At 37.4% G+C, this 72,089-nt stretch overlaps 1 protein-coding gene across 1 annotated transcript; it reads right to left on the reverse strand.

The window, feature by feature from the left end:
- Positions 1 to 14,084: 14,084 nt before the first annotated feature.
- On the reverse strand, positions 14,085 to 59,842 carry LOC120315319. Its single transcript, XM_039359486.1, has 5 exons — positions 59,741 to 59,842; positions 53,266 to 53,429; positions 49,796 to 49,955; positions 21,486 to 21,692; positions 14,085 to 14,364 (listed from the first exon to the last, which is right to left on the reverse strand). The coding sequence occupies exons 1-5, from the start codon at positions 59,804 to 59,806 to the stop codon at positions 14,251 to 14,253; spliced, it is 711 nt and encodes a 236-aa protein (XP_039215420.1). The 5' UTR covers positions 59,807 to 59,842; the 3' UTR covers positions 14,085 to 14,250.
- Positions 59,843 to 72,089: the final 12,247 nt, after the last annotated feature.

Below are 72,089 nucleotides of genomic sequence, written 5' to 3' on the forward strand. Positions count from 1 at the left end.
CCCTGCGCATCTACATGGCCATCCTGGAGCGCCTGGCTCACAACACCTGCCTCCGCCCCCACCCCTGCGCAGTCCAGCCATGTAGATTTTTGGACAAGTGAAAAATCGAGATTGAATATTGATACTCTAGCTGCAGCACTTGCCGTAAAATTCAATATGAAGGATATTTCTTGTTCAGATATTTCCAATATATTGTTAGAAGATGATACATTGACAAAAAATATTCATTCAATGGAAAAGTACTCATTTAAATAATTAATAGGCATGTAAGCATAATTACAATATAAAATGTTATTGTTACAAATGTTTTTTATTATGCATTTATCATATTATAGTGTATTCTGTATTATTGTTGCAATAAATACAATGTTTCTTTTATTTACGATATTTTTTTCTTAAATTTATTCGTGTCCTCCTTTTTGTTGTAAAAAAGTTGGTCACCTTAACAAAAGGCTTCTCCAGCAGGAATATTTTTATATGCATTAGCCTACAGCTCCTATTTTTCCGAATCAATGTGGCCGAAAGGGAGAAATAACAGTAGTATTAGTCCAAAAACTTCTAAAGATCTTCTCAAGAAAGAAAATTGCACTACTGTTCTCATAGAAATCCTAATAGGTAAACATGTAAATTAAATATAGAAGTTTTTGCTCTGACTGTGATCTATCTCTCTTTCTCTTTCTTCCCCCATATCAATATTTCCACAAAGGGACGGTGTCATGTAAGCATCAACCCTAATTAAAAAAAGATTTTTAAAAACCCTTAACCTTGTAACTAAATCCTTAATGGTTCACTTTAGCTTGATACAGCTCCAAGACTACTTGGTGAACTGTGTTATAGGTTTCTTCTTGTGAAACAAAATCTTGGAGTGTTCCTATGAAAATAGGATATCTCTAATCTTTCTTTCCATGCACAGATTTTGCAGCAATTTAATGCTGGCCCTACAGCAGTAACATCATATATGTTTTATTTTTGTCATCTAGGAAATGGCCCGTTATCTACAAATAGGGGCTGTAGGCAAATGGGCACCAGTGAATTGCCCCAGAGAGTATATATAGAATAGAGCTGGAAGGGTCCTTAAGCAGGAGAACCTATACCATCTCAGACAAGTGACTGCCTAGCCTCTTCTTAAAAATCTCCAGTGATGGAGCGCCCACAATTTCTGAAGGCAAGCTGTTCCACTGACTAATTGTCCTCACTGTTAGGAAGTTTCTTCTTAATTCTACGTTGCTTCTCTCTTTGATCATTTTCCAACCATTGTTTCTTGTCCTTTCCTCTGGTGCTTTGGTGAATAAAGTGACCCCCTCTTCTTTGTGGCAGCCCCTCAGATACTGGAATATTGCTATCATGTGTCCCCTATTTCTTCTTTTCTTTAGACCAGCCAAACCCAAGTCCTGCAGCCATTCTTTATATGTTTTAGTCTCCAGGCCTTTAATCCAGAAGATTAAACTTGTAAGGAAGGAGGTTGAAAGTAAAAATCAAGAGGAACTTCCTGACTGATTTCTTCATAAGTTGTCATCCAGTGGAACAGACTGTCACATGAAGCAGTAGGTTCTTTTTCACTGGAAATCTTCCAGCAGAAGTTGGAGAGTCATTTGCTAGGGCTGCTTTTCTGGATTTGCACTGAGCAGGAGGTTGGATTGAATAATCTCTCCAACTACTTGCTTTTACTTTTCTGTGAAATAAGGTTCAGCAATCCATCTGAATGGTTCCACCAAGGATGATTGCATGCTATGATGTGTGAAGGAAAAGACTAGCATTTTCTTTCTCCCCCCCCCCTTTTTTTTTTGCATAGTTCAATTGGTGTATTTTTTCACAATTTCTATTCTTACATTATTTTACCTATGTAGGCAAAAAATATTCCTTAATTTTCTGTTTGGTTTCAGAAATAGTAAAATAAAATATTGCCATCGTAAACCTGACCCCCCCCAATCTAAAACTATAATTCCTCAGTAGTAGTTTATACATATCTGTAATTAAAAATAGCTATTATTTAAAAGTGACTGTATTGATACTTTTTTGATTGCATTAAAAATCCAAGAAAATAAAATTTGGGAACATATTACATGTTGGAGGTTATTGGTCAATATTCTAATAATCACCATCATCATCATCATCCCCAAAACCAAGGGACTTTGACAGAAATAATATTGATAAAAATTGCAGCCAAGCTGATCTTAAGTTAATGCCTGTGTCTTACATGACAATGATTCTTGAGCTAAAAGCAACACTAGTCAACTAACACACCAGATCAGTGTACACATATATAATTTGAACTGGAAAAATAATGGCTTATTAAGGTGTGGAATTTAATATCATTGTCAATCTATAAAACTTTTACAACCTAGTCTTATTTGCACAGAGATTACATCCCTAAAGCTCAGTGCCAAAGACACATGTTAATAAGCTCACAACTTTTAATTAAGCAATATGTATAAGTAGATTCCCATTAAGCTGTGATTTGTGGGCAAGTTCATTACAGTGGGTTTCAGCCATTAGACACATATTCAATACAAATCAAGCAGCCTGCATATTATCCAGCTTAATGTGAGGCTACTTGTGATATTTTATCACCCCTTCATGATGGTGGTAGAGAGAACTAAATTTCCTGTAAGATCGGGGGCAGAGACTAAAACCTTTTAATGACCTCTTGTTGGTTCTTTAATGAAACTTATCCCGTGCGTTATTTACATTAGCTGACAATTATTCACATCATTCTTCGTATTTCCGTACATGTAGCAAATGTCAGCAACTCGGGGCAAAGACCATGGAAGACATGAGAATTAGGAGGAGGTGAGCAGGTTTCTTTCCATTCGCACAGCCCAGCACAGCCCTACTGACAGAAAAGAGACAGCAAGTTTTGCCAGCCACCTCGTCCTTCTGCAGATGGTGTCACCTTGTTCCACGTCTGGCAGTGATGCAGAGGAGATGTTCAGGAAGGAGTTGAAAAGGAAGAGGCCATCCTTTCCTATTATCTCCTTTCCTTCTGCTCATGGAAACTGCTTCCATCACTTGCTATCTTTCCTAGATAAAAAAGAGGAGACTAACACCATTTGGGTTGGTGAAGAGAATAAAGAGATACTTTCAATGGTGTGATCACAATAACACCATTGTGGGTTTATTCATAAATTTAAATACGATGTGTACAACAGTGGGAGAGTTTCTCTGTAGGAGTCATGGTTCTTCCAGCTCTGTCTCTGGAACTTATTTTAAAAGAAGAGGCTGGACAATCATATTTCATTTATGGTATAATTAGGGTTTTTTGCACATTGCAGGGGGTTGGATTACATGATTGTCGTGGTCCCTTCCTACTCTATAATACTCAGATTCTAGGGTTTAAAAAGGAAAACAAACAGAAGAGAAGGGAAGGGAAAGGGGAAAGAGAAGAGAAGAACCCTTTTTTTATGCAGCAATTGGGACTAAAAAAATCTGTTCAATACATGTCTGACGCAATCATCTGAGCTTGTGTATAGCCTGGAAAAGCAAATCAATTGACTGAAATAGGACATGGCTCAGTTTTTCATATTAAAGAACAGGGCCAATATGTCATCTCACAATCCACCTGAGAAACATTTGGGGCACTGCATCTAATCATTTCTTTTCCACAGGTAACTTTAAGTTATTGCTCTAAGTAGTTTCGGGACTTAAAACTGCCAAGTTGAAACAGTGTTTATGTCAAGTAGCTCTCAATGATAAGTAAGGATAAGGAGGAATTCAGAAAGCTATTTTCTTTTTTCAGATTGATGTGAGAATCAATCAATTTAGGCCTACTTCAGAACTGGTATTCCAGCTTATTTCTCAGACATCATAACTGTTGCTATCACTATTATCATTCTTGTTTACCCTGTTTCCCCGATCCTTATTTCTATTTGTTCATTGGTTTAAATAAATGTCTTCCCAAGATTCCTGCTACATGCACTGAAAATTGCACTGTTAATGTGTTCAAGGATGTGTTATCAAAATTGATGTTTTATGTTTTTCTCTTATAGAAGGTCCACTCAGCCTTGCTGGTGGTCACATTTTTTTCCACAAAATTGAAGTGAGAGGAAGGACATCTCATCAAGCTGGGGTATCTGCAAGGCATGGTTAAAAAAAAGTCAAGATGGCATCCATGATGATATCCAAGCATCCACCCCTTTTTATTTCTGCCATAGTTTAAAAAGGAGTAAAGGTTTGACATCATCAAGGCCACCATCTTGACTTTGTTAACCACACCTACAGATATTCCTGCATCAGGCTCGTCATCCCCAGGAAGATATTCACAGAATCATTGTCAGTACACATACCAGAAACCATACCTTCAAGACACTCAGATGCCTAATCACATCAGAGATGCATCCCCAAGACCAAAAACAAACAAGCAAACACATAAAAGTGGGGGGAGCTAATAAATAAATACCCAATACTCCAAATACACAAATTTCAAAGATGTTTTTTTTCCCCCCAAAAGATGATTTTTAAAAAAAATAGACCAAAAGCAGGACAGACTGAAATGGCTATGGGCACCATAGAAATGGGTTAGACTGGATTCAAAATAATCTATTCATCCCCAGGCAAGATTCCAAGTACTGTTTAGGGGAAATGACTGAAGCATATTTATTGTGGATCACCTCCCATTTGGGGATCCTTGGTGCTCTCTGAGCCTGGTTGTTTTCTTGCAGAGGTTACCTAATTTGGATAATGAAATGTCTGCAAGAAAACAACCAAGTTCAGAGAGTACCAAAGACCTCTCATTTCAACCCTGCACTACAAATATTCTCCTTTATTAGCTCCCATTTATTTATTTATTTGGTGATGGTGGTGATGGGAAGGATATTAGTTTATAGTACTGGAGACAACTCCTTATATTCTTGCTACAGCAATAAATTTTCTATAGCCATAGTTATTTTGATGTATGTTATTATAACTATATGAATAAAATAATAGTTATAATCAAAGAACTATAAGGATTAATCTGTAATTCAGATCTGTTTGTATTTAGAATGGAGTAACCCATTCTCTCCAATTTCTGCATCATTCTGAGAATGAAAGAAAGCAAGAATGCTTATATTTATCTTTGTGCCAACTGTCTATAGCATAAATTGATATGCATCTTTCTCTAAAATATACATTTTAAATCCAATTTTCTTTAGAACACAGATTTTGTGCATGATGTTCCCTTAACACTTGACTGTATGGTCTTTGAGTGGAAAACTGCATCACAAAATTTAAAATATGGAATCTGAAGGATGTTCCAATCCCCCAAACAGCTTGAAAAGTAAAAATTAAATGAATTTCCTTAAACATTTGGCCATCTCTAGCCTTAAACAATTAACATGTTACCTTAATTAAGCATGAATAACTGCAGAGTCGTAAATATAGAGCAGTAATTATATAGGCCAAATCATTCTTTTTTGAAAAATAAAAAAAGAAAGTTTATGAGAAAAATTGCCCATTTGGAAAGTTCAGAACAGATTTAATCAATATTTATCAAGGAAAGAGCAATGAAAACATATTAAATATGTTGTTATGAAGGATAATAAAGCTGTTCCCAATCCCATACCATTCTCAACTAATTTCATTCTATTTATTTATCCATCCTAATTCCATCTTCTGTTTTCTACATAAATTGCTGCCAGTCCTGATTCTAAAACTTTAGAATGTGGGTAAGGAAAGCAAATCAGACAGCATTTATCTTTCTTGTCCATATTAACATAGAAATAAGGAAATGGCCACTTTTCACTGAATTATTACTGTTCCATCAAGTTTAGTATCTTGCATCTACTATCCATAACTGTTCGACAGATACCTCATTAAAGTCGGTATTCCAGAATATGAACTCTTTTTGACAGGAAGGAAGGGAGGGAGGGAGGGAGGGAGGGAGGGAGGGAGGGAGGAAGGAAGGAAGGAAGGAAGGAAGGAAGGAAGGAAGGAAGGAAGGAAGGAAGGAAGGTTGGTTTATGGTGGATTAATTTCAATGTTATGAAATTTCTGTTCCATGGAAACCTGTTATAGCAACAAAAAGTACCATGGAAATGATTTTATCCGTTTTTGTGTATAGCTGGTTTCTCCCTATTTTTCTTTAATAATTTTGGCAGTGTGGAAAAACATCATGTTTTGTTCCCATTTTGGAACATACTTGTTTGCTTAAATGAATTGCAGCTCATTATTTAAATGAGTTGCAGTCCAGGACTGCATATGCCTTCCTCCCACCCACCCCCATCCCACATGACCTTCAAGAACCACTAGAGATACAACAGCACTATCACTTGAATGTTGGTGGAGATAAAAATGAAATTTTCTGTATAGAATTTTTGTCATTGTCTTTCTGGTAGTACGTGAATTTGTATTAATATCTGATACATCTGACCAAAACCCCAGATCTGCGTGTCTCCGTGTATGTTCACTGGAACTATTTAACAGAATATCCTACGAATGTGATGAATTTTGAAAGCTGGATGTTGAGCTGCATTTAAGGAGTTAACACTGTGTTGCTTTAGGAAAAAAAAAACCCTTAAGTCAAGTCAGACATTTTCTTGCAGAGACAGGACCAACGATGCAACTATTAAAATCAAATGTCAGAGAAGAGACTATTCTTATTAGCTTCCAGAAGCCTAAAATGAACAGTTCCATGTTATCAAACAAATGGTTTGCACTAACCAATTATTAACTTCTGATAAGCACGATGTCAGTTCTGAAATTGCACGACTGGGTCTGCAGATGAGGGAAAGCAAATCTACCGCCGTCTCAAAAAGATGATAAAGGAAAACCAGGCTATTACAATTGTAACATGCTAATGACACCGATTCTTTTCTATATGAGAGGTAAGAGTAGTAGCAAGTGGCAGCAAGTGATATAATCCTGGTTGTATCTATATGCCAACTCCAGTCTGCAGATTGCTTTTCAACACATTTTTTCTCTCCAGCTTTCAAAATCTCTGTGAAATATGAATGACAAAACTTTCATGTCAGGGAGGTGTCAAGAGTATCTATTAAAGATTAACATTCTTAAAAGATTTAATTGATCTCTCAAAATATACACTGAATTTGCAGCTCTCTCTTAAATAGCATTAGAATGTTATTAACCTATTCCTAATTTTTGCAGACAATGGATAGCATCTAGCATTCTTTCCAAGAACAGCTCTATGCACACAATGAGATTAAGATACTGCAAAGAAATATTTCCTTAACAAATAGCTTGGTTTGTCCACAATTCAATTAAATAATATTTTAAGGTATCTGCTTTGACGCTTAAGTCAGATTTTTGTTATTAGTTCATGACAGTGTAATTCAGAGGACTGACATATTGCAATAAATATGCAAAAAATGACCTAACCAATGAAAAGTTGAAATTGTGATACTGATGTGAAAGAATGATCCTTTTCAGCTGATATATTGGCCTTCAGGGGTGAACTCTTCATTTTTAAAATTGTCATGTATTTATTTATTTGGTGGGTTTGAATTAGTGTTAACGTCTGGTGACTGCCTGGAGAAATAACTGCAGTTTTCTTGGCAAGATTTTTCAAAAGTGGTTTGCCATTGCCTGCTTTCTATGGCTGAAAGAGTGACTGGCCCAAGGTCGCCCAGCTGGCTTTGTGCCTAAGATGGAACTAGAACTCATGGTCTCCTAGTTCTCTACTCCACCAGGCTGGCAATACACCAATACTGTATCACGAAAACTATGCATGTAATTTCTCATCCAAAATTCATTTACATATTTTAAAAGAGGGAAAATTTCCCCAAAGGAGATCTTTATGTAGAGAAATGTTAGTCATAAAATAACCATCTGCTGTGCTTATCCGCATTAATAGGGCCATTATTATAAACTAGTGTTTTTTAAACGGAATTTTAAATTCTTGAGCAAAATGCTAAGATGGTGAATGAGCTCCAGACATTTCTGAACAGTGCAAGTAATCCCATTTTGGATCTGGATAAAGGGGAGTTTCCTGATTTATCTATTGTAGGAACTGAACTGAAGAAGTTTGTTTCCAGTGGTTTAACTAAACATCCCTTGATATATATATATATATATATATATATATATATATATATATATATATATATATATATGAAAATATGGATCGAAATTGTCCGGAAATGTAGAACTCAATGACATCAGGCTGTTAATGAAAAAAATACCACTTTTTCCATCAAAGTAGCTAATGTAATTTTTGACTGGAATTCAGCATTGGCCATAGACATGTTTTGTTTATTTATAAATGAAATACAAAGCCTATCAATAAAAAAAAGACTCTGTCTTGTCCTTCTCAAACCCCTACACTGCTCTTCACAATGGTGCTGATCAAATATTAAATATGTGTACAGATTTAGATGTCCTTGTGAAAGCTTCATGGGCAAATACCCCTGTTCTGTGAAAGAATGTGTGGATTGATTCAATAGCTAAAACCTCCTTCAAATGAAAATGTATTTGCTTGTATTTGGGAACTGTATGAGTTTGACAAGCGTACATTTAGTTTAATTTGGTTTGAAGAAATCTTTGTTGGAATTACTCTCATGATAGATCTCTTGTATCAAGTGGGGGGGGGGTTGGCAGTCCACATGGCTGTCTTCAATATTATGATTCTATGAAAACACAAATTTAAGAAGCCTTAATGAAAACATGAAAGATTTAACAGCACTGGTGTTTAAGTGTATTGTAGCTCAGAATGAAATAAGTATAATGGAAGTTGGTAGGTTTACTGCCAATTAATTCTGCATACTGCTTTCTCCTGTGCTTTCCCTATAATCCCACTACATGTTTTCCATACTAGCACTCATTCAGCTCATTCCCTCAGTATTGCCAATTTATTTATTTAATAAAAACCAATGGCTTAGCACTGCTGAAAATACTTTTTCCAATAGAAAGCTCCCATGCTGTGACTGGTGAAGTGGTAAGTAATTTGCTTTTAATGCTAGCACATACCACTTAGTACTATATTTAATTGTATGATGAACATCTCTAATTTTTCATCAGTTTGCTTTAACTGGTTCTCACTGCAATCCATCCACTTGCAGTGGGAGCTTTTCTGCTGGGTAGGCTTTAATAGACCTGCTCTCCAGTCTACAACAAGCATTTTAATTTTTAATTCATACTTATGTCTTTATCTTATAATAGACTGGAACTACAGATGAGGGAGTATGTTGCAGATAATAAGAGCACAGTGGGTACCTAGGGAAACTATGCCACTAAAAAGGTTCCTTATTTACACTTTTCAGTAATGACTATATATATTCACTTATACAGGAGGAAATTGTAAAAGGAATTCCACCATAGGCAGGCAATTATTATGTGACTATAACTAAGTGATATGAATGGGATAGTTAATAGTGGCAGAAGAAAATGCAATTTGTACAAGTTAAGAGCCAAATTCTATTACATATGTATCTTATCAGTAAAAAAAAAAAAAAGAAACAATAGGATTCACACAGGATTTGGAAAGCAGTCATAAGAACTCAATATACATTTAAGTCTACACTTAGATTAAATATGATTTTTTTTGAAGCCGGAAAGAATTGTAAAGTTCCTAAAGACTGTTATGCATTTATTCACTAGTCATAGGAATTAGCAGGATAAGATGAGGACTAGATTAATCGTTGGATTATGTTAGCTACAAATAGTGGATTTAGTCATGTTGATTTCTTATTTAAAAGATTGGAATACTGTTCCCGTTTCCCTGATTTCAGTTATTATTATGTAGTGGTGCTTTTTTTCCTAAGAGCATTGAGAACCTGGAGCACTGTTTCTCATCTTCAGCAGGTTTAAGATATGTGGATTTCAACTCCCAGAAATCCCCAGCCTCTAACACAAGATATCCCCATCCAGTAAGCATTGTTAATATTATTAATATTACTAATCTTTGATCGGAATAATAGACTTTGGTTTGAGCAGGATTGATCTATTCTATGAAGCAGCATGAGTTTGCTACTTAATGTGGCCTATCTTGCTGCATCTATTGCTATGTGCTCCTATCTTTGAGACAGGCAGTGAACTGGACATTAGATAAGATTGTTCCCTCTCATTCTGCAAATTTGGGACAGTGTTCAAATCAGAAAGATGAAAGATTTTATATTGAATTCAATGGACAACAATGTAGGCAGACCATAGCAGTTAAAGCATTGTGTACCTCATGTGCAAACATTTGTCCTCTCTTGTGCAAAAAGATTTACAGTTTTCAAAAAAAATAACATTTGAAAACATTTTTCAAAAGAGGTTTGTGAACATGTCATCTCATTCTATTCTTATTTGTATTGAGAATAATGTTCTTATTTTTTCAATGAGCATTAAACAGCATTTTCTCATATTTAGGCTGCCATTGCCAACTATCATAGTAATAGTAGTATCATAGTGTAGTAAAGAGTTAGGATAATAGTAGTAAAACAGGAAGCATGGTGTTAATAGCCTCCCTAGCATGCAATGTACAGTTTGGCCATGCTGACTAGGAAATCTGTTTTAGCCCCAGCAATTTTGAGTACCAATGGGTGGGAGAAGGATAATTTATCAGGCTGTGCAATCTCTAAAATGATTCAGAAGAAGTGCTTCAGAAGATGCTGGCACACCTCTTTGAAGCTGCCACTTCCATTTTCAGGCTTTTATAAGCAGCCAATCTTTTTTTCACAGTCAGGCAGAAACCTAATAAAAGAGGGACTGCTTTAAAAGGGTATTGCATGGGAGATTTCCAGTTAGGCATCGTAGCATAATGGGTGTAGGAAGATGGGGCTCTGTCTTCCACATTCAATTTCACCCCTCTGGGGACCCTAAAAAATCAAAAGTCACCCAGAGAGGCGATGAAGAAGGAGGGGACCCTCTTCAATCATGGAGGAGTAGCAGCCTTTCTGCTGGATACAAGGAAGCCCTCCAAACCAGCGGGGGAAAGACTGGCTACATTCATGTGGCCAATCAGAAGTTGCTGACAACTGAAGATAAGCACTAACTAGTAATTTCTGAGCAACATGGATGGAACTGGGTGAGACTTTATCCTCTTTTTATGCTTTTAATACTACTTTCCTGGAAAAAAGAATGCCCAAAGCAAATATTCCTCCCCGATGAGAGAGGGAAGGGAAGTTTTTGCCCTGCTCCCTCAGGAAAAGAAAAGCAGCAAATTAATTGCTTTGGGGGGAAATAGAGAAAACTACAGGATCAATTTGGAATTAATACAGATATATAGCTTTGAAATTTGGGGACTAAAAGTACCTTTGAGACTTTTTTTTTTTAGAAAAGATGTTTGAAAGTCTGTAAAATAGGCTTAGATTTGGAAAACTGGAAGATGGTGTCAACGACATCTAGTGGTGAATCACAGCACTACAATTTATCATGCTTAAAGGAAACTTGGCTTGAAGCCAGGACTTAGATAAGACTCTTTGTTGTTCCTAGAAACATTCATTTTTGCAGACTGCAGTTGGGGAAAAAAATTCTTGGGCTGATTATCTGTGTTGGGGACCCTAATGGACTACAAAGACTACATAAAAAAACAAAATGTGTATTCCATACTTAGCCTCAAATGGTAAAAAAAATCATCTTTAACACTAGTCTCCCAAGCCCTCAGCTTGATATACCAACAAGAAAATGTTAATGAATCTCAGAAAGAAATTCTTTCTATATTGAAATCAATCCAAGAGACAATTGTTTTATTTCATGATGAGACTAAAAATAACACAAATGAGATAAAAGAACAATTTTCTAATCTAAACTTACAAATTCAGACAATGACTACAAAGAAGGAACTAGTAACCCAGAAAACAGAAGGAAAATCAGAAGAAACAGATCCAAAGATGGAGGACCTAAAGGAAGGAATTAACAGACAGATACAGACAAATGAAAAATTGGAAGATGCAGTGATAACACAGGAAATGGAAAAGATATCTTACTTGTCAAGATCTCAGAACACATTTGAGGATAAGGAAGAAGAGCTGATTGAAAGGATGACAAAGCTGTTAGGAGAAATGCTGAATATTGACAAACAAGAAATTAAAAGAAAAACTGAAGGAGAAGGATGGAGGCTGTTTAATGAATATAAATGGGTTGAGCATTCTTCCAAAAATACTTCAATCAAATTCTCTTCCTCATTCCAAACAAAGGAAGAATTACTTGATGATTCAAATGCACTGACTTGGAAAGTTATTTAGCGAAGGAAGAAAACTAGAGCAAGACTGAAGAAAATAGAGGTTTTGACCTATTAGATGGAATATTATACTATTAAACAGATGTTTGAATATAGTTAAGAAAATAGAAAACTGTTAGAAATAAAAGTATTATAATTAGAAGGATAGAATTTATAACTAAAACATTATACTTTGTTGTGAGATGGGAAATATGAAAATTCTAAAAGGGTTTGAATAAGGAAAGCTTTTGGTTACCCAAATATAATTTATTATGAGAAAATTATAAGTGATAGAGATATTTTGAACACTGATGGGAAATTAAAAATTTTAAAAAGCGGGAAAAACAGGATTTGATTGAACAAATGGATTTTAAGCGTGAATGCAATTGAGATATGTTCTGGCTAGAAAAGATATTATAAACTGACACTATCGATATTATATATAATACCAGAAAAATGTGATGAAGATGTCTATATTTAATTGTATATATATTAACAGTAATAAGAATTGTATTTGCTCAGTGTGGAAAAATGCATACTGTTGGAAGAAGAGAGGATCAAGGAATGGTGTAATATTGGAACTAGACTGAGAAAGTTAATATGTACCACTGAATTATCAATGGATCCAGACAACATGTTGTTTATTAAGTACTCATGATTGTAAAATTAGAAAATTAATAAAATATTTATAAAAAAAGTAAAAAAAGGGTGCTGCACTCATGCACTCTGAAATCTTCTTCCAAATAATTTTTGAAACATGCATAGCTGTAATACTTGTTTATAGAAGATATAAAGGAAAGCCAGGCTTTTAGGGAATTTATAGCATTACAAGTTTTTTTATGGAAGACCTGAGATTAAATACAGAAATGTTGAAAGAGACCTCCCTTGCATTCAACACATAATAGTGGATCATTCTGTGTCTTGAGAACATTGATCAGTGTAGCAGTTGATCATCTTTGATAGTAACATTAAAATTAGCTTGAGAGACATCATGCCTTGAAGAATTCAGTCTGGTGTTCTAAGATCATAAAAATCAATAATGTTGAACTCTTAATGAATTTTGAGAACTGTCATTTGAACAAAGATAGATAGGCTTTGTCTCTGTTCTTACTGAAGGAAAAACAATTGGCTGAAAATGAAAAGAATATTATGAAATTGCTTAGATCAGTAGTTCTGAAATTCAGCAACTTTAACATGCATAGATTTCAACTCCCAGTATTCCTCAGGCTGCAGATGATGATAGATAGATAGATAGATAGATAGATAGATAGATAGATAGATAGATAGATAGATAGATAGATAGATAGACAGACAGACAGACAGACAGACAGACAGACAGACAGACAGACAGACAGACAGACATTTGCACTCATTATCTCACCAACTAGCCTACCAGTCTACCAGATACTTTTTCATGCACATTTCTAGAATTACTGCAGAGTCCCTCTATCAGGGAGATGGCTGGTTCTTAAGCATGATAATATAAATAAAATAAATGTAAGAGTTCATTGAACTTGTAATTAGTTTTGCTTACATGGAATGCAGGGCAGGAAAATGCTTCATTTGGCCCATTGATCCAGGCAATAAAATGACTGCAGCCTTACATTCCAAAAATATCTGTTCTGCTCATATGTTAGTGATGCATGCCTGAGTTTTGCTCCAATGTTCAAAAAATGTACATTGGGGCCAGGGAGGATACAATGAAGGTCCTGTAAAGGACATACACACAAAAAATACCCACCACCCACCAACTCCACCGCACCCCCACACACATATCAGCTTTCCTAGAAATGCTATTTAAAGTCCACTGTAACAGAATGTTCTCCCTTTTTCCTATGGCAAGATTACCAGGACATAGAAAGAATCCAAATCTTACTGTCTTCTTTTAACAGAAGTGCTCCAGATTTCAACTTGGACATGAATCACTGCAATCAGCTGACTTATTCCCAGCCATTTCTGTTTTATAGGAAGCAAACAAATTGTTCAGCAAACAATTCTTCTGTTAGTATCCCCAAACAGTACTCAAAAATCAGGATGAAGAAATGAGGGTTTGGGGAAGAAGGTTGAAGAATGTTGGGTTTGGGGTTTTTTTGCTGAACTTTTAATTATAAGGCTTATTCAGCTTGACAGTTTTAGTCATTTCCAGCCACTCAACTAATACCTTCCCATCTTCTTTCTTATTTCCCTGAAGAAGAAGCTTCCAGCAGAGGATCCATTCCACTTCTGTGCTCCTCAAAGTCTGCAGTGACTTCATTACATGCAAAGCTGATTCCACTGACATCCCCAAATGCCTAGAAAATACAAGATTCAGAGTGACTGACTATGGGCTATTTCAGAAAAATATTATGTCAGATCAAAGAGAGCTGGAAATAATATATACACTCGCAAATGAAGACTTAAATACATGCAGAGAGTCTAATCACACCCACGTTTGCTTCCAAGGGAAAATTAAATATAGCAGAATAGAAATCGTTGCTTAAGGTCAGTCTTTTTCTTTTCATAGGAGAATTGGCAGGTAGGAAAGAATTTTTTTTTTCATGGGGAAAAATGTATGACTTGGTTTGGGAAGATCTTGAACATTTGAACAAAACTATTGCAGTTTCACAACTAAAATGTGAGCTGATCCACTGTCATGTTACATATGGATGGTGATCTATAAGACCTACTGGGAAGGGAATTTATGTGGATCTCAAGATAAATCTAACAGGAAAGTTCTGCCCATTGAAGTGACCAATCAGTTCATGTGGCTAGGCAAGGACAGCAAAAAATTGCTGGTGATATGGGCAAGCCATGGCAAATTGTCAAAAAAAAATCTATTTAAAAATATTAAAGAAATAAAGATTTTTTAAAATCATATTTTACCTTCTAAACCAAGAGTATCCAGAATTCCCCAATATCCATTGCTGGCTGGGGAATTCTGGGAGTTGAAATCCATAGATCTTAAGGTTGCCAAGATTGAACACCCAGGTTCTAAACCAAAAGTTTCCTAACCCAATACTCCTGAAGCTGCATCATCCAGGTCATTTTTCAGGCTCCTCAGCAGTCTTCTTCCCTAACTACTTAGATGTTCTGCCTCTTGAAGTTCCACATATCCAAAGGGTACCTGAACTGAGTAATATGCAAGAACTCGCAAACCACTGTTATTAATGTAGCTGGCTGGGATCATCTGACTACAATCCATTCATCCATGGGATGAAGAAACTCTGAAACATATTGATGAATCTGGAATGCAAGTTTATTAATTTGGTTTATTAATTATCGATTGGTTTATGATTTTGGCTTATGATTTATACTCAGACTGGTTTTTTTATCCTTTAGTCCCCAATCTTAAATATTGAAAAGATGAAAATAATACAAGTAAAGATAAGTATTTTTAAGCAGTGTTGATTTCAGTAGAAATAGTTTAATATATTAGTTTGTAAACCACAAAAAATGTGGTGAATATATGGCATATAAATCTTTGTAAACAAATGAACGAATAACTTACACATTCAATTTTATAGTGAAATTAGTAAGTCTAGCAGAGGTTTTAAACCATGCTGAGACTGATCTACATATTCCAATTTAATGGATACTACTACAGTGCTTAGATGTGCTATTATAAACATCAATTTTGTAAGGTTTGTAAAAACTGACATATTATAAATTGTAACATGTCATATAAATATATATCAAATGAGCTATGATATTGGACATAGCCTGTATATTAAATTAATTGAAGGCCAAGTCATTGTTTCTAAAATGACTCAATGGCAGTAACCTTTTATAATTAAACAACTTCTCCCAAAAGTTCACTTCACGGTATAATTATAAAAGTAAGCAAAAATTATAATTGATGCATTTTGTCAATCTGTGTAGCTGGAAGGTACTTTCTGAAAAGGTTAGGTTTTCATTTAAGTAAATTGAATTAATATTGCTTTGGAACTATCTTTGACGTTTTATGATTTTTTTAAAAAAAAATCTTAAAATAGCAATACTGTATGCTAAAAAATATTACAAGGATTTATGTGCTTAAAATATTACTTAAACACATGATTGAGAGTATATATTTGGAAGGAGAATGAAATTAGACACAAAATCTAATCTGGTGGCATCCATGATGAAAAGCCTTGAAAGTAGGCCCCAGAGAAATTCAAAAATGTTTGTCAACTATTATGTTTAATGTGACAAAAAGGGATAAATAATTAAATACATGGCTGGGGAGCAATAGTATTAAATGTATTTAATTCTCATTAAATGTAAATGATAATAACATGAAATTTTGTATTCTGCAATACACTATTTTGCCCTGGTCTCAGCTATTATTTTGAGGAGTTTAGGACTCAGCATTGCACGCAAGGTCCGGGTGCAAATGAGAGGTCAAAAACAAATGTGAATTCTTTTCTTAAGCCAAGTATTATGTTGAGTAGTCCTTCCTCTTCTCCTTCCTACTCTAGAACAGTCATATGCTTGTTTTTAAAATTCTGTATTCACTTTGTTGTTATGGGGTACTGAGTGTAGATTAATGAGAGGGGAAAAAATGAATTTCAACAACTGTAGCGTCAGGCTACAGCATGACAAAACCGACAAAAATGAAGGGGGTCAGAATACTTTCTGAATGCACTCTATATATGCCATTGCATATGTTTTAAGCTTGACTGAGGGTCTCCTGCTTGAGCTGGGGGGGGGGTTGGACTAGAAGACCCCCAAAGTCCCTTCCAGCTCTGTTAATTCTGTTATTCTGATTCTATGTTTGTGCGTTGTATTGAAAATATTAGGATAATGGTTCTCAAAGAAGGGAAGATTTTTCTGTCTGCTTTTCTACCTTACAGTCAGAATTCTTGAGATATATCTGACAGTTTTCAATGACACTTGCAACTTTAGCTTGAAACTGTTTGGAATTCCTCTTTGGGAATTTTTCAGCCATTTCAGTTGCCACTGAATTAGCTACTGGAAAGGTTATCTAATCATTTTTATTACTCACTGATTTAGAATCTAGAGGAAGTCTTCGTGCTTCTTTTAAAATTCACGAACTAGTGATGTTTCATCTAAGGGCCCGAAACCACTGATCTACTGCATCTGACCACAGTATTGACAAAAACCAAGCTTGCTTTATATGTGCTCAATTTCAGTGAAACAGTTTCTCACCAGGCATTTAGTTAATCAGAAACAGATCTTCAACTTTAAACATAGTGCTTCAAACCTAAACAGCATGAGGTTGTCGGGGATTTTTTTTTCCTCTCCAAAATAAAATATTAGATAATGATCTTATTTTTCAAGGATCATCAGTAGCTGCAAACCAGTACATTATTTGAGGGCTGTTTTACATGCTATTATTCCAGTGCAGAAAAAACAAATAGCTCTTCATTTGATAAAAGCAGTTTTTCTCAAACAGACACAAAATATTCATTGTTCCTGAGATTAAATATCTAAATATTGCTTCTGAAGAAACAGCTGTCAGCTTAAATCTAAAATCTAGTTTGTTTACCAATCGTATTATATATTTGTTAGAAAATGACACCAAATGGCAATAACTTTGAAGGAAGTGTTCTGCTGGGGAACAGACGTGCCCTTTGGTTATAGTATACATATCTTGATACAAAATGCCAGTATATCTTTCCTAGAATTATGTTAAATATGTAAAAAGCCTTACCCGATAAAGGTAAAAATGCTGGATGAGTCCAAGCTATAATTTAGCATTAGTGTCAAGTCCGCTTCAGAAAATAAGCTACCATTACCGTTTCATTCTTTTTAAGTGTCACTCAGCATACTGTATCTGATCTTGCATTCAAAATAAGCCCTTGATGAGTTTATTCACTTTTCAAGACAGAGAAAAGAGCTGGAACTTCATTCACAGCATATGGATGGATGTAAATGGTTTTGCAAAGCAATAAGTTAGTAACCTCTCTCTCCCCCTCCCGCCAGAAATAAAAATAAAAAGAATAGAATATTCATTAAGGAGACATTTCTGTTGATTCAAGCAGCACATACATGTTAAAGGCAAACAATCCCCTACGGAATACTTAAAACACTTTTTAAAACACTGCTGTTATTTACATCATACGTTCTAATCAACTACCTTTCTACTGCAATTAAATTTGAAATCCCCTACTGCATTTAATCCTGCCAAGAAATTGGTTTACGCAGTTCTTCCTGCACCAATGGATAACCTACCAAACTAGTTTTCTGTGCTGGTATAACTCACAGTCTCTCAACCACTTCTCTTCTCTACGACGTGTAGTTGTCCATAATGAAATGGCAGAAAAATAGCTTTCTTTTAAAAAAAAAAAATCTAAACTGAAGACATTACAGACCCTTCCTGTCTTTGCCCCAGCACAGCTATGCAATCATAGTGGCACCAGAAGCTTGGCTTTTGTAATTGCTTTTATGGGGCTAATAAATACTTTCTACTTGGGAAATAAAAATCATTCGCCAGCTTTCTTTGTTCATAGTTGTGTGTAAATTGTTTTTCTTTTGGAATGTTTTTAAGTTTGATGTAGCTGTTCTGATTTGTCAGAATGGTTCCCAATAGAACTTACTCAAGAACTAAATCATTCTAGAATGGCTTCATGAGAAATCCCCACTTAAGTTCAGGAAATTTCCAGCACAGTTGGAACAACCCATTTTGAAATCTAAATAGGTTATTTTAGATATGTTAAATAAACATTAAGAAAACCAAAATCATTTATTTATTTATTTATTTATTTTTAAAATTTATAAGCCGCCTCACTCCCGAAGGACTCTGGGTGGCTAACAATATAAAAACACATAAAACATAACAAACAAACAGTACAAAGACAGTCATCCAGGGGTCAGGTTTTATAAACCCCAGGCCTGCCGGAAAAGCCAGGTCTTAAGTAGCTTACAGAAGACCAACAGGGTGGGAGCGGTCCTAATTTCCGGGGGGAGCTGGTTCCAAAGCGTGGGCACCATCACAGAGAAGGCCCTCCTCCATGGCCTCGCCAAATGGCACTGCTTGGCCGACGGGGCCTGAAGGAGGCCCAGCCTGTGGGATCTAACCGGACGTAGGGAACTATGAGGTAGTAGGCGGTCTCGCAAATAGCCTGGCCCTGAGCCATATAGGGCTTTAAAGGTAATGACCAACACCTTGAATTGGACCTGGAGACCAATAGGCAACCAGTGCAGCTCACAGAGGATAGGTGTAACATGGGTGTATCGAGGAGCACCCACTATCACTTGCGCGGCTGCATTCTGGACCAACTGTAGTCTCCGAATACTTTTCAAGGGTAGCCCCATGTAGAGCACGTTGCAGTAGTCCAGACGTGAGGTGGCATCCGGCCCTCTCAATTCCTGGCAAATAGATGGGGAAGAAATGGAGGTAGTGACAGATTTTATTTTCCTGGGCTCCAAGATCACCGTAGATGGGGACTGCAGCTAAGAAATTAAAAGACGCTTGTTCCTGGGGACGAAAGCTATGGCATATCTAGACAGCATACTAAAAAGCAGAGACATTACCCTGTCAACAAAAGTGTATATAATCAAGGCTATGGTTTTCCCAGTTGCAATGTATGGCTGTGAAAATTGGACCATAAGAAAGGCTGAGCGCTAAAGAATTGAGGCCTTTGAACTATGGTGCTGGAGAAGACTCCTGTGAGTCCCTTGGACTGCAAGGCATTCAAACCAGTCAGTCCTAGAAGAGATCAACCCTGACTGCTCCTTAGAAGGCCAGATCCTGACGTTGAAAATCAAATACTTTGGCCACCTAATGAGAAGGAAGGACTCACTGGAGAAGAGCCTAATGCTGGGAAAGATTGAGGTCAATAGAAGAAGGGGGCGACAGAGAATGAGGTTGCTGGATGAAGTCACTGAAGCAGTAGGCGTGAGCTTAAATGGACTCCAGAAGATGGTAGAGGGCAGGAAGGCCTGGAGAAACATTGTCCATGGGGTCGCGATGGGTCGGACATGATTTTGCAACTAACAACAACAACAAATTCCTTCATTGTCAAAAAAAGACATACAAAACATATTAAAAAAATAATGGCTGACCTAGATGGCAAGTGCCCTCTTTGTCCCCACAGTGAAAACCCAGATGGATTCTAAGATTTGAACTATAACTAGTAGTGTCTTCCGAAAAGTTACAGTACTATGGAAGTGACAGCATAGTGGTCCCTGCAAAACATCCCATCTCACTGTTTCCATTTTGCCAATGCACCAGGGAAAATACAGTTAGCTACAATAGGGCCTTATCTGTCCTCCTGAGACACACAAGGGTAAAGGGACCCCAAACACCCACCCCACTAACCCCTCTTGGCTTCAAGGAAATAGTGTAAAACAAGGAGTCACCAGTTGGAGGAGAAAAAAATCCCATTATCCAATTTATGAGTGGAGACCACACAATCTCCTTGAGCCAAATTTATGTGAACAGCACAGGGGACAAACTACAAACTACAACATTCTGCCCACTGAAGGAGGGCACAGACAAACTTTATTTTATTCTATTTTACTTTACATTATATGTCATATAATAAATGCTGACCAATAATGATATTAAATGTCAATCATAATCAGGGTCAGATTTTCTGTTTATAGTGAGATAAGCAGAACACATAATAAAACTGAGATAGGCATTTGTCAGTTTTTGTATTTAGTCATTTCCTAGTTCTCATTTAAAAATATACGTGTTGATTTAAAATAACTCACAAGACAACATCTACAAATGCCTAAGCAAGCGATTAAGGAGGCTTACTGGAATCCAGGGGCCTGGATAGTTTGAAAGTTTTGGTTCAAGTATTTGTTTCACTCTTTCACATCTCTCTGAGTTTCCAGAAGTTTACCTGTCCTAAAGAAAGGGAAGGGGCAAACCTTAACATTAGGCAGCTAGATTGTTGCCTTGAAGACAAGATTTGATTTATTTATAAAGGCACGGAAAATGATTAATTGTTTATTTTGTTTCTACTTTTTTAAAAAAAATGTCTTGAATAGAAGAGATAATGGCTTGCTGAGGCTAGTACTGGTACATGGAACTTGCCTATTACAGACATAAGTTGGGACAGTCATAAAGTGAGTTGTCATGGAACCGACCCAATTTTGAACCAATTGTTCACTATGAGCCAGTTTTGTCAAAATCCAAAAGTAAATGTGATTTTCAGCAAAAACATCATAAAATGAGATCATGTGACCATGAGTCACTGCAAATGGCCATAAATGGAGGCTGGCTGCCAAGTTCCCTTCATACAGTCATGTGGCCACAGAGGGAAGGTGGCTGTCAGAAATTTGGAGATCTAATCTAACTTCAAATGGTTACTAAGCAACCAGTAAGAAGTCAAGGACATCCCTGCCTTCAGCTTGGTAGGTTGGAGGACCAACTGTTGTCTTTTTCCTCAGGCAGCAAAGGGTTTTTGAATCAGCCCATCTTGGCAAACATTTTTTCAATTAAAATTTCATTGTATTAAACAAGGATGCTTGTACTTACCTCCACAATAGCACCATTGGGCAGTCTAAGGAAGTGCCTGTACAGTTCTTGGAAACCCCCAAGATGAACTGTATATATCATTACATGAATGGTGACGCCTCTTGAGTTTCCTACAAATTTCAAAATTTCACCTTGGGGATGGACGACACTGCAGGAGATTTGCGTCTGCTCGGCTTGGTCTTCCCAGAAATATTCATAGACAACCACCTTTGAAGATAGAGATTCTTGGTTTAATTATTCATTCCTAAGGAACAGCTTAGCCATCACCCAACCATTACACAACTTAAGTAATCCTATCACCTATAGAAGACAGCATCTATAGTGAAGTTGCCATCCTTCCCGATTCCTACAGTTTGTAGTGTGGTAAATTAAGCCATTTCCCCTTTCTTTATTTACTCTGGTGAGAGGAAGGAAAGACACAAGAAGGCTCTAGATATGGTGAAGCCACAAACAGCCTTGGAGCCATCATAGCAACAGGACCTATGGAGATTTCTGCAGTCCCAGTAGGAGAAGAGGTAATTCCACTCAGTTAGTAGAGAAGAAGATTTGTTACATGCAGATAGTCCTAGACTTAGGACCACACATCAGCCCAAAGTTTATATTGCTAAGCAAGAAAGTTATTAAGTGAATTTTGCCCTATTTTACAACCTTTCTTTCCACAGTTGTCAAGTGAATCACTGCAGTTGTTAAGTTAGTAGCACAGCTGTTAAGTGAATCTGGCTGCCCCATTGCTTGTCAGAAGGTCACAAAATGGGATTACATGACTCCAGGACACTGCAACTGTCATAAATACATGCCAGTTGCCAAATGTCCAAATTTGGATCACCGTATTTTCCGGCGTATAAGACAACTTTCTAAAGCATACAAATCGGCTCCGAAGTCGGGGGTCGTCTTATACGCCAAGTTGTCTTATATGCCGGAAAATATGGTATGTAAAAAAAAAGAAGTATTAGGGCTGTATATGTTTCAAAAATGATTCAGAATGGGTTCAGATCTCAGTCAAGTCCAATACTATCTCTCTGCTATTCATTAAACCAACCCATATGTTTTCAGACTTCCACTCGAGCCGGGGGCAGTGGTGAGGGGGGAGTTTTCACTAGCAAATCAGTATGTCCGTTCATTACTGAATAATTCAGAATGCAAGTCTGTTAAGAGGCAGGATGGTTGATATCTAACATGCCTGAATAACCTGAAGTAAGTGCCAAGAAGACAGCTCTGGTGTCATCCGACATCTCTATCGTTAAGTTAATCAAAAAAAAAAAAAAAACCACTCATCAATTCATAGGCTAAATGTGGCCTCTTAAATCTGCTGAGACCGACTAGTCAAGAAATGGTGCATATCAGTCATGTCAGAGGCACTGAAGACAGTGAAGATCTCAGTTCACAAGAGCTGACAACAGAGCTCAAAATGCCAGAACAGCATCCAGAAGCCCTTTCATGAAATCCATCCTTCAGCAAAAAAAACACATTAGGGCAGTAATTCAGTGATAAGAGGCAGCCGGAACAAGTTCAAAATGCTGAATATTTCACAGCGCTGTTAATTAAAACAGGGGTGTCCTGCTTTTAATTGCATTTTAGCCATTTCAATCTGATAGGAAGACAGACACAAATGTCCTTGCTGTTGATTTAGCTTGTTATGATGACAAAGTGTTGTTTGGATCAAACACAATTTAATAGCAGTTAAATAAGGATTTTCATTTTGTATTTCCTGTTTCTTGGGAAGGAAAAGGTAAGAGAAAACTGAAAGCTATACACACACTTCAGAAAGCCTCACAATAATTTTGAAGGTTTTGTTTTCCTCTCCTGTAATGGATTTTTCTCAGGTATAATGCTTTTAGGTCCTAATTTACCTCATGATGAAACTCCAGTGCCCTTGTTTCACCAAAAGTGCATGAAAAAAAGAATTTGCATTTCATGTCCTTCTAGCATTCAAGTGCTGCTTGTTTGCTACAGTCAACAACTAGCCAGTATTCTTTCTATCCAAATTTTACTGAGAGAGAGAGAAAAAATCTTGAACATTTAAAAGTTGCATATATGATGCTTTACTAGGAACAGTGGGAGAAATAGTATTTAGTTGAAGTTTTCTTTTTCAGTAAGGATTGTTGAAGCTAATATTTTTGACTTCAGCTCACCATTCAATTTTAGGATTATTAGACTTTGCAATGATGTATCTTTTGCCTAACGGTGAGGTGGAATATAATGGCTGCCAATCTGATTTTACTAATAAAGACCAGCAGATTGGCCTAACTGCAATTTCTGACATGACTCCGATATCCAGACTCTTGATGGCAGGTACAGATAATCCTCAACTTAATAATCATTCATTTAGTGACCATTCAAAGTTATAAAATCATTGGGAAAAAAAGTGACTTTTGACCAATTCTCACACTTATGACTGTTGCAAGAGCCCCTCAGTCACATGGTAAAAATTTGGGGTTTGTTTAAAATTGTTGCAGCATCCCAGGGTCACATGATTGCCATTTGCAACTTTCCCAGCCAGTTTCTGACAAGTAGATTCAAAGCGGGGGAGCTGGATTCACTTAATGACTATATGGTTCACTTAACAACTGCAATGATTCACTTAAAACTATAACAAACAGTTCATAAAATCAGTACAACTCACTTATCAATCCCCTCTCTCAGCAACAGAAATTCTAATCCCAATTGTGGTTGTTAAATCAAGGACTACCTATCAAACTGGGGCCCTTGAATATTAACCAGTAGTCCAATGAGCAGACTGAGCTTCATTGTCTATCCAATCAGACCATTTACTGGTTTGGAATTTGGTTGGAAAGAAGTAAAAGACTGGAACCATGTAGAGAACTCTATGATGCAAAGGTGACTGGTACTTTTTACTATGCTTGTCTACGGCGGACTGAAAGCAACCTGTCAACACACTTCATACATGGGTGATTAATCTGAAACTCCAGGATTTATTCATTAACAGAATTATATGGGTGCTGATAGGCCATGTAAGATGGACTTTGTAATACTTGCAATATGAGATTTTTCAAAAAGGCAGATGCTTACATTGTTTCAGAGAAGGAAAGAAATCAAAGTGTGCCCACCTTGTTAGAATGTGTGGGATAGACAGATACCATTGGAGAAAGGCAGCCCCATAAATAACCTAGTACTAGGCCATACAGAGTTTACAGTATATATAAATTATACCCAGAAGTCAATAGAGAGCCAGTGCAGTTTACAAGGAGGTGGAATTAGATGGGCACACTGAATTAATCCTGCAATCACTGATGTCTCTGCACTCTGGACTAATTGTAGCTTCTAACTTGTCTTCAAGGGCAGCCCCTTGAAAAGCAAAACTAGTAGTCCAGACAAGAGCTGACTCTGTCATAAGTAAAGAGCAAATCCAGGAATTAATGCAACCAACACTGTACAAGTCAGTGTTTCTCAAAAGCATTTTGCCACTTCAGCAGCTGAGAATCCAGGAGGATCCCTTGATTATGTAATACATCTGAATGGAGGAGTGCTTTTAGAACTGAAGATGGAATGCCTCCAGTTGTGGGATCTGGGAACCCCAAGCCCACATCTATTGAATCTTGATTGGACTGAGCTGAACTCTTTAATTCTATCCAAACCTCTCAATCTTAAAGCCCTGGAATAGAATCTTACCTTCTTCAGGGGTAGAAATGTCAACTGAATATTATTAAGGTACTGATGATACTGCACCCTAAGCTGATGGATGACCTTCCCCAGCTGCTTCATGGAAAAGCAGAAACAAGGGGATGATCTAAAGCAGGGGGGTCAAACTGCCGGGCCTGCGGGCCAGATGCATCCTAGCGAAACCACATCCACTCCATTGCCAGAAATGGCAAAAAAGTTGTGATACGTTGCGACACGTCATGTGACATTAAGAGTTTGACACCCCTGATCTAAGGCAATCCACAGAGTAGGGATCTAAGGCTAGATCACTACCTACCACCAACACCAACTGGAGCCAGCCCTGGAGGAAGGAGGAGAACTACTGTAACATTGTTCATCTCAGCTCCTGAACCTGCTTAGAAAAATACTATTGTATTTATTTTTGAAGTGTTGAAATACTGGAATGCCAAGAAAATAGAAAAAAGTAAAAAAAGGATGATGATGCAAAAAGAATGACTTTATTTTTTTAAAAAATAAACAATGGATTGCACTCTTTCCTTCCCTTTCATTTATATCTTCAACCACAGGTCCATAACTTTACATCAAACAATAGTAATTTTTGCTGGTTTCTATTTCAGTCCCCCAAAATGTATTCCCAATATCTAATTCTGTCTTGCTTTGAGATATAGGGTATGTAAAAGAACCATTTCTTCCCTAAACTTAGCTAAATTTCTATTATGGATACATACTATGAATTTGACCAATGTAGCACATTCTTCAAATTTAATCTCACGGTGTAAGGGTAGTCACTGTAAGCAAAACAGTTCTTTTTCAATAGCTTGCTAGGTTTATTCTTACTGCAGTCAGCAAATGTTTCAAATTCTCCATCTTTCTCAAATTGCTCCTATTTGAGATTGCTTTTTATTTTTCCAGGTATTTGTAAGTATGTTGAACCATGGTAAATTCCTTCTTTCCTTGTACAGTTCCTGTTGTGTCTAAATTCTGACAGCCAGGACGACACGATTCTACTCTGAATGTGTAATATTGACCACTGCAACACATGTTTGCAGTTTTCTTCTAGATGCATGCATGCTTTTTATTTCAGAGTCACATTCCATAAGATTTATATGCCTACATAGATTAAGAGAATTCACCAAACTGGGAATTTGCCAGCAGGTATCAAGAACTCAAGCAGAGTTCAGTTTGGAATGAAGGATAGGAGTATCTTAGGAAAAACAGATGCATGAACAAGTACAGACGGGGATTAAGCTCTTTGACCAATACCAAGATCCTGGAACAGTAAAGTCAACTCTTACCAAAAGAAAGCTTTTTCTACAAACATCATGGTGAAAAAACAATATCAGTAGGGTTACCTATTGTTACTTTAACTCATCCCTTCTGATTTTTGATAAGCCTAGCCAATAAGATGCAATTACATTACAAGCATTTTCTCTTGAAGAAAGAGAACATATTTCTTGTCTTGTACAGTTCTTTCCTGTTAGATATCCTCTAAAGCTCTAGGTGTATCTGTCCAGATTGCTTGAGGAAGCTGTTCCACTGGTAGAATGTCTGTGCTAGCAAGAAGGTGTATGCACAAGAGAGGGAGGATTAAGGATAAGGATGACATCACAAGTCCCTTCCTCTAGATCAGGGATAGGCAATCTTGGCTCTTTTATGATTCGTGGACTTCAACTCCCAGAATTCTTGAGCCAGCATGGCTCAACTTGGAAACCTCTCCCTTTCTCTTCAGCATGGCTGGCTCAGGAATTCTGGGAATTGAAGTCCACGAGTCATAAAAGAGCCAAGGTTGCTTACCCCTGACCTAGATAGTTTCACATCATTTCTATTGATTGACTTCTGCTCATTCTAAAATGGCTTCCTCCACCCTGAAACACTGATTTTTAAAAAGACTCAGAGAGTGACTTTGGCTTGGGAAGTAGAAACAGGTACATATGACTAAGTTCTGATGTCCTTGAGAAGCAGCTTATTGTTCCTTTCGTTACCACTTGTTTTTTTATTTAATTGTAACATGTATGTAAATTTGTATGTAATTTTCTGACTAAACAGTTTGAACTACAGAAAATGTTCTTTCAGAGTGGCACATTCTGGTTGCACATGTGTTTTTTAACTTTTGCTTCTTTGCACTAGCTCTGGTCTAAGTCACATTTCAAAGGCAGAAAAAGAGGGAATCTCATATATTGTATAGGTTATGAATAAAATACCTTCCTGCATTAAGGAAAAGTACTCAGTGAAAGTTCTTGACTTCCCATCATTTGTGCTTATCAATACTATGATAAGAAGTCGTTATAAAGCTGTAAAATGTTTAATAGCATGATCATTTTTTGTGAATGACCGGAATCTTTTTTTCCCCCCCTATTTGTCTAAAGGCTATTGGATGGGAAGAACAATTTTAGAGAGACAAGTTCCCTGAAGATGAGCTCCAGCACAAGCCGGAAAGCTCAGATCTCTGATCTCTGATCCCAGTGACTGACCCAGATTTGATCCTGCAACATTATCCTGGGATATTCGCCTTCATTCGAGAACAATTTTAGTACAATATTTGTAGCTCAGGGTTGAAATGAGGGCTCCTTGATGCTCTTTGAGTTTAGTTGTTTTCTTGCAGATGTTTTGCTACCCAAACTAGATAACATCATCTAGCACTGGTGAGTTTACTTAGTTTGGGTAATGTAACATTTGTAAGAAAGCAACCAAGCTCAGAGAGCACTGAGGACCCCTAATTTTAGTGCAATTATTCAAACCAACATGCTTCTTAGAGCAATGTTTTTTTTAAAAAAAATGTGGAAGGTACTATAAATTGAAGAAAAAAATGTTTGCAAAACAAAAGAAAAGTCCCTGTTTATATTCTGTTTTCCACTGACATTATGCCCTGTCCCATTTTGGAGCAGCAGCCAACCAAATATCCTTTAGCCACTGAAGAAGAAACTTGGGAAAGTGAGAGTAGTCATTTCTGAAGAGTGGCAAAATCAGATTTGTGGTAAGCCTATTATAAAATGCTTGTTGCATATATATGATGGATCAGTTCTTTTCTTTAAATTCCCTAAATCTATAACAATAAGGAAAGATGCTAAGCGTTAGAGTCTGCATTAATTTACAGTAGGAAAAATAATTAGAATATCTTCCTCCCTCCCTTTTTCTGTTGGTTTTTTTTGTTTTTGTTTTTTTTTAGTCTGCTGAAAATTTAAGTAATACTTCTTTCTAGGCCATGGGAAGGCAACCTTGGCTCTTTTATGACTCGTGGACTTCAATTCCCAGAATCCCTAAGTCAGCATGGCTGGCTCAGGAATTCTGGGAGTTGAAGTCCCCAAGTCATAAAAGAGCCAAGGTTGCCTACCCCTGCTCTAGGCAGACACTTTTTCAAATTGACTAATGTCTTTGAATTTTCATGGGCGGGGAACACATTAGGTTATTTACATGTCATTTTGAAAGAAAGTCCTAATCATCAAGATGGACAGATGATTTTTACCAGGACTGCTTAAAAACCCTGAAAAATACCTGAGACACAAATAGGTACATTTTTCTTGTATGTTCCATTATACCCAAATCAATATGGGAACTACTTAGAAGTTTAGCAGACAGCCTCCCTACATTCTTTCCAACCCTAAGGACAGACAGTGCTTGACTAATGCAGAAACTGTTAAAGTGAAATTGTTAATTCTTAGTTGGTGGAATATTGGCGAGAAAAAAATATTACAGGCCACATTAGTTCAGCAGCATTAATTAGTCTAGTATGTTAGTTCAGCAGCAGCAGAAGAACCACAGGTTTTCCATGACCTTTGATTTTCATAATCTGGAAGAAAAAAATCCATTCCTAAGCCATGAAATAGGATTTACTCCCTATGATGAAAAAAAAAAATCAGGAAAATGTGCATTTTACTGTCAAATACTTTCAGACATAGATATAACTAAGCTTCTCTTAGAAAAGTAATATTTTGGGAACATTTCTCACCAAGATTCACATTCTCAGTTCATGCTGTGAAGGGGCAGTCTTTGCCATGCTGGCGAAGTATATAATTCATTTGAAGATCTGGAGAGCTGTGCAAAAAATAATAATGATAACCATAATTCAGAGGCCAAGTGAGTCCAAATCCATCTCTTTGTGACTCTGCTCCAAGTCGACATCATTATCAGCTCAGCAGCTTTACTCCATGAACTCAGCTACACTGTTCAATCAATGTCAGAATATTTTGGGTACTAGCTATTGGGGGAAAATAGCTTGGCAATGTGTCAGCTTGCTGTTTCCCAGGCTTGATTCATCATAGGTCTTTTCTTGGACATGCTATTCATAGTCCTGGCTTTCAACATCAAATGAAAAGAAAGGAAAAGGCTGAAAAAAACAGCAAATGACTTTCTATCATAAAGAACCATTTCATTGGGCTGGACCAATAAAACATTTGGACTAGGTGAAAGGGGACTTTACAGGGAATGCTTCTGGGGTTTCCCTTCCAACCTTTCCTTAGTGTAAGAATATGGGAAGGTGTGGATTTGGGGTGTTGGTGGAATCTGTACGGTCAGATAGGAAGGAGGAAAGTTCATGCAGGATACGATTTGGATATTACTGCTAATTGTGTGATGGAGATCAGTGCCAGGCTATTCCATAAGGACAGGTTAGGGATTCTGCTGGTATACCAGCTTTATTAGCTGCCTGGCAGTAGCCCTCAGTGTGGGATTGGGATGAAGTATCAAAGGCCAATGGGTTGGGGGAATCCAATCTCCATACCTTAGGAGAAGGCTCTGGTTCAGTTTGTGTGTTTGTGGTCTGTCCCTGATAACCTCAGCTGTGACATGCAGGGGTAGACTTATGCTATATCTGGTCTTTACTTTGGAGCAGATGAAACATGATCTGGAGATGAAGGACACTAACATCTGTCCACCTCAAATTGTACCTCATGAATTCCTGGACCAACAGGCATGGCAGGCTCTTTAAATTGGTCTGTTATAAGTATCTAATGAATTCTGAGGAATTTCATGGGCTCTTAGGGGATTTCCTGACAATTAGATGGGCAGCTCCATTTTGAACTGGTCAGTTTCTGGGATGTTACTAGTTGGTATTGTACAATATATGTGAAGCCCCATGCAGATAAGCAAGATTAAAATAGCCCAAACAACACATCTTTAATGCTAATTCTGAGGTAAACACAGAATCTTGAAACTGTAAAAGGAATTTCCCAGCCTCATTTGTAGTGAGTTAATTAAGACACCATCTTTTTTAAAGACTTTTTCCTGTATTTAAAATCACGGAGGAACTAAGATCAAGACAGAATTTTTGAATCGATCTCAGACAAATGAGAGTAAGGATTATTTATTAAGGTCTTTGTCCCCTAGGTGTGATGTAACTGTTAAAATTTGCATCTGGGCATCTGCTGGAGAACCATACTATAGTGAGTAAGAATAAAAAGTAGAAAGGATGGTTTCAGGTGTTAATTGCTTGAGATTCTTATATGTAACATTCATAAAGTGCACAAACTCAAGTGTCCTATGGACTAGAATGATGGGAAAACTAAGTCTTAATTAACTCCTGAGATAATTTATGTATGTTCATCACCCCAATTGGTAATAAGATCCTTGATCAATGGCATATGCTCAGAAAGACTGGTTAAAACATGACAGATAACAGGAAAAGATAAAGGAGCAATCAGAAACAACTGTGGACCATCACCACCACCACCCAGCATGCTATCGGACACACAAACATATTTCTAATCCTCAGCCGAATAATTCCACTTTCTCAAATATTGTGAATATGTTTGGGACGCTTATGTGATTCTTACAATTCTTCAGTTGTTGCTTTTGGGGAAAACTTCTGCTAAACCCATAAGCAAAGTTGGTTTTTGCCATTGAACTCAAACATAAGTAATCAATCTATGATTGGACTAGAAGAATTTAGTCTATTTTTATGATCTAGGTTTCTGTAGAATCTCACCCCTAGCGCAATCTTATATGGATTTGTACAGGAATGCATTTAACAGGTCTTAATTCTTGGCTAATATAGCAGAATTAGGTGTTCATAATGTCATATTGTAATATCTATATTAAAGTGGTTGGAAACACCTTCAGAGTAAACTAGGAAAGTACAAAAACTTGAAGCTAATGATCTCTGAATGAAATAAAGCTGTATGGCCTAAAAAGGTGACAATAACAGCATTTTTATTTAGAATTTAGTGGCAAGAATATCAGATAACTTCCATTCATTTTTGTTCTTTGAACAAAATATGGGGTGTTTTAGCATTCAAGTAAAACTGCTTGTTTATTCTAGCTGTTTCACATTTGTCAAGAGATTTACCAACCTCAGGCAACTTTTTCAAGGCTCATTAAAACCAGACCACAGACAAAACTTGTGGGCTAAAGTTAGGCCAATGTAAGCCTACAGTCTGCGATAGTTTTACAAAACTTGAATAAAGTTGCTAATCTGAATAATGCTTCTTGAGAAGATATTTTGTTTGGCTCTTCTTTGCATTCAATTGTCTTCTTTTACATGTATGTTTGCTGTAAAATTGTGAGATCTAGTGCAATTTCATGAGAAGATTAAGCTCACCGAAAGACAATAAATTTGTAGTCTAATGGCATCTAATGATACAAATTATCCTTTCCTCATCTTTCCTTGTCAACTTCTCAAATAACTATTGGAATTTATATTTCTAAAAATGATGGAATCAGCTATTGTCTTTTTTACCTCCAAATCCTATATATTACTTGAAAGGTGGATGAGACCTTCCAGAGACTAATCCAATTACATCTGAAAGTTTTCCTTTATTCCATCTAAAAATTCTGCCATGTGAACATCAATATTATGGTTGCTTCTTTCTCTGCTACTCTCTCCATCCCATCTACTCTCAGTTTTATGGATATCTAGTTAGTCTTCAGGAAAGTATTGCAGCCTGTGTAATTTGGCATTAATGAGTATATTTCAGAATGAAAATCAGGGTGAGTTAAAATTCATATGTAGTACTGAATATTTCAACTTTTTATTTCAATGTTTTATGGTTTAGGAAAATATTTTGAGAATCAAGGAAGTTGTTTGATTACACTTCTTCTTGACTTACTTTCTAAATTTTTTCCTCCTCTTTCTCATGCTGTCCCCATCTTCAGCCAAAAGAGATGATATGCCAAATAGAGGGAAAGGACAGGAAAGGTCCTTATAAGGTAAGCTGGGGGAACCTTGGCTTTTTCTAGCTTTCAATCATTTTATCATCTCTCAAATTGTTATGTGAGGTTTTCCCCTTTCTTGCTGTGGTTATTCTGTACCTGGACTTTTTATCTCCTGACACAATCATTGCAGTTTCTTAACCTGCTTCTCCAATATCCAACTGTCCCTAATTGTATCTGTGTATACAGACTGGATACAATTTCCTTATGTTTACAGCTGGCTTTCAAGTGACATGGAGTTATAAAAAGTAGAGACTAGAGTCAAGACACTGTTAATAATATGAATATAATTTTGGTTAAGTAATGAAATAAAATAAGGAAGTAAAATAAGGAAGTAGAAGATACAGGCAAAATACCAACTAAACCAGTGTTTCTCAACCTTGACAATTTTAAGGCATGTGGACTTCAACTCCCAGAATTCCACAGCCAGCAATGCTGGCTGTGGAATTCTGGGAGTTGAAGTCCACATGCCTTAAAATTGTCAAGGTTGAGAAACACTGAACTAAACCATTTAAATAGATCAAATAGCTAGCAGAAGATGCTTAATGGAAAGAGCAAAAATGATACTTTTCCCTTATTTGGAGAAAGATATTTAATGATGTATATAGGAGTACCAATTTGGTCTTGTGGTTAAGGTACCAGCTAGAAACCAGGAGACTATGATTTTTAGTTCTGCCTTAGGCATGAAAGCCAGCTGGATGACCAGTCACTCTCTCTCAGTCCACAGCATCAGTCTCAGGTGATAAGCAGTAGGTGAAGTCCTGTCACAACCAATGGATCAACACTTAACTGATCTAAAAACAAAAAGGACCCTGAACTTGCAGTAAAATTCTAGGAATAAAACAAATTAATCATGTAGATAATATGTGCATCTTAAGGCTAATGGTTGAATCAGAGCACCTGATGATTTTTTTCCTGACATAACTTTAAAATGAATCTGTAAAAATGAAATTGGAAGGTATTTCTGTGACAACAGATAAAGCAATGATTTTATATGTATGGCTATGAAAGATAGATGTTAAGAAAGAACAACAAAAATGAATACTTTAGAATTATGATTTTAGAGGTAGTTACAAAGGCAATAGTGGACAGCAAAAACTATCCTTTCAGACAGTCCTGGACAAGAAAAAAAAACACCAGCTGTTTTCTTGATGTAATGACCAACAAATAGAGGTTTATTTATGCAACAATGCAGAATACCAGATATTTAGACCATGGCTGATTAACCCCGAAAGTGGACAGACTAGATCAGTGAGAGCAGCAGTTACTATAAATGATCTTCCAGGCATGTATTTAATAGTTTCCCTGTCTCTCCTGTTAAAAGAATTTGCCATTTGCTAATAAATTTTGGTGTTGTTTGTGAGTAGCACACAAGGTTTTTGGGAGGGGGGCTCTACTCTAATACTTAAGTTTTGCTCTTAATAGATAGCAACATAATTAGTCAAGAACTGTTCTTCTTCCTAGGGGGTCTAGCCCAGAGAGACAATTGAGCAGGTAGAACTTCCATGAAGGTATTTCATATCACCCGATGTCTGCTTGGAGCAATTCTATTAAATGAAGAACTTCAAGCCACCTGAAGTGTTGAAATGTTAACAATGTCAGAAAACTAATTATCATATTTACACTTGCACACTTCAGACCTGCTTGCTAATTAATCTCTGTGAACAGGATGCCAGGAATCAAATAATAATGTCTGATCATATGAGCTGAAATCTGTAGAGTAACCCAACCTCTGAGCAAACACAAATGCTTGCAATAGAAGTGACACAAAAGTCCTGCTTTATACTGGGTTATTCTTAAAAAAAATCTTTTGAAAAAAGACATGTCGGTGAAGTGTTGCAAAATAAAAGTCAGGATGTTTTATTATTCTTAATTGCCCATCAATTGACTAAATCCGAGGAGAAAGTTATGTAATTACTGATTTAATTTCAACAATAATTAAAATAATTATTCTAAACCTTAAAAGTATCTGCCATGAACAAAAAGCATCAGGATCAGAAAGAATATCATAAACATATCAAGGAATCATCTTTAAAAATGTAATAATATACTTTTGAAAAGATATGCCAGACCAAGGATATTGAATCAGAGAACTATTCTGACAGGTTTCTTGCCATTTTTTCTTTGATGCTGATTCCACCATTGGAACAAATGTTTCATTTGCCCAACAGACAAGCCAGGATCAAAAGCTATTAGCTCATGTCAGTTGAACATTCTATTAATTACTATAAAATGCAACCACACACATAGGAAGCAGAGCACATGTCTTCTTTACAGCTGTCCAAATTGCTCAGATAAATAGTTTGCATATCTGCTTAAGCATCATGGAAATTAACACCTTGATTCTAGGTATGAGAATCCAAAGCCTGGCAAGATTAGACAATTGATTAGATATTTCTACATCAATGCTTTACATAATTAATCTTCTCATTAGAATTTTTCAAAGTTTTAGTTTTTATCAGATTACCCCAAAATTTTTGGAAGCCCAAATATTTCTGTCATCCTGGAAATTTTATTTTATTTATTTATTAGGTTTTTTTTTTGCCACCTATCTTGTTTCAAAGCAACTCTTACAGCATTAAAACCATAAGATAAATATTCCTATTCCTATTGTAATGGAGTTACAATAAAAATAATAGAATTATTATTTCAAGGTCCTTTCCAACCTTCTTATTATTATTATTATTATTATTATTATTATTATTATTATTATTATTATTAAAAGATGGTGAGCAAAGGAGCAAGATGCACATGGGGAGGGGAGTGGGTTTGCCTCTTAATTCATCAACCATCTCTAGTGTGATCCTCCCCCATCAGGGCACCAAGCCATCTAGGAAAGGCAGGTCTTCAGGCTCTGAAGAAATGTGTAATAAGCAATAAACATATCTTGGGCAAACTCATAATGATCACAAATATTTTGCCCAAACTTCGTATCTTGGTGTTTTACCACAAAACTTCATTTTGGCTTAAACTGTAATGTGGAACAATTGCATTGCCCAAGTATCAGATTTCACATGGAAAAAGTAAAAGTCCTTTGAGTACTTTCCAAGAGTTGTTCTGTCATCCTCTCTTTCTCTTTTTTTTTCTATTTTCCTTCCAGAATGTTGCACCATGTAATCATAAAGCACAGAGATCTTGCCTTATTTCACAGAACTATTTTAGGCTAGAACTTTATTTTCTTCCTTGATGATTCATACAAAGAAAATCATACCACCAACATTGGACAATGTCTGGCTATATTACCACTGAAAATCTTCAGGATGGTTTCCATTAATTCACTAATGGACAACATTCATTTTTCATTAGGATAATTTATTAAAGTAAACCTTTGTGTCTCCCACATCTGTTAAAATATATTTTTTTAAAGTGCCCGCCTAACATGTTCTATAGGCAAATGAACCTTGGTTTTCATCAGGCCTGTATTTAATTTTCTTCTCCTAATCTCTATTTTTTCCTACACAGATGTAAAAAAAAAAGTGTCCATTGGCTTCAGTGCCAAATATATTACCATACTGATCTAGTTAAATCCAGGTGCCTCATGGAGATGCCCTCCTACCTCTTAATGTTATTATTTTTTAAGTTTCTGGACCCAGAGGCAAACACCAACCAGCAATGGTGAAGGACTGCTCACAATGGTGGCTTTGTTGTTTGTCTTTTGTGTTCTATTTTCCTTTACTTACTCTTTGGAGCACTTTACCAAATTTATAAACAGTATGCTAATTCAGAAAAAAAGACCTTACTGTTACATCTCAGTTGAAAGCAATGATATACATACATATATGTATATATGTATGTACATATATATTTTTTATTAAACTTTTATAGTTTAGAATTCCCTGGTGCTCATGCTTATTTATTTTGAATATATATATATATGTGTGTGTGTGTGTGTGTGTGTGTGTATATATATATATATATATATATATATATATATATATATATATATACATACATACATACATACACGCATATTATTACTAATTTTGTTTAAAAAATACACACACACACACAACTTTGGATGCATATGGCACAACAAGGCCATCAGTTCAACTTCAATAACATCCTTATCGTAGCCAGTGATGCCACGAAGGGAGGTCGGCTGCTAAAAGAAGCCTGGTTCTCGAATAACAACTCAATCAATCGTCACATTGACTTGCACCCAGCACAACAAGCGCTACGAAAATGGAACTCAAACCATCATCCTTTATATCACAAACCTTACAATCAACATCCACAACATTCTAAACCAGGAGCTACACCTCCCCCCTACCAGAAATAATCTGATATAGACTACCCAGAAACCTCCCAACAACATCAAGGGGAAACCACACCCCCTTTAATTGGAGAAAACAACAATAATGACATTGGAGCGCTTAAGAAATTTGAGGATAGAACCACTAAATTTAGCACTACCCATAATAATAATAAAAGTGAATATCCCATACAGAGAGGGGAGAAAAAACATGTGATGACGACCTGTTCGCTTGATAAAAGGGAAAGTAACATGAGCGGGGAATCTGCCCAAATACCAACAGACTTTTGCTCACAGAAATGGGGGGGATTTAACTTGAATATTGACCTACGAGGGAAGATGAGCATGGAGGACACCATGATGGAGGAGGATGATTCAAATGGAGATGTGAACACAAGTGCTCGAGAGAACGATGGAAGAAATCTTTACTCCGATTCCCCCTCCCACCTATCAGCTGTTCAGCGGGGAATGCTGGCACGGTCTAGGAACCAAGCGCAGACGTCTATGGAACCCGTTTAAACCACCTTGTTAGAAACAGTCTCTCAGCCCTGAAGATGTTGGGGAGTTTTCCCAACGAAAGCTTGGCAACCTTTTAATATAGTAAAATACTTTAATTAAAGTATTTTAACTTTAAACTCTCCTGGTGAACGCGCTTTATTCATTCCATTTATATGTATGTATGTATGTATGTATGTATGTGTATATATATATATATATATATATATATATATATATATATATATATATAAAAACTCTATACTACTATTAATATTGCTACTGCTAATTATTTCCTTTTATACCTGAGTTCATAAAAGGATGCTGTTACTAATGTGGCCAAAATACCACCAAAATACCATCCAGACTATAAATTAAATGCATTTTTTATTTGCTAATTTCCTACATGTTTTCCATCCAGGAGTTCAAGCTATCATACATAGAACTTCCCGTGTCAATTTTCCCCTAAAGAACCCTACGAAGGACACTGGAATAAGAGACAATGATTGGTCTAAAACCACTAGTGAGCTTCCATTACTGAGAGTAGAAAAGAACCAGGATCTCCCCTCTCCTAGAAGAAGATAAAAAGTGAACCCAATAAAGATTGATAATTGATTCAGAATACTGGATGGAACCAAGTCCCATAGAAGTTGCATGCATGTTAGTGATGGTTTCAGTTACTGCCAAAAGCCTGGGCTCATGATGGAAAAAGAAACTATCCTGATCAGATAATAAAACCATTTGGTTATTTCACAAAGTTATACTATCTATGCAATAAATCTATTGACTATGCTGCTGTAAAGCATAATAAATAACAAAGCAGTTGAAAGAAATAGAAGCGGCTTTTTGCTGCACCCTGTTTTTGTATGCTTTTAATGTAGTTTAAATAATCCACAGTCCTCCATTCACTCCTGATTATGCTGCTTTTCACGTTTCTCTTTATAAACTGCTGAAGCCCTTTAATAAAGATTGGCTAGATATGGCATGGCTCTGTATCAAATATTTGTAAAAGCTCTGCAAATATGCTTCAACTTGTGGAGATGTCCAGATGGTATATTCCCACACAGAATTGGTAAAACCTACCTACTATAGCTTACATATAAAAGCAAATACTGAGAGCAGATCAGTGATGGGATTCGGCCAGTTCGCACCACTTCGGCAGAACCGGTAGCTAATTTTTTTGTTGCCTGGGCCCAGAACAGACTTCCAGAAGCAGCATCCACACAGAGAACCAGTTGTTCACATATCTGAATCCCATCACTGGAGCAGAGCTAGCTAAGCTATAATTTCTAGCTGGTTTTGAAAAGTTCAGCAGGTAATTAGAGTGAACTAGATTGGAAGCCAATATCCTAAAATAGTGTTTTCAATCTTAGCAACTTTAAACTGTGTAGACTTCAATTCCCAGAATTCCGCAGTTAGAATGCTGGCTGGGGAATTCTAGAAGTTAAGTTCATGTAGCTTAAAGTTGCTAAGGTTGAAAAATACTTTCCTAAAACAAGACATATTTGATTACCCAGAAACTGCATGGATTAAATTTAGGGTTCCCAAAGCTAAGGAGAGCAACTCCATTTCAATTTTCAAATTTCAAGGATACATGTAAGAAAGTGATATTAAAAAAAAAAAATCTGCATGAAAAATAGAACTCTTCAGTGAAGAATTAAATGGACTAAGAAATATGGCAGAAATAAGTGGACTAATGGGGAAAATAATACATTCATTTTATGTTTATGATTTTTGTGTTAAGTTGCATTTTCATTTTGTTTTTTAAAAATGCCTGTTGAGTCCTTGGCGAAAAACAGACACAAGAAGCAGTTGGAGTTCTCAGTTTTCTTTATTCTGCGTTCAGCTTACAAGTAGATGGCTTCATGGCTTCCCAAACGCTCGCAGCCTCTTATATAGGCAACTCCCGGGTAATTGTGTTACTTTTCCCGCGCCAGCACCCGTGCATGCGCATGGCGCTGGCGACAGCCTGTCTGGTCCCAGGCAGCTTTGCACCTGCCCGGGACTGCCTGCAAACGCCCGAGCCGTTTGCAAGGCTCGGGACATAACACCCCTTTCCCCCGGGCTAAAACTATTACCAACATATAATCATTTACTCTATACAATGTTCCGTTCCCCAGTGCTCCCACTGTTTGCTGGCTTTTGCCTTGCCAGCAATGTTATATAATCCTCTAGGTACTTAGGAGATTTCTTTGCTCTCTGTGACCTTCTCAGCTCTGGGTTACTAGCATGAGTTCCCTGACTGGAGGGAGATGTGAGCCTGTTCTCCTTATTTTGCCTTGGTGCCTTCCAAGGACTGTGCCCCAATGCCTGGCCTGCTTGCTTGCCCACCGGGCTCGTCAGGCCAGGGCTTCTGTCACTTTGTGACCTGGTTGACCTGCCTAGCTGTAGACCCTCGGGCCCCTTGAAGTGATAGCCACTGCTGGGCGTCTCTGTTGAACCTCCTAGGTCCGTCCAAGACCTGTCAGGAGGCTGTCCATTCCCTGAACCCCGTTCTGTGTCCGGGCTTGTGTGGGTTTCTGTACCTTCCCAAAACTCAGTTACTCCCTGATTTGGGCTAGAGGTATTGTAGTCGGGACTTGGTTCCTCGACCCCTCCCTGTATGTTTGACCCCCTGTAGGATTTGGGGTAAGGTCAGGCCAACTTTGGGGATTGTGTGCCAGCTCTCTTGCGGGGAATGATTTGTTGGGATGCCCCCGGGTATCCTCCGTGACTGGAGTGCTGTGTGATATGTGTGGAAAGTGAGTATGCCCCCGGGGTGACTCCCTGGCTGGAGTAGGCGTGGATGCCTGGTAGTTGGGTAGGCTCATAGAATTCTTGTTCGGAGCTCTCGCGGAACCCTGGGATGGGCCGTTTGTGGCTCCATCAGTGGAGATGGGCAGCAGCTCGTGCCCTTCCCTTTGCTCCAAAGGGTCCCCCTCCCCCCCTGGAAAAGACCCAGGAGTCTCATCTGAAAGGTCCCGCCTAGGGCGGAGTTGGTCGATGTGCCAACGCAGGACACGACCGTTGTCCAGGGCTACCTCGTAGGAGAGAGGACCTGTGACCCTGGAAATAGAAGCGGGGACCCATGTATGACCAGGCCCGTAATTGCGAGCCCAAACTGGGGCACCCACAAGTAGTTGTCTAGGTGCCCTAGGATGTGAGGTAGATGAAGGCAGTCTGTCCGGATGCAACCGGTCAAGTCTCGTAGTAAGTTGGCGCCCCCAACGAAGTTCAGCTGGACTTCTCCCTGTAGAAGTGGACGGTGTGGTGCGATAAGAAAGGAGAAAGTCAGCCAACCTGTGATGCCAGTCCCCGTAGGTGAGTCTTTTCAATGCGTCCTTTGTGATGCGCACCATACGTTCCGCCATACCATTGGTGGACGGGTGGAAGGGTGCAGACGTGGCATGACAAATCATGTTTGCCTGTAAGAAAGCTTGGAATTCAGAGGAAGTGAATTGAGGGCTGTTGTCGGACACAATGACATCTTGCAGCCCGTGTGCAGCAAAAATCCCCCTCAGTACCTGAATAGTCTTTGCAGTGGTGGTGGATGAGACAGGTACAACCTCAAGCCATTTCGAATGGCTGTCAACAAGGACCAAGAAGAACTGGCCCTGAAAGGGTCCAGCGTAGTCAATGTGCACCCTAGACCATGGGGACTGTGTTTCCTCCCATCTATTCACGGGAGCTTGGGGCATCTCTGGGCGAGATCGTTGGCACAGGTGGCATGCATGCACCTTAGCCTCAATATCCTTATCTAAAACAGGCCACCACAAGTGGCTGCGTGCAAGGGCCTTCATACGAACAATGCCAGGATGACCCTCGTGGAGGGATCCTAAGACCCTAGTCCTCATTGAGGTGGGAATGACAACTCTGTTTCCCCAAAGCAGACAATCCTGAGAAAGGGACAGCTCGTTCCTTTTGGACCAGAAACTCTGAAACTCAGGACTAGGGCAGTGCTCAGGCCAACCAGACAAAACCCAGGAACGGACACGTGAAAGTGTGTGATCTGTACCTGTTTCAGCGGCAACATCCCTGGCACAAAGAGGGAGCTCGGGCAAGGCTTGGATTGATATAATGTTGACAGCTGGCGCAGGGTCAGCTTCTACTACTGGCAGAGGCAATCTACTGAGTCCATCAGCATGGCCCATTTCTTTTCCAGGCTTGTGGAGTAAAGAAAAATCATATGCAGACAAAAAAATAGACCACCTAAGCATTCTAGGGGAAATGATTTGGGGAGTCTGCTTACGTGTGGTAAACAGTCCCAGCAAAGGCTTATGGTCAGTGAAGACCGTGAAGTGCCTGCCATATAGAAAGTCATGGAATTTTTTATTCCAGCAACAACAGCCAGAGCCTCCCTGTCTATCTGAGCGTAGTTGCGCTCAGCAGAAGACAATGTTCTGGAGTAATATGCAACAGGAACCTGAGTTCCATCAGACCTGAGGTGGCTCAGGACAGCTCCAACCCCGTAAGGGGACGCATCACAAGCGATGCACACAGGAAGGGACTCGTTGAACTGTGCAAGTACACTGTTAGAAGTGAGCAAAGCCTTGACTTTGTTAAAACAACCCTCATGCGTTTGTGACCACTGCCACACTGCTTGCTTGTCTAGTAGCCTGTGAATAGGCTCAGCTACACTAGCTTTTTGTGGAAGAAAAGAATTGTAGAAATTCAGGAGGCCCAGCAAGGCCTGAAGTTCGGCCTTGGACTTTGGCCTAGGTGCTTCTAAAATAGCAGTTAGTTTGGATTCAGCAGGGTGAATCCCAGCAGCATCAATTTTGAACCCCAGAAATTCAGTAGAAGGCACCCCAATCTTGCATTTGTCTTTTTTGAGCTTGAGGCCTGAGTTCCTGAATCTTAACAGAACAGCCCTTAGCCGTTCAGCTAGAATGTGTGTGGAGTCTCCTGCAATCAAAACATCATCAAAGTAGGGGCAAACCCCTGGTATACCTCGTAGTGTGTTTTCCATTACGCTTTGGAAGATCCCAGGAGCGACATTCACTCCAAACTGTAGCCTTTTTACTTTAAAGGCCCCTCTGTGGGTCACAATATAGCAGCATCATCATCAACAGGCAGCTGTTGATATGCTTGAGCTAGGTCAAGCTTTGCAAAAACACGCCCCCCCTTGAGGGAGGCCAGAATGTGACTGACCACAGGAACAGGATAGGCATGTTGCTGCAATGCCTTATTAAGAGTGCATTTGGACTCAGCACAAATGCGAATGTCCCCATTTGCCTTTAGAGGCGTGACAATGGGGGTCTCCCAAGGACTGGAATCAACAGGTTCTAGAATTCCCTGTTGGATCAGTTTGTCTAACTCAGTGTCATTTTTACTCTTTAAAGCAAAAGGGACCCTTCTTGCTTTAATTCTAATGGGAGTGACAGTGGGGTCTAGCTTTAAGGACACAGGGGGTCCTTTGAATGTGCCCATCTGGGGGCTGAAAACATCTGCAAATTCTTTGCAGACTTCCTGTAGGTCGAGTGTTTGTAAGCTGTTGAGTCCTGTGACGTGTCTCCCCAGGGCCTCAAACCAATCGAGTCCTATGAGACTCGTTCGTTCACCCCCTACTACTAATAAGTCTAGTGGACCTTCAAAACTCTTGTATTGCACGTTAAGGGTGGCCTCCCCCTTAACACACACTCTTGAATTTTGAAAGTCTGTTAACACAATGTCAGAAGGCCTTAACTTGGCCTGAGTTCCACTACCGGAACAAATCTTCCTAAATGTATGCAAGGAGATGATTGAAAGGGCAGAACCTGTGTCTAGTTCCATAGTTAATGGAACCCCTTGTAGCTTCACCTTGAGTGACAGCTTTTTCTTAATGGGCTTGTGTGTGCCTGTCCTAAGGATGCTTCTTCGCGAAGCGCAAAACCCGACCCTATTCTGGCTGGGGAATCTGGTACCTTTCAGGCGCAGTTCTTCCTGAGGTTGTACCTTTTGTCGGCCCAGACACACAGCTGCAATGTGTCCTTGTTTGCCGCATGCCCGGCAGGTAGCGGAGTGGAACTTGCAGTCGGTTCTCCTGTGGCGACCTCCACAGCCGATGCACTTGAGCGGAGCTGAAGAGCTTCCCTTCTGTTTTTCTTCCTTCGTGGGGTGGAGATGGTCGACTTCCTCGTCCGGATCCTCCTCGGAGTTTCTTTGGACGTCTTCCTGGTGCACGGATGCAACCTCTGGACTGTGTCTGATTGGCCGCATGTTCTTGACAGCGCCGCCTGCTGCTTCTTCTGCGGTGACTTCCCTTAAGGCATCTTGGTAGGACAATTCTTCTTTAGCGAAAAGTCTCTGTTGTAGATATCGATGCCTTAACCCGCACACGAATCGGTCCCTCAGTCGTTCTTCGAGGTCTTTGAACTCGCAGTGCTTGGCGGCCTTCCGTAATGCGGCGATGAATTCATTGGCTGACTCGCCGGGCCGTTGATCCCTCTGCTCGAAGGTGTGGCGCCATGCGATGACGGACATCTTGGGGTGGAAGTGCTCTTTCAGTAGCTTCTTCAGATCTGCGTAGCTGACAGACTCTACTGGAACAGGTGCTGCAAGGTTTTCTGCGATGTCGAAGGCGTCTTGACCGCAAACACAAAGCAGGGTGGTAGCCTTCAAGCTCTCTTCCCTCACTTGGTTTGCCTTGAAGTAGTTCTCCACCCTGGCTACGTAGGACTCCCACCGTTCTGGATGTGAGACGTCGAACTCCAAAAGCCTTCCAATTTTCGCCATCTTCAGGAGACAGGTCTATCAGCCAGCCTACCCCCGAATGCGCACTGGATTGGCGGGCAGCTGCCGAGTCGACGCCGTTCCGCCGCTCAGGACTCCTTGGGTAAGCTTACACTTCTTCCTTTCCAGGCGGTGTAAGGCATCCCACCTTCATCGCCAGTGTTGAGTCCTTGGCGAAAAGCAGACACGAGAAGCAGTTGGAGTTCTCAGTTTTCTTTATTCTGCATTCAGCTTACAAGTAGATGGCTTCATGGCTTCCCAAACGCTCGCAGCCTCTTATATAGGCAACTCCCGGGTAATTGTGTTACTTTTCCCGCGCCAGCACCCGCGCATGCGCATGGCGCTGGCGACAGCCTGTCTGGTCCCGGGCAGCTTTGCACCTGCCCGGGACTGCCTGCAAACGCCCGAGCCGTTTGCAAGGCTCGGGACATAACAATGCCTATTTCTAATTACAAACCACAGTGATGTATCAGGTTTTTAATGTTTATTTTTAATTTTAATGAATGAAGTGATTGTTATTGTTGTTTTTGTTCAAAGGGACAAGAGCTTGAGTGGGAGAGAGAGATTCAGCTATTGAACTGCTGAGAGTCAGACTGATGGTGAGATAGAAATGTAATGAAATGATGCCAAAGTATCTGTGAACCCCTCTCAGAATGGCTGGAGTGACAACAGACCCACCAAAATCAATGGGTTATTTCTAAGTATCGCTGAGTTTCTTCTAAAGCAATGTTCTTGGGAAGCTTGAATCTGTTTTTATTATTTACAGACTTTAATTAACAGTGGTGACCTTTTTTTCAAAAACATATTATTCACTTTCCTTAGCATTCTCCTAGAAAAAAAACATGTTCTGACATAATAATGTGTCTTATAACTGGGCAATGAGAGGTATTCAAGGCAAAATTACACTCCTTTTCCAGTGCAGGATCTGAATCTCTAACTGTTAAAAAGTAATAATACATAGTAGAAGATGAATAGCAGTTAACAAATGGTATTAAATAACATATCAATGACTTGTTTACTAAAACATTAATAAGTTTGCCTGAGAGTAATAAATGTAGGTTACTATGACAGAAACTATGTTTATTACAGATCCCCCCCCCAAAAAAATCTTGTGTGTTCAAATTAATTACAAATACATTTTCCATTTAAAAAAACTCTACTGCTGACTAGTTTTTCAACTTTTCATATAACGTCATTTAGAATGACATTATAGATAGAATGAGGAAAATTACTCTTACTCTCATTAAACTAATTTTTCCATGAATTGATTTCATTTTCCAAATATAACAATGGGATTTTGTGGGGATGATACTTAAAGCTGCATGCTATGAGACTCTTCAAAAAGAATAAGCTATCTCGGCATTTAATTGCAGTTCTAGTATTGTTAATTCATTTCTATTATTTAATTGCCAAAGTCAATGATTCACATATAAGCTTCATCACCAGGTATACGTTCCCTGTGACTGTATTTCCTACATAGGAGCCACGATGGCACAGTGGTTAAAATGCAGTATTGCAGAAAATATGCTGACTCTATAAACCACTTGTTTGTAAAGCACTATGAAGTGGTATAAAAAGCTAAGTGCTATTGCTATATGTTCTAACACTAAAACAGCTATGAACAAGCAGTGACTTTCTGCAATACACTTTTGAGAAAACACAATCTGAGGACTCAAAAAAAAAAAAAAAACCACCCCAAACCAAAAACCCTACCCTATAACTTTTGTTATGATTTTTGTTATGTAGGAACAGAACTACTTAAGAAGTGCTTTATATTAAAAGCATACAAATAACAGTTGCTTCCAAAGATCTGGGACAAAAGTTTCCCCTCCCATTTTTGAAAATGTAGAGACTTTAACCTGAAAACATCTGCATGAAAGGCAGATGCCTCCAACTAAAATGTAGCCATGTTTTCTGCATGACTGTCACCAGGGTATGGTCAAAAAAGTCAACATGGGAGCTACAATACACATAGAAAAGCTTGTGGCTAACATCTTGACTTTTCTGTAAGCACTCTGGGTTCTTTGATATTGAAAGATGCTATATTTTTTTCCCCCACCACAAGTAGAGTCAAATGATGAAAAGAATAAAAATTCCTGATCAACCTTTGCCACACATCCAAATGAATGAGTAAATTAATAAATTTGTACAGGCACTGAAATTGCATTCAAAATTCCCATCATAAAGCAACAATTATACCATAAATACTTTTGAGGATATGCAATCTGTGTAGTTCAAAATGATATTATCCTACTGCTACTAATGAAGTCCTAAGGCACAAATTTGTTAAACATATACTTTTCCATGGGGAAATAATTGGGTCAATAATATAAAATTCATTGTCCTATTATTTAATTGCAGAGGAAAACCATGAATATGTGTTCTACAGTGTGGCTTAATGGAAACATTATATCCTGACCTAATCATATCAACCTTATGCTGTCTAATTAAGAATGCAAAAACCACCAGATTTGAAAAGATTAGTTCCAGTTTTAGCTGTTTGTTGCCTATTATCACTATATGTGATAAATATAATGATGGAGGGAAAAAGCATTTGTGTCTTGGAAAATGACTTCAACACTGTGATTCTTGACTACAGAAAGTAATCCTTTTCCTATTAAATAGATAAAACTAAAAAAAAAACTTTTCTGGAATGTGGTTGTCTTTTCACCAATGACAAATTGTTCTTTTGAGTCGTATCATACTTAAAAAGAATAACCCTGCATTCTCATTCTATTGAAAATGTATCTGTGCCTGCTGTAAGTATTATTTTAATCAAAGGCAATTACCCATATCTGGAAGTATGTAGTTAAAAAGCAGTTTTTAAAGGACATTCATTAGATACCCTAAGCTTAAGACTAGGTGGGGTGAAAGGTTGATCTCTAGTTCGTCAGCAAGTTTTTCAGCAAGAATCTGGTTTTAAGTCCTTCAAAGGTACCTTCAAGGACCACAAATCTTGCAGAAATTATACTATACTGTTATAGGATAGACAGTAATAATACAAACTGGAAACTGTTTTCGCCCAGTTCTGCATCCAGTTCTTTCCATATTTAGGAATGACTAAATATGACAAAGAACCAGGAAGATAATGGCAGGGTTGGGATAGGTGGACTGAGTGTCTCTCTACACTTAAATCACACTGAAATCTGGTCTAAATTTATTCCCTGTCATTGTTAGCAAGAGTACACAACAGATCAATTGCAAAATGGTAATGATCTGAGATCTACAATGATATATAAATTTTGTCTGTTACAGAAATAGAACGATGACTCATGACCTTCTTCTACTGTCTACTATTGAAAGCATTCTCACATATTGTATTGTGGTTTGGTATGCTGGCCTGACAGCCATGGACAGGAAGGTATTGCAGAGGGTGGTGAGCATGGCACAAGACATTGTGGGTTGTTCCCTGACTCCACTGGATGACATCGCCAGGGCCGATTGCCTTGGCAGAGTGAGGAAAATTCTCAGGGATGACTCACACCCTGGTTGGTACCTTTTTACTCTCCTACCATCGGGTAGGAGATACAGAAACATATCCAGCCGTACCAACAGGCTGAAGAACAGCTGTTATCCATGGGCTGTCAGGCTTCTGAATGGGATATAACTTTATAACTTTATGCATGACAGACTCGTGAGGTCAGCATGATGTACAATTAGTTCACAGGGTGAAATAAGTTGGGGGTTTGTAGTCACCGTGAGTTTGTGGTGAGGGGGGGCACAGAGGGAGGCTCAGCCAATTTCACTGTATACATGTTATACTTTGATAATAAAGGTTTTATTATAATTATTATTATTACTAAATGTGTTTTATTAGGTAGTTAACATTATGTATCAAATTTTCCTACAAGAAAACATATCCTACTCTTATACTATGGAAATACTTTTGTATTCTACAAGTTGAGGACATGAAGGTCCATCAATGTGCGCCATCTGGTCTTCAACAGTCCTGAAGCCAACAATTTGCTAGACCTAGCTTGTGCCTCATACCACAATTAATTTATAACATTAGCTTGGATTGCCTTCAACATTTAAGAGGCATTGAAGCATTAGATAAGTGAGAAGGGAACTGCATATTTGCAACTTAGGAAGGTGGTTCTAACAATAGAAAGAACTGATGTTCCAGAATCCTCCAATTGTGCAAATTTTCGCAGGATCAGAGAGACATCCCACATTTTTGAAGGAGAAACATAATAAAACGGGGAACATAATAAAAATGCATAATAATTAACAGTACTTCCAGTGTTCCAATGTTTCTTCCACTATCCGCAGATAAATATTGGATGCAGATATGTTAGCAGCTCTTATCTCCTTCCACTCAATGTAACCACAATGCACAGGAATGGATGGGGTTGGGTTTTTTTTCATTATGAGATGCTGTTTGATATTTGTTTAATAGACAAACTCCTGTGAATGGTTCCATTTCTTAAGCAACTCTTACTTATCTCTTGCAACTCTTCGCAGCCATGTCTATGTAGTCTCTGATTGAACTTGAAGTGTCTTCCCCTAATTTCCTCATTGATATCTATATGCTGAGTGTGCTATTGACTGGGTATGATTTATGATGTATTTTATACCCCTTTTTTTGCTTTCTCCATTGCTGTAGTCCTCAACTTACAGCTGTTCATTTAGTGACTGCTTGAAGTTAGTACTGCACTGAAAAAAAGTGACATACAAGCGTTATGACCACTACAACATCCCCATGGTCAAGTGATCAAAATTCAGAGGCTTGGCCTCTGGCATATATTGATATTTGGAACAGTTGCAGATTCCAGTTGTGGGATCACTTTTTGTGACCCTCTGACAAGCAAAGTCAAAGGGGAAGCCAGATTTACTTAACAATTGTATAATTAACTGAACAACTGCACATATTCACTTAACAACTGTGGCAAAAAAGGTCTTAAAAAGGGGCAAACCTTAGTTAATAATAGAAATTTTGGGCTCAATTGTAATCATAAGTTGAGGACTACCTGTATTTACCAATTGCTCCAAAGAAATTGCTTGAACATTCATTCTTTACCTTTACGTTTACACGAATTTACATTTATGGATTTGTTCAACTCCACTGCATTCCTTATTACAGTGTTTCTCAACCTTGACCATTTTAAGGCATGTGGGCTTCAACTCCCAGAATTTCACAGCCAGCATTGCTGGCTGTGGAATTCTGGGAGTTGAAGTCCACATGCCTTAAAATGGTCAAGGTTGAGAAACACTGCCTTATTACAATATTTGTCCTTTGCAAAAGTCTTTCAAGCTACCTGTGTGAAATTTGATGCTTCTCTGAAATTTTTTCTTGGCAACAAAAAACAGAAGTGGTTTGCAAATGGTTTGCTTTCTTCCTAGACAGCTCTTTTTTACTTCCATCTCTGGTCTACACCCATGATAACTCTGGGGCTGTTCCACTCTAGCATTAAAGAGGTTCCACCTTGCTTCATTTTTTTGAGAACGATCAAGGTGAATTGTGCCCCTAATCCCACACAACCAACTCTAAAAGCACTCTAAAAAAAATCAACACCGATTTTAAAATAGCGCAATTTAAAAAATCTAATTATTGTAAAAAAATAAATACTTTTATGAACTTTGGAGGGCTTTACCAAGTTTGTCAACAAACATTCATTCTGCTGAGGGGAGAAAAGCTGCAGACATTTGTATTTTCTCCCGTGCTAGTCAATAAGATGAATACAGCTTTCACTTCAATAAATCTTTCTTTGGATTCAGGCACTGGATTGACTGAACAATCTGTAGTTCAGTCTGGAGAGAATTAGGCTGTATATGAAGTTCCAGAGTTGTCCCCTGAATTAAATCCTGTAGTTAATACATGGTCCAAATCATGTTGTTTATTGACTGCGATATCTAAAAAAAGCCATGGACATTTTGCTGGAAGAAAATGCATTTGAGAAACTCTTCCACTGCTTCGAAAACATTTGTAATTTGTACATTTAGCTTACTTATATCAATCAGCCGCTCACGGAATCACCAACTTTTTGTCTTCTAGTATGAATGACATTGTTCAAATTAAAGCAACTATCTTGCAGCCTAATTCCATTAGTGGGAAGGGGCGAGTGAAACCTTGCAGAATGAACAAGCTTATTTCAACCACTCTGCTCACCTTTCGTCTTTCACCACCAATTCCCCTCCATTGTTCTGCTTTTTTCACAAGGTAGCTTAACTCTTGGATAGAGATTTCCAGGTCACATGGGACAAAGAAAGAGGTCTCATCACCTTGAATCCTCTGGAGAAAATCTAATAACCAGCTTTCATTGTATAACCTAAACAAGAAGGAAAAACCTTTTTACCTGTCTGCATATTCTCTCTTTTGCTTTGATGGCATTGCTCCTCTGGTTTATCTGTTTAAAGGGAAAACTTATTTGTGGGACTGTTTGGGTTTCTAATAAAGAAAAATAAAATTGCACTTTAGCTTGTTGAAGAATATTGCTTGATATTTGATGTGCTGAATGTCTGCAATTTTATTTAGAAGTAAGTGCAATTGGTGTATCTCACAACTACATATATTTATTTAAAAATATAGTTATACCAAAAAAATGTGTTTGGGCTTTAAAGTACCATAGAGCTTTGTATTTTGAAATAACATTTCTTCAAAGCTGAAGTAAACAAATTTATTGTTCAAGAACCACACAGTCACCACATGTTGCAGTTTATAATCAGAAAACAAAAAAAATGTTTTTTTAAAGACTGGTGTTGATGTTAAAGCATATCTATATCTAGTATATCTATATCTAATAGAAAAAAACAGTAACTGTATGAAGGAATATAACGCTATCATACAATAATTGTGCTGATTAATAGGAGTAATATAGAAGTGCTCTTGTGGCTAGTTCATAACATGGAAATTACAATTTGCTTATGTTGTTCAACCATGATTCATAATTCCTGTGTGGATGCTTTGACTTGAAGATTCTTTCTAAAATATGGCAAATGTGAGCCGTTATTCATATTAACAATGATTTTCCACTTACTGTCCTACTGGATGAGAAGAGGCTTTTCCAATTATATCTGCTTGGTTAATGAAACATTTTTAATTATGAAAGTTTTAATTTGCCCTGATTATTTCCATCTTCCTGTCATTTTCTATGTGATGTTTTAAACGGTATGACAGATTTATTATCTTTAAATTCACACTGAGGAAATTTAAGAAAGCATGTAGAAAGTATTCTATAGATACATCCAGAAATATGTGCCTCTTGCCACATTTTCATTCTTGTTTTGTCCTTGTCTCAGAAGATAGATTTATTTCATAATATTTATAGTCCTGCCCTACCCCATTCAAATAGGCTCTAGGACAGTGGTTCTAAACCTTTCTAATGCCACGACCCCATAATACAGTTCTCCATGTTGTGGTGAACCCCAACCACTTATACATCACCAGGTGCCAGGGGCATGGCCAAAGAAAAGGGGGAAAAATGGCGGACAGCCTTGTTTGGCGACCCCCGTGAAATGGTCATTCGACCCCAAATGGGGTCCCGACCCACAGGTTGAGAACCACTGCTCTAGGATAAAAGAACAAACAGCAATCAACAGTCCAAATATTATCAATGAATAGTCGAAAACATTTTAGACCCTTTAAACTAATCTGACGTCTACTACAACAAGACTGCTCTGTTTTTCTAAATGCTAATGGAGAAAGGGACCATTCAGCTTATGTCCCACAAAATAGAGACTGCTGCTAAGCAGGTTGGCCCATATCTCCTACGATGAGAAGTCATCCATAATTGGTTTTCACTTTATGGCCAGACTAGATGGCCAGTTTTGATATTCGCATAGAGAATTCTTGGAGAACACCAACATAAAACTGGAGCAGGGGTCTTGTATGATCTAGACAAGAACATAAAATCAATAGTAGGTGGTTCCAGTTTATACAATAAATTGTGCCAATAGCTATATTTATGTACTTTTTCCACAATGTAGGTTAAATAGTTGCATGGAAAGATACTTATGTGCACATCAAACATAAATATCTGTATACAATGAGATGTATCTGTAGCCACTCAGAAATAAATTTATCAATAGACATTTCAGTTCACAATAACAAAAAAGGTTATTTTTCCAAATTCAGGTATAATTATAATTTACACTCTGAGTTTTCCATACCGTGATATACTTAGAAAGCTGTAATGTAACCGGTGTTGCTACGCATGCTTTGTTTTATTATTCTGTTATGAGATTTTTGAAAAATGCATTGCCCAATGAAGTACTCTTGTTCTTTATTGTAAAACATTATAGAAAGATTCAAAAGGGAAAAAAATGTTGATGATCCTCCACCTGTTCCTTAGACAATAAAGATGTTCATAATATTCTGATTGAAAATCTGTCTTACAAATATTTTAATTTAAATTAATTTTCCTGAGTAATAAATGACAGCAGCTAAAACTTATAAAACCACCTGAATCTATGAAGTTGGTGATGAAGAAGACATTAACATCTACAAAAAAATGAATTAATTAGACTGCCAATAGTTTGAATTTGCATACTGCTTCCAGGAACGTGGATGATTTGAAATCCTTTGCTAGGATGTTAGATTGTCCTCCAAGCTAAGAGCAGCTACGCAAAATTTCCCATTCTGCAAAGGCATCTTATTATTCTTACTTTCAATATGTGTCTATACCAATATTAAACTTTAATCTAATGTTCACTAGTTTAGAACTAAAGGGTAGTAAAACTTGGATCCTGCAACTGAATAGGAATAGGGTATATGAGCAACGCGTGACAGTCTCCAACTGTATCTCACATGATCACAGGAGAAATTTATCATTGTAGTTAAGGCACCAGGCTAGAAACCAAGAGACTGCGTGTTTTAGTTCCACCTTGGCCTTGAAAGCTAGTTCAAGGGTGACTTTGGACCGGTCCCTCTCTCTCAGCCCACAATATTAGATTCAAGCGACAAGAGAGTTGGTAAATTCCTTTTGCAATCTACGACCTGCGACGAAGGGAAAATGTCAGAAAAGAAAAGAAGGGATGGGGATCATAATCTTCAGCTTGTAAAATTAACCAACAGAGTACAAAAGAGATATGCTTCAGAGGTAGCCATAAATTGTTCCTCTTACATTGCAATTTTAGCATAAATAAAATCAAATTCTCTGGGAAGTAGACAAAGCTAGCATCACTCTATCAATACAGGTAGTCCTCGACTTACAGCAGTTCATTTAGTGACTGTTCGAAGTTACAACCACACTGAAAAAAATGTTGACCTTTTTGTATGACCTTTTTTCATACTTGCAACGGTTGCACCATTGTCATGATCACGTGATCAGAACTCAAAAGCTTGACAACTGATTTATATTTATGATGATTGCATTGTCCCGGGGTCATGTAATCCCCTTTTTGTAACCTTCTGATCAGCAAAGTCAACAAGGAAGCCAGATTCACTTAACAACCCTGTTCCTAACTTAACAACTGTAGTGATTTGCTTAACAACTGTGACAAGGAAGATCGTGAAATGGGGCAAAACTTACTTAATGAATGTCTCACTTAGCAACAGAAGTTTTGGGCTCAGTTGTGGTCATAGGTCGAGGACTACCTGTATGTTTCCTGTGTTCAGCTTATGGGAGATCCAGGACATACCTGAACCAATATAGATGCAGTGTTGCAGATGAAAATAAAAACAGGACTGCGTAAAGCAATGCGGTGATCAATGCTCCAGGAATTCCAGTCTGTTCCGTTCTTAGAAAAAGCCAATACAGCTTGGCACAGTCAGCAGTGGGATTATCAGCAGTGTAATAAAGTCGCTGAAATTAGATTAAAAGGATCAGGGTAAGAAAACAGTAATGATGAGAAATAGTACCAAATGTTTGCTACACCAGGGACTGTGGTAGCTCTACAAATAAGGGCTCATTAAGGACTGTTAATGACAAGGCTCCTCGATAGGCAATTTTTCCACCTTTTTTACATTCTTTTATTAGAGAATTTTTTATTATTATTTACTATTCTTTAATCTGGTACAGTCCTGACGTTGTACCATGAAAACACAATTGTGGTCAGTTATTTTAGCATCATGTGGATGAATCAGCTTTCTGTGATGTCTTGTCTTCACTTGAAATGTCTTTTTTTTTTCCAGCTCAAGCCTCTGCACTTTATTTTAAAATAAGTCCCAATCTCACTGACTTTAGTGGAATTTAGTTAATCTTAAGTACGCCCGACGTTGTAATGGAAGCTAATTGTAGGGACAATTTGGTTCGGTCGATAAAATGCCCTATTCTATACTTTATAACCCAGCTGCGTTTCCATCTTGGGAACACCCAGCATATTTCAGGTTCCGGACTCAGGGCATAATACAATTATTTTTCATACCTGGGCAGATTTATTCTTTTAATTAGAGCCAACTTTTCTCTTTATCCTTTCACCTTGAGGGGACAGGGAAGTGGGTGAATGACAAGAGATAGACCTGTCTTGATAGCCCTGTGAAACTACTGTAAAAAAATTTTTTGCCTCTGTTTATGTATATATGAATCTTTATATTCTGTCAATGTCTGAGTGATATTATAATGTAAGTGAATCAGAAATCTATCTGGAGCGAGGTAGCTCTTGTGGTTAAGGTGCTGGGCTGGAGGTTTGCAAGCTCGTGTTTGAGACCTGAGTGCTGCTGTGTGGTGGGATGAGCTCCTGTCATTATCTCCAGCTCCTTGACATGAAAGGAGCCTCCATGGGCATCCCTTGGGTAACAATGATGTCACCGGATAATTCTTTGAACCCAGAAGTGCCTTAAATGGTGCCTCTGACACGAACAGGATGGGGGAAAAAAATCTTATCTTTGCTACAATGTATTTGTGCAGGTGATTGTGGTTTATTTAGTTGAAGGACCAGAGGTGGAAGCCTGAGCAGCACAGCTGAGCGGTAATGAAATAAGTAAGCCCCCCAGCCTAAGAAAACTACTTTTGGAGTTGACTTCCAACAACACAAGTTATAGCTAAAGAGCAGGGGTCTTCAAACTTGGCTCTTTTATGACTTGTGGACTTCAACTCCCAGAATTCCTCAACCAGCATGCCTGGCTGAGGAATTCTGGGAGTTGAAGTCCACAAGTCATAAAAGGGCCAAGTTTGAAGACCCCTGCTAAAGAGAATCTGGGGTTGAGCTCTGAATCTTTAAACAGGCAGCAGAACCCAGAGCTAAAGGCTTCAAGTAAAGATACAACCAGAAGAAATGGAAGACATCACTTATTTACAGTAATGAGGAATTTGCAAGGGTGAAGTTTAAAGAAATGTGGTATAAAAGGGGGAAAGCTATTAAAGGATTAGGTCACTGAAGAAAACTCCCTTACAAATTCGAAACCATAACAAGCATATTTAACCCCAGAACTATGTGTGCAGATCAATTCCATGCCCAAACCATAGCAATCAAACGTGTTTCTATTCAGAGTAGTGAATTAATATTGATGGGTTAAAAGTTTTAGACTTAAAACAGTATTCTCTTGCTCTAATTTAAACTTTATTAAATTATGCAAAGAAAATCTCAAATGCAAACATCAGTCTCAGATTTTTAAAACAGGAAACAAAGTGGAATCGCTTCATAGTTTTCTTACAAACTTGCTATGTTATCCATAACAGGCGTGTAAGGGTTATGTCACACATTATATTTAGAGGAAAACAAAACAAAGCTAGTAACCTTCTCTTCATATTAATAATGCAGGAAAAATTGACAATATTTTAGTGGTTTCACTTGAAAAAGAAAACTATATTCATTTGAATCACTACTAATATGAACTTAACATCATCATGAAAGAGTAAGCTGTTTAGTGCCTGCATTTATCAAACCAACCAACCCATTTTCTGGGTTTACCTAATACATTAAACCCTAAATTAATCAAACAGAAAGGTTTTACAGATTGTTGTAAAACACAAAAATAGCAATCCAAGCTAATTCCATCCAAGTCTAATATACCAAATAACCAGGTCCTTTAATAAATCTAGTTGTGTTACCATAACCAGTGTCTTGATACCTGACACTCATTGGTGCTCCTCTGTCCTGATTCAGGTACCCCACCACATATAAAAAAAAAAGAGATTATTCTTGAAACGGCACTCCTAGTGATATACAGTCATTCCAAGACTAAATGGGAATCATGGATGCCTCCAGCAAAATGGAGGTTAGACAATCACAAGTAACTATTGCAATTCTCCCAATGAAAATGCAAACCTATCGAGGCACTTTCATTCTCTTTTTCCCAACCACTAAATCTTTCTAAATTCCCATTAGAAAGCTTGTCAAGGTAGAAGAAACTTGACAGGCTGAGTTCTCACCCAGTGATTCTTCTTAGCTTTTATTCTGATCACATTCACGGATAGTGGTGATAGATTTTTCTTTTTTAAATTCAAAGTTGTCACCTAATCTTTTAGGTTTATTATTATCATAATCAATGAACATTTAATGTAAAAAAAAAAATCACTAGATACTCAAGGCAACAAATAAATTGCACAATATCAAACTAGAAGGCGAGAACTATGCAAGGTATCCAAGGATCAAAATCAAATGGTTAATATTGTTAAAGCAGTATTTATTTAATAAAGCATTTTTAGACATATTTCTACAATCAAAAAGTGAATAAACTTAGAATTATTTATGATCCACTAAGATTTCAAATATTAATAGGGCAAAACTTCAATTTATACCCATATTCTTTATATGTTTCGGTTCTAAAATACACTGTCAGGTGAGCTATATCCTTTCCTTTAATAATAAAAATGAGAGTGAGTCCAGAGGGGACCCTATTTTCACTCTGTCTCCTTTCATATGCACTAGGTCCACTTAAAATTTAAAAGATATTAGATCATTAGAATAGTTCATGTCATATTACCACAACATAATACTTTAAAATGCTTGATCTAAAATAAATTGATTGGCAAGTAATCTAAAATAGCAGCTGAAAGAATGCCAAAGGCGGGAAACAAAATCGCTAATGCAAATATGGAAAACATATGTAAAGGATTCAGTTTCATTTTGAAATAGAATATGTCTCTTTGCATGGTATTCAGTAAAATGTGTTCCTTGTGAGAATAATTTCTGATATTGGTAAGTTTTTTCACAAGATAGCAAAATGTTTTATTCAGAACTTTTCCAATTAATCAAATGAGAACTGGTTTGGGGCATTCAAATCTTAGATCTTTGAAACGTATTCGCTGATCTTTTGTTTAAGTATCCGTAGGGCAAAGTTGATCTCCTGACATCAACCACAATTTAAAAATGTATAGCTATCATTTGTTCAAATTAATCTAAAAAAAATGTCAATGAAATAAAATGGTTTCTATGATCACTATGTGCAATTCTTAGCAGTTTAAAAATCTGGTAATAAATCTGACTTCCAGGAATTAAGATTCTTCAGCTCTGCTGTGGCTTATAGTATTCAGGTTCTTTGCAACTGATCCAATGCAGTTCATTGAGGAAGCAACAGTAGAACTGAACTGAAAATAATACAGAAGACTGGCTGAAAAAGAGAACAATGGATGTCCTTTAGCTGCCTCTGTGCACCTGAATACTTTACTGCCATCAATTACAAGCCCATTACAAATACCACTTTACAAATAAAGCAAATAAATAAGCATCTTCCAAGGTTGGTCTTCCCTTCTCTTCCTTCCAAAACTATTGCAAAAAAAATTGTTATCTCAGATTTAAACATTAGCCCACCACAAAAATGGTGGATTTGTAGCTCACCAGTTGCTGCCAGTGATTTGATTTGATAGAAATTCTGTTAAAGTATGTAGACTTTATACCAACATTGTTGGACTTATACTATCTCTAACTTGCATTCTCATATGCCTGGTCTTTGTTGGCTTATTATAATTTTGTCCTTTGCTGCACTTTATTGTTTGTTTTGAAGGAGCCCAAGATATGGGCTAATATAAGTGCAGAAAATCTTGATAATGGCTGCAAACAGACAGTATATAACTTTAAGACAGAAAGAAAGAAAGAAAGAAAGAAAGAAAGAAAGAAAGAAAGAAAGAAAGAAAGAAAGAAAGAAAGAAAGAAATGAGAAACATCCTAAGATGGACTGATTGATATGCAAATGTCTGGAGAGCTGCATCTAAGAACTAGTTATGTAACTTTCTTGGATCAATTCTAGGATGGAGTCAACCATTGTGGATGACCAACAATCAAAAAACTTGATTTCAAAAGATGTCAACTTACAGCCTGGGGATCATGATCAAGAATATATAAAGGACTTGGCATGTCTGAGAGAGGATCTCCATTTGCTGCTTTGCTGATATATGTCTGATTTCTTCTCTTTGTTCATCTTTTTTACCTAATCATCTTCTAATTTGTCAGCCAATAAATTCAGATCTATATCCTGATATAAGCTATAGTTTGTATTTATCTTTTGAAACAATGTTCATTTAATAACTCATAACTGGTTTCTATAAAACATTTACTGTTATTTTGCTGAATGAAATTATACCCAAACTAATGTTAAGCAAAACATTTAACTGCAATTTTGCTTCTCTATGATTTTATTGCTATAATTTGCTAAAAAAGAAATTTAGAGGGAATTTCCAGTTAGTGTAAAAGAAAGCAAAAAAAAAAATGTTTTAGGAATTGATAATAGGTTTCTTTGGCTGTAGCTCTCGCAACATACTTGGCACTTATTCAGAACCTGATAAGATTGTACATACAACACTCTGAACTCAAGTAATATCTGAGGCAAAGTCGTTGCATATGTTCTAGCATGAGAGTGAAGACTTCTACAGGATCAATAAGCTAGGACACAAACAAATTGAGGATTAATCTCAACGCTCTGGCAAGGATGTTGTTTAACCACAAGTTGCCTTTGTACAGTCTGTCTGTCTGTCTGTTTGTGGAGAATAGCTTGACTCATCCATGATGTCCAGCCTGGTAATCAGCATAGTCACAAGCAACCTAAAAAAACAAACCTTCTTGGATAAATTAAATGCACAATTATAAGGAGACTGGACGAATGAGCAAGTGAATAAAGTTAGGATTATCCATTGGATTTAACAAAATAGAATTTCCAGCAACCTTTGCCACTAATCATTGTGGCTAGACTAATAATAGCTACAGTTCAGCTGTATCCAGAAAGCTACAAGTGCCATTCTTTACCTGAATTTTTTTAACTTCAGATGTGTCTGAAATATTATTTATGAATAAAGTGAAAATATTGAATGCGCTCTCCCTGTGTGCCATTATCTAAACAGAATATACATCATTTCCATAACTAAAAAATGAAAATATTGTACTGATGTATTAAGATTAAAAGAATAAGGAAGAAAGCAAACACTCTAAGCATTTTGTAGCTATATATTATGATGCAAGAAACAAAGAATTTAACATGAATAAGGAAAATTTATTCCCTAAATATTCCAATGCATCTTTGAATAGTAAAATATCCTCGAAATTTAGCTACATTTGCATCTAACAACGTAGAGATAATCCTGTTTACCTGAATCACAAGCTAATCTTATCCCATGGGGCAGATATAGGATTTTTCCCCCATTTAACTGTTATAGTAAAAGAAGTCCAACTGATAATTAAGACCCAAGTTTTCCTTGAACAGCTTTTATTTCAAGAGATCGATTGGGATGGTACAAAAATATCCAAGCAAACAGTCGACTTGGCTCAGTTTTTATCTTAGAAAACATGGTTAGAGAGGGAAAAAAAACTATCAGTGATGAATGGGCAGACTTTTAGAACTTTGTTACTTACTATGTACAATCAGCCACATATTGCTGGATGAAGTACTAAAGATAAAATCAGTACAATAAATACAATTAAATATGCTATCTGCATATCTTAAGCTGAGATTTGGAAAGAGAGATGTTCGATAGTCCTTGAATGTTGTCTTTCATTCTTTAAAAATATTCTTTGGTTCCCTAAACTATTGCATTGCTTCTAAGACAGTTGCAGTCACTTTTATCCTTCGTTAAAATATCGGTTTATATGTATTCTCTTTACATTCACTGAGCATAATGAATCCCTAACAATTTATTTAATTATTTTTACTTGGCCCGCTGTCAGCAGAGGTAGGATTTCATATTATTTGGTGACTCATTGAATAAAACAAATTTCTGTATTGAAGTTATTTTAAGTGACTTACCCCCAGGAATGCATCCACCACAAACACTGCCAAAGGGTCTAGTACTGTCCATAATCCCCAAGCCATGATCAGCTTTGACAAGTAAGTAGGGAAGGAGTCAAACAACAGTTGACAGCCCCATCTCATCAGAATCAAAAGAAGCATCCCTGTGTTCAAGGTCAAAGGTCCTACCACAACCATCGCCATCTCTTCACTGGCATGTACCAAAGAATTCTGGTAGCACAAATCTACAGTATAAAGGTAGAACTGGAATCTGAATAAAAGAGATAGGATAAAGATTCAAGAAATAAGACGATCATCCTGGTTACCATTTCTTCTATGATTTATTTTATGCATTAAACATGCAAAAATGTGTCCACTAGAACTGCTACTCTACTAGAATTTCATGATGATGATGATGATGATTTGTATTTGCCTATGCATAATTATGTATAAATGGGGAAATTAAAGTTTAAAACACAAAACATAGAAAATGGTGTAGTCCAATAAAGGTCACACCCACCAACCATTAGAAATTAAAAATGCAATATTATAAAAGATGTGGCTTTTTTTAAAAAAAAATCCTTTTGTGCTAATAAATCTCTTCATAAAATGACAGAAACAATCAAATTCCAATCAAAATACTTTCTGAAAGACATAACAGTTTTAGAAGTTTATAATTTTAAAGTTTTTTTTTATATTCTTACTTTTTTTTCTTTTTTTATTTTTTGTTTTTTTTTTATTATTAAAAGTTTTATAAGTTTTACAAAAAAAGAAAAAAACAAAACAATACAAAGACGAAAAACATATACAAAGAAAAAACTAAACATTACACAACAAACCCTCCCTTCCCCAACCTCCCCCAAACACCCCCCCTTCTCCCCCCCGAGCTTCCCAGAGCAGAATATAGGCTTAATTAAAAAACAATTAGAAAAATTATATTTTAAAATATATATGTATATATATAAGAATAAAAATTAAGAAAAAGCTATATAATATTTTTTAATATCCATTTTAAACTGTATAAATTTTATCCATTTATCCCAAACAGCAAGAAATTTCTCTTGCGTTTGTTGCTTTAAAAAAGCCAAAATCTTTGCCATTTCCGCCAAATAGGACACTTTAAGAAACCATTCCTGCAGTGTAGGCAAAGATTCCTTCTTCCAATATTGTCCAACTAGCAGCCTCGCGGCTGTAATCAAATTTAGCATCAATATAACCTCCTTTGTATCACAATCAATAACTATACCCAACAAAAATAATTGCGGAGTAAATTTTACCCTCCTTTTAAAAATTCTCTGGATATTCCACCATATCTTAATCCAAAATGCTTTTATCTCTCTACACGACCACCAAATATGATAATAAGTAGCATCCATACACCCACATCTCCAACATTTAGGTTGTAGGTCAGGGTACATAAAAGACATTTTTTGTGGATCAAGGTGCCATCTATAAAACATTTTATAGAAATTCTCCCTTAAATTCTGTGCTTGTGTAAATTTGACATTTCTCACCCAGATAGTTTCCCAGGTGTCCAATGGAACTGGCTCACCAAAATTCTGCGCCCATCTGATCATACAATCTTTAATTAGTTCCGTTTCTGAGTCCAATTCAACTAAAACCCCATAAATTCTCTTAATGTGGGTTTGTCTTTGATCCTTCACTTGCTTAATAAAATTTTCATCTTCTCTAAGAAAGCCCACCTTGCAATCCACCTTCCATCTATCTGCTAGTTGCCTGTATTGGAACCAAGAGTAAATAATATTTTCTTGTGCTAACTCTTCCCGTGATTTTAACTGCCAGTTTTGTCCATCCCACCTAAGTAACTGTCTATAAGACACCATGTCCATTTTAGCACCTCTTTTTATTCCTTCTATCGCATGCCAAGGTATAGCCCATAATGGTACTTTAAAATCACTTTTATAATATTTTCTCCAAGTCCTAAGTAAAGAAATTCTTAAAATATGAGATTTAAAAACCCAATCCATCTTTTTGTTAAATATTAAATAGGCATGCCACCCAAAAAGTAAATCCCATCCCTCAAGATAAAGTATCTCAGGATTTGTCAAATTTACCCAATCACTAATTAGTGTTAAAACCACCGCATCATAATATAGTTTCAAATTCGGTACCTTGAGTCCACCCCTCTCACGGAAGTCTTGCATAATTTTAAACTTAACCCTTGGCTTTTTCCCTGCCCAAATAAATTTATTAAGGCCTTTCTGCCATTCACTTAGATTAATCTCATTCTTCAAAATCGGTAACATTTGAAACAAAAAGAGAAACTTGGGTAGAATATTCATTTTTATCACTGCAATTCTTCCCATGAGGGATAATTGCAACTTCTCCCAATTCTTCAAATCATTCTGTACCCTAACCCACAACCTTTCATAGTTATTTTTAAATAGTTTTGCATTAGAAACAGATAACATCACCCCCAAATATTTTACCTTATTAACAATTTCAAAACCCGTCGAGTTAGCCAAAGTCTGCTTCTCCTGACTAGTCATATTTTTAGGTAGAATTTTAGTCTTATTAACATTAATCTTGAAACCCGAGACCAAACCATAATAATGAATCAACTGTAATAACTTTACTGCAGAATGAACAGGTTGCGACAAAGTAACAACCAAGTCATCCGCAAAGGCTCTTAACTTATATTCTTTTTTGTTAACTTCTATTCCTTTAATTTCCTGCGACTCTCGAATTTTAATCAACAATATTTCCAATGTTAAAACAAACAACAGTGGTGATAATGGACACCCCTGCCTAGTACCTTTCTCTATTGTAAAAACCTCTGACAAACCTCCATTAACAATAAGTTGCGCCGTTTGTTTTTGATATATTACCGTAAGGGCTTGTAATATCTTTTCACCAAAATTCATCTCTTCCATTACTCTTAACATGAAATGCCAATTCAATTGATCGAATGCTTTTTCGGCATCTAAAAATATCAGCCCTGCAGAGACTTGGTTGTTCTTATCTAAATATTCTAATACATTAATGATTTGTCTAACATTATTTTTCATGTACCTTCCAGTTATAAACCCAGATTGATCTTTATGCACAAGGTAAGGCACAACCCTCATAAACCTGTTTACCAAAATTTTAACAAATATCTTATAATCCACATTTAAAAGAGATATGGGCCTGTAATTCTTTGGTAAAGTAAGATCTTGATCCTCCTTTGGAATCAATGATATAAAGGCACTACGCCATGAAGGAGGGATCTCTGAACCCTGTAAAATACCATTAAAAAGATCACCTAATGGTTGAATCATCTCCTCCATTAAAGCTTTATAATAAACAGCTGTTAACCCATCCGTACCCGGTGCTTTCCCTGATTTCAATTGTTGAATTGCTAACGCAATTTCCTCCTTGGTAATTATCCCATTAATTTCATGTTTCTGATCCTCTGTCAATCTAGGGAAATTAACCTCACTTAGATATTTATTTATATCTAAAATTTGCACATTAGTAGATTTATATAACTTTTGATAATAGTCCAAAAAGGATTTCTTGATCCATTCCTTCTGAGAAACTAATTTACCCTTATAGTTTATTTTCTCTATTATTCTCTGTCTCTGTTTCTTTCTTAATTGATAAGCCAACCATCTCCCTGGCTTATTAGCATTACAAAATGTATTTTGTTTCATAAACAACAAGTTAGTTGCAGCTTGATCTGCTAACAACATATTAAATTGTGACCTTAGTAACTTTATAGATTCTTTAATACTTTCATCAGAAGGATTTAAAATCAAGGACTTTTCTTTTAATTTAATTTCATCTTCCAATTCTTTACGTTTCTGAGTCTGCTTTCGCTTATAACAATTATTCATTTTTATCAAAACACCACGCATAAATGCTTTACCTGCATCCCATACCATTGAGATTGAAGTCCCCTTATACATATTCAAAACAAAATAATCCTTTAAACACTCCTTTAACTTTTGAACATTCTTCTCTTGTCTAAACAAATTTTCATTCACTCTCCAGGATCTTCTCTCCTCTTTTTCTTGAGTCAACTCCAGCCAAACTGGGCTATGATCCGTCAACGATCTAGGAAAAATCTTTACATTCTTTACTCTATTGTACAAGTCCGTTGTAATAAAAAAAAATCAATTCTTGAAAAGGATTGGTGTCTATCAGAAAAAAAAGTGAAATCTCTCTCCTCTTGGTTACATTCCCGCCAATAGTCCCTTAATTCCCAGTCCTCCTTCATATCAAAAAAGGCTTTAGGTAATTTTGCTTGTTTAAAAAAAGGAGAAGAACCTTTCTTATCCCTTTGTATATCTAAGACACCATTCCAATCACCCATTAATACCACGGATCTATAGTCCAGCAATGTTATTTTTTGATGTAACAACTTATAAAATTGTTCCTGTTGCTGATTTGGTGCATAAAGTCCCACTATAAGTACTTTCTTACCATATAAACCAAGTTCAATCATCACATATCTTCCCTGGGGATCTGATTCCACCAGACAAGCTGGTAGATTTTGTTTAACATAAATAACAACTCCCCCCTTTTTCCCAGGAGCAGAAGATACAAAGTGAGATCCCAAACGAGCATTAACTAAATATTTCTGATCCTTAAGTAAAATATGAGTTTCCTGTAAGCAAATAACATCATTGTTGTGTTGCTTCAAATAGTAAAAGATTTTTTTCCTTTTCTGAGGAGAATTCAATCCATTAACATTCCAGGTCAGAAACTTTGCCATCACTCTTGGTCCGCAGCCTGGAGAAGACACCTTCGAGATCTGCCATTGCTGCATGTGTTGCATAACTCTTGGGTCTTGCTCCTCCCACCGGCGATGATGCACTTTCAGAAGAAGTTTCTTTAGCCTCTTTCTTGCGTTGCTCCTTCTCTTTACGTCTATAAGCTGCACGAGTCATTCTCTGCTCTTTAACCTCCGTTTGGCGTTGCCATTCAGCTTGCAGCATCCCAGCAGAAACCAAACCTAATGCCTCAGATTGCTGCTCCGCCTCTTTACCACTCAAAGATTTCTGAACAGGTAAAATTGAGCCTGCACCCAGGACCGTATTATAAAACTCTCTAGCTTTATCAACCGTATTCAATCTGTAACGTGTCCCCGCATGGCTCAAAACAATACCTATCGGGATTTCCCATCTAAATGGCATCAATCTAGCTTTAAGCTCATTAGCTAGGAAGGCAAAATCTTTCCTGCTTCTTAGAATTTTTGATGAAATTTCCTTTAAGATAATAACATCTTGGGCAGCAATCTGGAATCTTTTATTATAAAAAGCTTGTATAATCTCATTACGCAGAGACTTCTTTGTAAAATAAATCACCACATCTCTAGGCAAATTCTTCTGCTTAGCAATCCAAGAGTTAAGTCTATAAATTTTTTCCACTTCTCTGCGTAATTCTCCTTTATCCATATTCAAAACCACAGCTAAATCAGTAAGGACCACCTCCATCAAATCTTGATTCATATCTTCCTTGAGGCCTCTGATCCTCAAGGCGTACTCCATCTGTCTGTACTGAAACATCAAAATATCTTCTTGTGAAGTCTCCACCTTCCTTTCCACATCTTGAATTTTATCATCAAATGAATCAACTTTATCTTCGACTTCCTCCAGTCTTGCATCCAGCTTCACCACCACCGTAGCCAGGCCTGAGACTGCTGCAAGTATATCTTGTCGCAAAATGTTGTTATTATCTTCCATTTGATCCTTTATCCCACTTACCTCTTCTTTAAAGTCAGATTTAATGTCTGATTTAATCTGTATAGCAAATTGCTTCATTTCCTCTCTCATTTGAGCTACAGCATCTCCCATTATGCCTCTAGCCTCTTGTGCTGAAATTAAATTTGTCAATTAAAAGTTATTTAAATATTTTCAAATCTCCTCTTCTGAGAAGAATAGATGCTAAGGGAGAGGTTCACAAATGTGCATGCGGTTACGCAGGGCTTTTTTTGTCATAGAACGCCCAGAACGGAGTTCCAGCACTTTTTTGGGATGGAACCTTGTGGGTAGGCAAGGCAGGTTGTATGACATGTGTGAGTTCCGGCACCTTTTGTTTTTACAAAAAAAGCACTGCGGTTACTAATTTACATTTGCAGTCACAAAGCATCATAACTGTGTCCTCCAGAAGTTCCCATCATATCTCAACACTGACTATACCAGGGGTAGGCAACCTCGGCTCTTTTATGACTCGTGGACTTCAACTCCCAGAATTCCCATGCTGGCTCAGGAATTCTGGGAGTTGAAGTCCACGAGTCATAAAAGAGCCGAGGTTGCCTACCCCTGGACTATACTAATTAGTGTTCTGGAAGCCAACATGGATTAAGTGAATCACTTTACCTATACTCTTAAATTGATTCAAATGATATGTCAGTTTTCCTCTTAGACTTGATACAGTTTACAACATTTTGGTATGTCTTTATAAAGCTGAACTACAGATTTATCCAAGCTTACTTTGTGACAGGAACTGCAAAAACGTGAAGTAAGATCCATTGACTGAAATAATGCAGATATAGACGTATAAACCAAAGGAAAATGATTAGCAGCACACTGGACCAGAAATCCCAGGAATACCATTGTCCTCTTCCAAGTTCAAAAAAGGCATCATACGCTCCAAAGTAGAAATGCTTGGTGAACCTTGCAGACACTTTTGCATCAATAGCAGGGTGACAGCTGTAAAATGAGAAACGATACAATTAAACGTGATGCAATGTGTATAATTAAGACTGGATTACTGCATTGTCTCACGATAAAGGGTTAGAAATGTGATATACAAACAAATAAAATAAAGATGAACTTACATATTAACTGCTGTCTGTATGCAACTTTTAGATCACTATCACCAAAGTTTGAGTTGTCGGTTCAATTTAATTACATTTTAATTGGGATATAATGGAGAGTAAGCAGTAACCAGATTTGTCAAAAGAAGAATGTTGAGTTTTAATCAATCTTGAAATGTAAAGATCTTTGTCTAAGTGACACTCCTGAAAGCTGAATCAGCCCACAGATCATCTCGGCCTAAAAATTACATCTAGAATTTGGTTAGCAATATGGGAAGAAGAAAAGTAAACCAGCAAATGAGAATTAGTTAATTACTGCAATGATATGTGGGAAATGACGTTGGGAGACTGAAGAAACAGCTGCAGACTAGACTCAGTGACAAGTAGCAGCTGAGCCTACAGAAGATTTGGGATATGGCAAATGTTTCAGAATGGCCCTTCCCCAGTTTCTTGGACTGTAGGTTCAGACTGGCAAGTTTCTGTTAATATAACAGTATAATAAATTTAGAGCTAGTATTTCTGGGTGTGCCTCTTTTTTGAACTACCTCCCAAGGCTGGCAATTACATAGAGAAGACACCAATGAATCAAGCTTAGTTTCCAGGGATTACACAGACAAATATTTGCCATCTCAACCTATTTGCAATAAAAAATTGTAGCTTTTCTACAAATATCCCATTAATCTTTTTGATCTTTTCCACTTTTCTTATCAGATATCTTTCCCTTCTCTTAATTCCTCAATTTTGCCAAACATAATAATTTTTTTCTAAGTCCATCACCAAGATTAAATTTCCTTCTCCTTTTAGTTGAATCTGTCCAGTATTTGTCCATGTTAGCTAACTGGTTTCATGTCTATGTATCTGTATTTCTTCTTTATATATCCCTTTTCCTCTAGTATATATGTGTGGGTGTGGGTGTGTGTAACATACCAAGCATCCTATTACCAAACAGCCTATTTTAAAAATTCAAGCAATTAAACATTTATATGTATGCATACATGCATGTATACATACACACACATATATACATATAAATACACACATATATATACACACATACATACACACACACACATCATATCAAGGCTATCTTACTAATCAATAACAAATGCTGCTAGTATTATATATAGCAATGATGGCAAACCTTTTAGACACCGAGTGCCCAAACTGCAACCCAAAACCCACTTATGCATCGTCGGGTGCCGAATGGGTGTGGCCCATTGGGTGGGTGTGGCCCATTGGGTAGGCATGGCTGCGGTGGTAACAGCAGACTGGGCGGGACTAAAACGTTCAATCAATCAATTCCAACTTTGCAAGATCTTTTTTTCCCCCGCAAGAAGTTGAAATTGACTGATTGATTGAACCTTTTTTTTTTTTTTTTTTGCACACAGCGGTGGAGACCTAAAGCGAAAAGGTTTTATAAAACCCAGCTGAAGGCCTAGGACTGGGGTGACGGCATGCATGCCCACAGAGAGGGCCCTGAGTGCCGCCTCTGGCACCCGTGCCATAGGTTCGCCACCACTGATATATAGTAATTCAGATTTTATATGCCACCTTCAATGCAAAAGTGGCTGATACTTAAGCCACTATATACTGTATTATATTCCCCCAAAAAAACTTCTTTCTATAATGAATTTATATTTGCAATTCAGCCCATCTAGGGAAAAAAAAACATTGTAGCAGTGTTTGGATTTTTGTTTCATCATCAATGTATTAAGGGTTTAATAGTTCTGTGATGTTCATTGCCTTATTTTAAATATGAAAGAGCAGAAAGGAGCTCTGAAATTAGCTATGGTGGAAGAAAAAAAGGCAGAAAGGAACTTACTTTGTGCAACCATTTATGGCTCAATGTGGTGTGATCTGCCCTTTAGTTAATTACAAAACTTTTTCAAAGAAAGGGAAATGGCAAGACATGCAGACACAAGCTTGGCATTCTGATTCAAAGCTAAAAAGACAGCCACTTCTTTGACCTTTGGAAACTTCTAGCTCTTGTGTACATCTCCGCTGAATAAATGCCTAAGCTGCTCAGGCCACCAAGCAAAACAACAACATGCTCATACCATGTTTTTGACATGGATGAAGAATATAAACATTCCCAGAACATCAAAGCCTTGCTAATGATGTAAAAGAGCTACGTAATTCACCCCCTTCAAAGTTTTCAAAACTTCAAAGTTTTCTACTTTTTAAGAACTGCTTATTTGTCACAATGTCTTTCCAGTGTTGGAAGAAAAAGTCTTCATCGTGGTTCATCCAAGCTGGGAATAAACATGGCAACTGCTTTGGGAAGAAGGTTGTAGTTTATTGGAGAGGAGAGCCAGACAGGAAGATGGTTCTGGCAGCAAGAGAAGTGGAAAAAAGGACTGAACACATGTAGGGAGTAGGTTTTTATACCCTCTGGAGCCTTTTGTTTGGAATTGTTCCTGTGGCATGAACTTTGACCTGAGTCTGAGTGTGCCTTTCCTGTATTTTGATGGTGATGGGTCAATCTTATTATGTCCAAAGGTCATATCCTGCTTCCCTGGGGCTGAGGACTGTTAGAGTTTGGATGGGGTATGTAGATTTTAGGTCTTTGTTTTCTTAATCTCCTAGCTCCCTGGATTTACATATGCATCTCTATGGAGCTGGTTCCTGCTTGGGGAGGGAGGCCTGGGGCTATTAAGAAAACTGGGTGTGCTTTCCTGCCTCTTCAAGATCCTTTGAGAAAATATATTTTTCTGCCCTTTTAATATTTCCTCCTCTGGAAGGCTGACTTCCCACACCAGTTTAGGTAGTCCTTGACTTATAAGCATTACTGAGCATGGAATTTGGGCTGTCAGTCAATATGGTTGTTAAGTGAGGAGCCTAGCCTACTTGATTGCTTCTCTCAACAACTACAACTCTGGAACTCCCAGTTACGGTTGTTAAGCAACTATGCAGGTCATTAAGCTGAGCAGGGGATGCCTAAGGGAGGTGGGGGCAGCCCAGAACAGGCCTTTGGCCAACTACAGAGTCCACTGGCACACACAAACTTTCCTCATTCCAGGAGGCTTTGGACCTCTTCCCTTCCCAATCAGATAACTCAGGCCTTAGGCCTCATCTCCACCCACTCCCTCTCCTACTCCCACAGGCCTTTGCCCTGTTTGAATGTGCAGTTTGAAAAAGGATCCTTCCAAGAGATCATGAGAATGGCAGCCACTTGTAAAACAGCACGAGGTGGCCTTTATAGGAAGACCAGCTAGGTGTACCTGTCAGCCCCTATGGAAAAACTAAAGGATAAGTGAAGCAACCTAATAACTGGATGCAAAGGAAATAAGAAGTTTTTTAAAAAAAATATTGGGGAAACTGTCTTAATTATTCTATCACAGCTTCTTCTTGTTTTAGAAATAATGCACCCTATACAACACCAATTTTATGCACCAAAAACAGACCCATCCAGAGCCATTTTCATCATGTGTTATAATAAAATATTACCTGTTCCAAGAATAAGAACTTTAGTAAAAATATTAGATCAACTAGGAAATGGCAGAAATATTGAAATGTTTGAGAGATTTGCCTATCATGAACTCTCCTTCAGTTCCTTGAAGAAGCATGTATCTGCTGTAACGAAACTCAGAGGATCTGACCCTAGAGATGCTCCATGAAAACATTAATCAAGTTCAGGAGAAATGCAGAAGGATGCCATATCATAAGAAGGGGGGTGGTTTAAAATGAAAATGCACTTTCTGTAAAACTGATAACATGAAGTTCAGCACTGACTATATCCTGAAGATCTCTAGAGTGCATTTCCTCAATTTACAAGCACATTTTCCTGTCCCTAAATGCTAGGCATGTAAACTCAGCATGGACTCTGAAACTCAAGCTGTGTTATTTCTTGCTCATATTTCATCAACTCTGTTAAAGATCCCGAAAGAGAAAGTATGCCCTCAGTTACACTACAGGGACCTGGCTTTTTAAAAATGAAATTACACAGGTATAACTCTGAGCATTTAAAGTGGGGAGATGGGTATTTGCACATGTGGACCTATAATTCAGAATATTGGCCTTGAAATATGCTTGTGGTTCAGCTGAAGACTATGAAAAACTGAAAGGTGAGGAAATTTAGTGGGTTCAATTCACACACACACACACACACACACACACACACACAATTAAATATACCAATGGCAAAGAATTTTTTTTTCAAAATAAGGAAGACATGAATATTACCAAGATGCCTTGAACTGAAAGCTGGTTTTCTCAAAAAACAACAGATTTTTAAAACTGGTATTCAAAGCATATAATATGTGCTAATAATAATATCCCTTATTGACAATGTTTCAGTTTTGTTTGTATGAACCATTATGAGAATTTGAAGCAAACATTATATGCTGAAATACTGAATATGTTACTTCCATGTTAAGCTCTTCAATTAATGGGATGTAATTCAAAGGTACTTGTAAAGGACCTTATTCATAGCATAATGAGTCCATACCTACAAAGTTATGGTTTGTGTAACAGTGGCTTACATTTACTTTGTGTTCCTCTTTTGTCTATTGTTCTGACTGCCCTTTGTAAGAGATGACTATTCTGAGGTCACTTGCTCCTAACCTTCTTCACAGGCACATATATACAGAGCACAAGCTCTTGGACTCTTATCCTGCTAGGACATAATTCCAATTATACCTATATTACATTTCCTGTATATAAATTTCCTTTCTGTTATACTTGTAGAATCTGTTTCATTGTTTATTTTTGTCACCCATTCTCACTCTCAGGAATGCTCAAACATCACAGAGAAAATGCTTCAACCTCCAGCAGTACTGAGAATTATAAAACCAATGACCTTACCAAGGAAGTAACCATGAGGATCCATGCCCCCACGGCAGCTATGACATAAACCCAATTCAAACATTTCAATATATGTTCTGCACTACCAAAGGAGTCGATGAATAGCTACCCTTCAAGACTTAAGCATCTAAAATAATGCCACAGGAACAATGGAAATGTAATCAGTTGGGCTGTGCCTAAAGAGAACTTAAGTAACCCATATATATTATCTTATAAATTATTACCAGAAGCCTGTAAGATAGACCTCTATTGTTATCATTATTCACTTATGGTCACCCATTGAGTTGGTGATTAATAGACAATTTGGATGCCTACACTCACATTTTGTTCCTTATGTGACATCAGCTGTTATGTACAAAGTTGAAATAGTAACTTTAAAAAATAATGAAAGGCATTGTGCACTTGGAAAAGAATATTCAAAAAGACAGGTTCTTCCCCAAATCAAAACCAGGCACCTTTCCAAGTCCATTTAAGTAAGCTGATGTGCTAATATTGGAGAAATGTCAAAGAACCCAGACTCAACAATATAATATTGCACTTCTAATGACCATTAACAAATCAGTTAATTCTAGAAAAATTACAGCCAGGTTCAAAAGAATATGTTACAGTGGGAAAGGACGGTAATATGTTCTACTTGGAAAAATAGCACAGCTCTTTCACAAATGGTTGCAAGCATATCTTCTCAATATTGTTTGTGATGATTTGGTCATAAAAGAAAATGAAGAAGCAGACAAACAGACAAATAGATAAGCATAATAAGGGTTTTAATGGTGTATAGGTTCTGCAGATTTTATTGAT

This window comes from Crotalus tigris, unplaced genomic scaffold (genome assembly GCF_016545835.1).
Source record: "Crotalus tigris isolate CLP2741 ecotype Arizona unplaced genomic scaffold, ASM1654583v1 scf7180000019077.834891, whole genome shotgun sequence".
Lineage (NCBI taxonomy): Eukaryota > Metazoa > Chordata > Lepidosauria > Squamata > Viperidae > Crotalus > Crotalus tigris.

Bases quoted from the DNA above. Each gene is read 5' to 3' on its own strand.
- LOC120315319 (XM_039359486.1), bottom strand. From the start codon at position 59,806: ATGGCTTGGGGATTATGGACAGTACTAGACCCTTTGGCAGTGTTTGTG. The intron at 53,430-59,740 runs GTAAGTCACTTA...ATCTAATTTCAG, and splicing joins TGGTGGATGCATTCCTGGGG to CGACTTTATTACACTGCTGA. The intron at 14,365-21,485 runs GTAAGTACAAGC...TGTATTTTCTAG, and splicing joins CCAATGGTGCTATTGTGGAG to GCATTTGGGGATGTCAGTGG.